Genomic DNA, 72089 nt, shown 5'->3' on the forward strand with positions numbered 1-72089 from the left:
TATTTGCAGTAAGTGTTTAAACTTAGCAAAGTGGATTCTTTCTTAGTTGTTCATTTTATTTTTTTAATCTATGTATAAGGTGCTGATCCTGTGTTTTAGTTCATATGCTGAAACTGTTGTGACCACTAGTAACAATCAGAATTCAATTTATTTCAGCAGAACCCATGAAAATGACACTCTTTACTCAGATCTCACTGTAATCTGTCCGTTAAGTGGTAAGGTGAATGGGAGGACTTCTGTTAAAACAGAAACCAAACTACTATGTTTTTTCTGGAGAACTGTCATTCCAAATAAATACAAGCCCGTTACCTCTATATTTTTCTAGAGTCTTTCTGGTATGAAAAAGGTTTGTTTATATATCTCTTACTTATTTACAGTTTAGTTTTCTTGTCATTTCTCTGCAGTTGCTCAAGCAGTGAGGTGTCATCTAATGCCCTTAGCTGCTTGAAAAAATACAGAAATTGCATGGCAGATATATAGCCTGGCATGTTGAAGTGTGCCTCTAGAGTTACTGGAGTCTTATTAATCTCTCTTCGTATTTTTTTTAATTTTCCTATTGCATTTCTGCAAGGTCTGAAATGCCTCTGAAAGAAGTGTTTACTAACGCTCGTTTTGTTTTGCTTATTCTCAGGTGGATAAATTGACATAGACATAGGTATGACCACAGTCAAAAAATAGTGTCTGAGACATAAGAAGCACTTGTTAGATTTTTACCACTTCCAAGATAACTACTCCCTTTTTTAAGGAATCTGATATTACTTATTTTACTATAAAGCCCTTAAATAGCTATACATAACTCATTTTTATAATTTGTTCTATGTTTATGCTTTTACAGCCCAGAGTCCATATATTTATTTTAAATGTGAGGGAACAATTAAATGTTTTGCATATGTTACTAAAAAGTCTTCTGAAATCAAACCTTTCCAAAGGACAAGTCTCTTTGTTTTCTCTTTGCTTAAACTTTTGTCATCCACTGGTCTTTTCTCACTGTAGTTATCTGAGCACTTTACTGGTCTTGACAACTTTGCACTCACCTTTCAGCCCTTACTTTCTGCTGGTGGCAGTTTATTTTCTTTGTGACTGTGAAAGTCACTCCTTTGTTGCTGTGTATAGAAACATTTGAAATTTGTCGTAGGGTATTGTACAACTGAGGTGATCTGTCTTGTTTAAAATACAGTTTATGGTAACAATGTAATGGATCTTCATTACTCTGAAAGACTTTTGTAATTGCTGTAAAGGTATCATTTAGCTCTTGCCATGAAGCGATTTGGGTCATGGCACGCTGATGTCTAATGGGACCTTTAGAAGAATTTACAGAATTTCTGTAGAAAAGAATGAAAATTAAGTGCCTAGAAATTCATCACCCCTGAACACTTACTGTGCTTTTATGTGCTTGATGTGTTTTAAAACATAAATGTGCAACCTCACATACTATTTCAGAGTTGAGAATTGAATTTGATGATCCTAAGGAAAGCTGATGGAATAGCAGCTACTAGAACTACCCCACTAGCCTGACCCAATACTTTCTCTGTACTTAAAGCAAATCAGTGTGCTGCTTCCTCTTATAGGGAGTGGAGAGTGTTGCTTATGGACTATTGCTGCAGCTGTGATACTTATTTGAAATTTGAGTAAAAATAGGTCTGTGGGAAAGGGTTTGTACAAATGCAAAGGAATAAGATTGTTACAAAGGCACAGTTACTGGGGCAAGGGAGGAGAAAAGTTAATGTATTTAAGAAGGTGGTTGCTTCAAGGTTTAAGGTTACAGTAGGGAAAAAAAAAGGGACTCCACTGTGCAACCAGACTTTAGAGGCAGGGAAGCACATTTGTAATGATTTTGAGATTTGAAATAGATTTAAGGAATATCCAGATCTTATTTCACTTTGGTGTCCCATGACTTTTACTTCTTGGCCAACTGAAAAAAATACTGTAATGACTGTTTTTAATATTTTTACACTGATTAAAGGCATTGATTCATCTTGTTATTTCGTAGTACTTAGAGTGATATGGGGAGATTTAAAAGAGATCATGCCATGGTATGCCTCTGCAAATACAGAAATACCTGAAGTAATCAATCACATACTACTGACCGAGTATCCCCAGGGGGTAAATGGTTTCTAGACAAGTAGCAAGTCCTTGTGGTAAAAGAGAACATATTTTTAAAAGAAAATCTATAGGTTCATTTCTGCTTCTGTCAGTTATGATCAAGTAAATTATTTTAGTTCTGTGAGCTGTCTCAGAACTGAAGCTTAGTGCATCAACTCTGAAATAAGAATGTGTATTAAATCTTGTATAGTAGCGCATGTTTCTCAGATCTCTAATCTTGTACTGAATGTTGTGGGAAAACACGTGCTGATGCTGTTACTATTTTAGTGGCAAGCTATAGATCATTGTGAATATAGTTTCTGCAGTGATGTTCATTGTATTTGTCTAGTGCATTTCTTTTGAGGTGCCAGTGATTTGTCTCTTAAGAGGTTGTTGAAGCAGGAGGTTCTTCAGTGAAAACATTTTAATATAAAACTTGGTATGTATTTGCTCTGCATAGTTTGAATTAACACATTAACAGTTCTTGGATTCAATTGAAAACATTTCTCAGGAGTGTCTTCAGCTCTGTTGACAGTAAATGTATCTCCAGGCACATGGATAAGGACTTCCTGTTACTTGGGGCACTTTTTTTTCTGAATCTTGTGAACCTAAAAAAGAGGAAATAAAGCATTTATAAACAAATTATTTGCCGCTTAATGTAAGATGAAAATCTCTCTCCCAGTCCTCCAAGTACTTGTCTTCATCCTTCTACTTGGTTAAAATTGTGTTAGTGTTTCATTTCTTTTTATCTTTTACTTTTGACCAGCATGTTAAATGTTCTATAAATTTCTAAAGTGACTGTATTTCTAAGATTTCATAGTTTGAATATTCAGTAAAGAGAATCTACAAGATTAATGGCACGGCAGAAAAGCCTGATGTGAATTTGATATTGTATAGGTGAATTTGTTGTGAATGGATAGTGTATCTTTGATATGCATTGAACACAAATAAAAACTACATTTCTTTTAATACCCTACATGACTGTGACAGAGATGAATTTGCTTACATAAAAACAAAAAAAATGTGTGTGTGTGTCTATTTAGATATGTGCATATACCTGAAGTCATTATTTTTAAAGTACTATATTGTAATAAAATTACAAACTGGGTTCTGCTACTTTTAAGTAAGCAGTGGTTTCAATTCCCTCTGATATTTACAGAAGACCTTTTTGCTTATGTATGCTTTCAGGAACAATAAATATATGCCCAAAAATTGTGATTTTGAAAGGAGTGTGTGATAGTGGGGTCTTTTAATAATATGGGTTTTGAAAGTTAATTTTTATTTTTCTATTACTATGTGTGTGTAGAACTTAGACTGAAAACAACAGGCTTACCACAATTTTTTAAACAGACAAGACTCCTGAAGTTTTTAGGTCTGATTTTATTGCATCTTATTAGGCTGCTGAGTTCACTACTGCATAGTGTTGCAAGTGTCTTTTGAGTCCTGAGGTACAAGTGTATGTTGACAAAGTAAAGCTGAAGTTTGCAGTTCATACTAAAGTTTAGGAGGGATGGGTGCACAAATAATTAGCCTTGCAGGAGAATGGTTTACAACGGATTATTACAGAAGGGTGAATGAAGTATTTGTTGCATTCTGATAGTATATTGGGCTCTTCAGGTATGAAAAGTCTGGAAGGTAAGTGTTGCCATTTTATTTTCAGTGTGGAATTACCTCCTTGGTGTTTGAAAAATGTGTTTTGTTTTTCCAGCAAACTAACTACACTGGTATGAAAGAAATTAAAGCTAATTCACACACATAGTATTGTGTATTTCTGTAGTCAAGTCAAATATATTTTAAAATGTATAATCACCTCATATTTCTTTTGGTGTATCGCATTGTAAGTGACTCTGCTATAGTTAAGGTGTTTTGCTCCACAGTGCAAAAATTTCCTGAAAATTTTCTGTCTCAGGAGATGCAAAAGGTAATCAACACAAGGTCTATTTGAAATTTGAACTTATGCACATACCTGTTGTCGTGGGTTCGGTTTGTAACTGGGCGGAAACACCAATTTAGTGTAGTGGTTTGGTCCAAAATACTCATTACTGTTTATCTGCTGTGAGATAAGAATTAGGAGAAATGCAAAGCAGGCACCAAACTTGAAAGAATATAAAGAAGTTTATTAACAGACCTAAAAGAAGGAAAAAAAAAAAAAAAAAAATACCACCTTCAGAACTCTCCTCCTCCCCCCCACCTTCCTCCCTTCTCCTACTGACAATGTGAAAAGACAACCCTTAAGATGTTCAGTCTGTTTACCACTGCCATAATAACCTTGTTCAGTCCATTTAGAAAGAGAAGTCTCTTCTTGCTCATGCTATGAAAACATCACAACGAGACAGCCGCCCACTTCCAAATATTGTTCAGTCCATTTAGGAAGAGGAGTCTCTCTGCCTGCATGTGAGTCCTTTCCCCCGACTTGCAGCTTTTCCCGCAACTGCTTTCGAGGGTCCACTCTTGAAGTTTTTGGGGTACAATTTTAAGGTTGAGCCGTTCAGAAACAAAAACAGAGGCCCTTCTCCTTCCCTGGGAGCAAAGGGTCTTCATCATCTTCATCGTTAGGACTATCTCTGGGAGCATCTCTAGGAACTGAGGTTTTCTCCTTTCCCATTTGGAGCAAAAGTCCTCATCTGGTTCATCTCTAGGGACTGAGGTTTTCTCCTTTCCCGTTTGGAGCAAAAGTCCTCATCTGGTTCATCTCTAGGGACTGAGGTTTTCTCCTTTCCCATTTGGAGCAAAAGTCCTCATCTGGTCAATCTCTCCCTGTCCAAACTTCTCATGAAATTACAGCTGCGTCAGCATCTGCCTATCTCAGCGCAGGTGCTTCTGCTCACGAGTTGAACACTCCACCCCCCATATCTTCATGAAATTACAACAGGATACTCTGATATATCATAGCTTCACAACAGAATTTCAGCTTTAAGCATCTCCTCTCTCTCTTCCCTCAGGTTTTCAGCTCTTCACAGCAATAAAAAGGGTTAATCTCACCTCGGCCTTGCAGCTTTGCAGCTGGACACACAGGGCCCGCAGCCACCTGTGCCAGCGCCGGAAACGAGAGAGAGCTTGGGGGGGAGTTTGCCTATTCTTAAGTGTGGATCACAGAGGTAGTCACAACTTTAAGTGGCTTAAAGAATTGTCCATATTCAAACTGGCCAGCTGATAGGCTCTATCAGGTCCCAGAGGAAGCTGTAAGCACCCCTTAGCAAGGACATCCCTTCTGGGACTATGCTTGCTAACTTATGGCACCTGTAATGGACACTTTACTAGGAGACTTCTGAGAAACTTTGGCATTTTAGTAGATAAAATATCTTCCAAGGTGTTTCATGTCACTTTATGTGAATTTAGGAGAAAGAAGAAGGAGATAACAATGAAAAAGTATTTATTACCTGTTCATCTAATCTGATCATTTTCCGTACAGTAAATGGGATGTATATTCTAAACATTCTTTATGTGAACAATAAATAAGAACGACTAGTACATTTATGTTTGTTTTCTTCAGCTGGGCAGTGTAGATAGAGGAAACAGTGACACAACAAAAAGCACATATATCTTTCATTTTTAAACTTCAGTTTAGTTACATTTTTAAACAACATAAAATGTGTGAGCTGTGAAACTAATGGAATATTCAGAAGATCCCTGCAATAAAAATCTGAAAAATTAATTCACTGACCCAATTTAGTGATAGATTCAGAGTAAAGTTATCTTGTAGCTATCATAATGTTTCAGTATTTTTCAAATAGAAAGCTACGGTCTGTTAAGCTGGAGTCAAAAAAGAAGTAACAGGTGTATACAGTGTGATGATCTTATGGCGAGTGATGAGAATTCTCTTTTGTATATTCCATTATTGGTATTATTCAAAGCTGGCTTAGCACATTCAAAAATGAGCGAGTTTTGTTAAATTAATTTAGATCTTAGAATATGTGTGTGCAAATGAACACACACACAATTTTTTTCTAATTTCTTTGTGAAAAATGCAGCTGCCCTTGTATGGATAGAAAAAAATCTAGAGCAGTTTTAATCAGTTCCCAGATCTGTGCTTGTCAGTGTTCATGGTGTGATCCAGAGTGGCTCACTTCTCTATCCTAGCAGTTGTGTGGATAGTCAAAAGTAATCAGAGTATTCAAGTTCATCTCCTACAGCCTTTTATCTTAAAATATGGGTAAAAATCTTCTGAACTTTTCAAAACTAGAGGGTTGTAGAAATGGTTAAATGAAACTGTTTTCAACATAGATTATAATACAGCAAAAGTATACACTAGCCGACTAAAATCCATATTGGAGAAAAATAAATGTTTTATTAGATAATGTTGATGCCTGCTATTGCATTCAGAGCTGATGTACCACATTTAGGAAACAACCTTTTTTTAAAAATTTGGTATCTACTTAGAGTATTTAAACATTTTTATTTAGTTAGAATAGATGTTTTTTAAAACCTCAGAGGTGTATTCTTCTCTCCATAGAACCAACACAATGACAACCGGTTTGTTGTTTTTTGAGGAGGGGGTGTGTTTTGTTTGTTTTTTAATACATGGAAATGAGCACTATGTATCTGACAGCAGGACCTTGTCTTCAGAGTTGGTTTTATAACTTGATGTCATTGCTATGGAAACACAGCACAATCTCTCAGGACTTAATTTCTCAACTGCAGTGTGATTCAACAAATAAGAAACAGCCATAACTTCAGTTGATTTTTAGAATACTAGTAGAAAAATGGGCTGTTGGTTTGTTGTGATTTTAATGGAAGTTTCTTGAAAAATTCTAATACACTATGGTAGAAAATACTTTTATCATAGTGCTAAGATTGACTGCTCATGAAGATCAGATAGCTAGTTAAAGTTTGATAAGTATGATTTTAAATATGCTATATGTATTTCAATAATACAATATTTCATAATACTATTACTACTAATCAAAGTAATAATGGTGAATACTTATTTTTAAAGGGGAAACTAAAGAAGAACTAAAAAGGGCTTTTAAAGAAGCCATTAACCTCAGAAAGCAATGTTAATCAATGAGAAACAGTAGATTTTTCAGGGGAGAAAGAAGTATCTAGCCATTTACTTTGTGAGAAGCTCTGCTGTCCTTATTTTGTCTCATATATATGATTCTTGGTGAGTACACAAATTTTATTCCAGGTGAGTGAAGAACCTAGTTTCAAAAAATAAAATACATTCTGAAAACACAAATGGTAAATCATATTGGTAGTACTCGTAGCATACCAAAAGTACGTATGCTTTGCTCTTTATGTCCAACCTTTGGCTGACCAACTTCCTGATCTACCACTTCACTTGGAATTTTTTGCACATATTTGTACTTTTTTTTTTTTTTTTTTTTTTTTTTTTTATGAAAACATTGGGGAACCAGTACAAAGCAAAATTTTAAAACTCCATTGCAGTAACATGACATTGAAAAAGGTAAGCTGTATAGAACAGAGGAAAGTAGTTAAGAGATGTCAAAATTACAAAATGTCTGGAGGCTTTATGCAGGCAGTATAACCATATTCAGATTATTACATCAATCAAAAGATTTTTAAGATGCCTGGAAGAAGCTCATGTAGTTAAAAAACAGAATAAAGAAAAGTGCTAGAAATAAAAGATATCTTTAAAATGCAGATTCTGTCCAAAGGGTCAAACCAGAAAATAGCTTAAGTTCTGGCATTAATTCTAAAGCTAAAAAAAAATCCCCTACCAAACTTGAAGGAACAACTTCCTAGACGTAAAATAATAAAACAATAATTCAGCTTCCCCCGTCCATCCCCCAGAAGTAAATAGGAGGCAAGACATAATACAATAGTAAGGAAAAAATACCCAAACAACAATTTCTAAGACCTATATACTAAAGTCTTCATTAATGCATATTTCTAAAACATGTCACAAGCAGACAGAAAGCTGCTAGTGTGCTAGTAGTGCTGGCAGATAGCAGAGCAGCAAAAGATCCCTTGGATGTTCGATAAAGCAGTAGTAGAGAAGTTGAAAGTGTTTTGTATCTATGTTTATTACAGAAGAAGTTAGAATTTTTCATGCTGGATCCAGTATCCATTGCTCAAGAAATATCCTAATCAAGAAATTAATTAATCAAGAAATATCCTATGTTGAAGTGTCATAAAAGTGATCTTTTGACTGGATCAATAAAACAGCAATAAATCACCCACTCTAAATTTTACTCATTCGAGGGTTTTCAAGGAACTCAAGTATGAAATTCTTAACAATGTGAATACTTTGTTGTTTAAGTTAAGGGTAGGCACATAAAGGAAAGGGGACAAAATGTGGTATCAATATTAAGAATACTTCTAGGAGAGCTGCTTGGAACTGTAAACAAGTCTGAAATTCGTCCTTGATTTTAAAAAATAGGAAGAATAGACATTTAAGATAGATGTATTGAGCAATATCAGTGTAGCTTTTCCAAAGCAAACTCATGCACCACAAATCCATTACATTTTTGAAAGTATGATTAGAAGTGTGGTCAAGGATAATAAAGCTTCCAGCGAGGTACTTGGCCTTCAAAAGATACTAAATTGGTACATAAGTAGAGGGAAGAACTTTCAATAGATTACTTGCATTAAAAGTTAAGAAACAGATAATAGAAATACTAAACTTTCATAGCAACAGGCAGGTATTTGTTAAGTAACAAAGAAGCCTGTTGTGGTACTTGTGCTGTTCAAAAAGTCATTTAAAAATATATGTGCTAGTGCTAAACAATTTCTGAAGATAATCAAAATTAAAACCCTAATTGTGTAATAGTAATTACAGAGTAGAGTAACAAATTGGGTGATAAAAGAGCTGGAAAACAATGTTGACCAATCTTTATCAGTACATACTGTACATGCACAAAGCGGTACTATGTTATAGTGGTCTCCTACTGCTTCAAATAGATTTGGCTATCCATTTGGTTAGTACTATTAAAAAAAATTAATCTCAAAGATAGTAAAGAACAAATATATTACTAGGAAAGAAAGTTGAAAATATCACTATACCATTGTAGAAATGTGCATCATGCTTGCATCTGGAGTACTGGTTACTTATCCCCTTTTTAAAAAAAGAACTGAAAAGAGACATGGAAAGATTATAGAAATCATAGTGAGAGAGAGTTGAACCAAGGAAAATGTAAATTAAGAATGCTCACCTTCAAGAAAAATTGTTCTTTAGAAGGCGCTGGCGGACTAAAATCATTGAAGGGCATAAGGAAAATTAATAGTGAACAATAACAATTTTCTATTCCTTATGCCAAAGAAAGGTCATCTAATTAAATTTTCAGATAATGTATTTCGACAAAGATTAGGAAATTGGGGTTTTTTCACTCAATATAGTAAAATTAACAAATGTACTGCTACAGGATAGTGTAGAAATTGAGAGTATAATAGGTACAAAGTCACAATAGCATTGATCAGACTTCATAAGCAGGGTAGTCCAGGTGCAACTTTTGCCTCAAAAACTCTCTAAACAACTGTTTGTCAGCAATCAAAAGTATTTTTGAAAATAAATGTGAGTTCTCTTTCATGTAATGCTTTAGGCATTTTGCAAGACATTGTTTTGACTTACGTGTGAAAATCAGAAATGTCTTCATCTGTTTCTGAAATTAAGGATATTCATATTGGAACGCAAGAAACTGATTTAGTGACAACTAATTAATATTTTCGTTTTCTTCTTTCTGTAAGGTTGAAGGTTGCTGGCTTTAAACTCTGGACCATCATAGGCATGAGTTTAGCACTCATGCTGTGCTAAACTAATGCCATTTATTCTTAAAGATTTTAAAGGATTGTGATGTTGCTGCTTATCTGTCATGAAAACTAAACCCCAAAGTCTGGAGATAGACCCCACGTGTTGCAGAAAGGTTCAGGCTACCTCTGTGTAGCTTCTTCAGCCTGGTGCTACAGATGATCAGTTTGATTGCAGCAAGTTGTGGAGCTTAGAAGAGAGACTCTGTGGTGTTAGGGGCCTTTGAATATAGATTATAGATGTAAAGAAGGAGAGAACCAGAGCATTAATCAGAGGGCTTCCAGGGGATCCAGTACAGAAGATTTTAATTAAATAAATATATAATTTGCTTTATAACCCCACAAATTTCAGTTTAGCAGTGGGGAACTTTGCACTAGTTAATGACTCTTTTCCCTTATATACCCATTAATGTTTATATATTGAAATTCACCTGCAACTTTATTTCATGATAAATCTCATAAAGTATTTTTCCAGAATTCATGCAGTTCTGCAAATTGGCCTGTGACTAATCCTAATTCATGAAAAGAGTAAATAAATTCTTTAATCATTATGTCAGAACTTTCTGGACTGATCACTGCTAGTTACCACTTATGGTAAAGCTAGGTAAGTGACTGTGGAATCACTCCTAGGAGATTTTGGTGTAAAATAAAACATGGCTTAAACTATCTTCAGCTACATCTGAGGTGAGAAACTGGATTGAATTAATTCAGTGGGAGTAGAAATATGTTAGGTCTTCACTGGAACATAGCATTAAACAAGCAATGTGAGACCATTCATGTGTTGCGAAGTAGCAAATTCTTTCTTAAAGTGAAATGTTTTCAACCATATTTCTTATTCATCCAAAGGCTTTTTGACAAATCTACAAAACCTAATGATCAGGCTATCAGTTTTAACAACTTATTATTTAGCAAGTGTGTTCTCCTGAGTTTAAATACTTTTTTGTTCATTATAGGGACCTATATTGTTTCTTTTATTTGTATCAGGAAGGAAAGAGGGATTGAACATCCCATAATGCACCTTGAATATGTGTAATACAGAGGAGTATGGGGGGATAAAAAGGGGTTGTTGATAATTATATGCAGATCAATTCATACTTTTATCTGTCTGAAAATGTAATGCTTAAACAAACTTTCTCCATGGTAATATGCTACCAAATGTTGTACAACCAAATCTGTTCAGGAAACACGTAAACACCTCATGATACTGAAAAAAATGTGCTCTTTTCAATTATATTTATATTGTCCTCTACATATTTGCCAAATGATACGACTCTATGTTCACAGGTACTTAGATCTCTTTTTGTAATTTGGAATCTTAAGTACATTCCTGTGCCAAGTCTGTATTGATGAAAAATATAGAAAAATTTAAATATTTAAGATTGATTGAAATACATAGAAAACCCCTTAGGTCTAGCTTGCAAATTTTTTATACTTAGCAGGATTTTAAAAGTTTTTTCCTCAGCCAATATTCATCCTTCAGTTAAGAAACCTATGACAAGAAAGTGAACAAGCAGAGAATGCAAAATATAGGGGATTTTGTTCCTTTTTTTTCTGCCAGTGCTTGAAACCTACAAGATAAGACTATCATATGATACAGAATTTGTGTGCTCAACCCTATGCACTCAATATTTTCTTTAGTTGAGATTTCATAAAATTTTAACCTGTAGCATGTAGAGAACATTAGAATATTAGGGCATATTTGTGATTTTTGAGCTTTGGTTTAGGCCCTAAACAGGTTTTCCAAAATCTATTAAAATACTAGAGAAGCCAGCATATGGGTGATAAGAATACTTCACATGCTGTGTACATAAAAGCATGACAGGAACAGCTGAAAAGCATTTTAAATGAGAAAAGACATGAATTGAACATTTAGTGTCAATAATCTCAGTATGTAATGTGAATCTAAGGCTACCAGACACATATTAGTGTAAGATATGTGGAAAATTTTGAGTCTAGTTCTGAAAAGTTGGGGGTTTTTTTTATTATTAACCCCAAATCATGACATTATAGAGATACTATGCTATTCATAAGTGTTTCCCATAAGCCTTTCCCCCCCCCCTCCATCTTTACAGGTGCATATTTTATTGCACCACAGAGGCAGAAAAATAGCTACGTAATATCTTTTAGTGAGATTCTTAGAGGAATGGTAATATTTTTTTTGCATTTGTATGGGACTCAAGATACAAGATTCAGTTCCCAGCTGCGTTACAGTAACTTGCTGGCCTCAGGCAATTGCCTTAGTCCCCCATGTGTAAAACAGGAGTAATATTCCATATCTATTATGATCTGGCTGTCTGATTTATTCAGTTGTCAAAAGTGTGTTTTTCAGGCAAAGACAGTTGCTTACAACAATTTGTGTGCAGAGCACAGAGGGTACCCTGTCACTGGCACATGCTTATCTAGATGCTGCTAAAACAAGCTGTCTTCATAATCTAAAATCTCAGAGCTTTCTTCTGGAGGTGCCTGATGTTTCTGTTTTCTATGTAGAGCAGTTAAAGCTTAGCTTTAGATGCAACTGCACAAGAATAATGGTAATCTAACCAATACCTTTTTTTCCCTAAAGTGGGACAAAAAAAAGATATTACCAGAAGAATTCTTTTATCGCCAGATACTATAATTCTACCATCTGGGCTGTTGAGAGGATGACATGTAAATAGTGCAGTTCCCTTAAATGAGAAAGAAATGAGGGGCCCTGAGGTCCTCAGGGAATGCTGCAAATTGCATGTGCTGATCATGTGAGGAAAGGGTTGTCACAGAATCACTTCCTCTAGAACTGCAGCAACTATTTGAGGTGACTGAAGAACTTGCCTTTTTCTTGCTTTTCTGGTTCATGCCCTTCTCCTATAATTCACAGGCTTTATGACATATATTCTTCCTGCAGTTGGCATTCCTACCTCCCTACCCTGTGCCAACTCCCATGCTTACTGCCTCCTGCTTACTGCACAGTTACTCCTCACTTAAGATTTTCTAAGTTTTCTAATAGCTAAGATTGATTCAGTGAGAAGCAAAAGGGAGAGACTGCTGGAGTTAAAGAGCAGATTTTCAAGAAAAACTCAATAGCTTTCATTTTCTTTGGTGGAAAAGGGGCATTCAGCAATGTAAACTGAGAGTGGTGTACAGGCATGGAGGGTAACCTCAGCACTGGACTACAACATGGCATCCAGGTGTTTAGCCACAAAACTAAATCCTATGAGTCCAATATGTAAAGTAAGAGGTTGTACTCTAACACTTTGCTGACTGACAAATCCAGTTTCAAGTGCAGGATGAAAAATGACACTGAACTCTGAGTATCTTAAAACCAAAGTATTGTTTGATATTTTAAAATTTCTGAATAGGTATTAACCTGCCAGTAAGAGCAAAGTTCTGAGCGTGCCTGAATTCTCAGATGGCATTTAATGTGTGAACAAGACTTACAAGATAGGAAATCAGATAAATACATTACGGACAAGAAATTGCACAATGAAATTCAGAAAGTCTGACAGAGTATGGGGTGGTGAGGATCTAAGGAAGCAGATTAAAGGGAGTAGGATAAGGTTGAGACATGAACTGTCAGAAGAGTGAAAGAACAGCAAAAATAGCAGGAAGTACTGCTACTATCTAGCTGGTGTTCCCTTTGTGAAAATAACAATGGTTGGGCAAGTTATTGAGTGCACACACTAAGGAATCCTGAGTTAGCTGGGTTCAGCCAAGGCTTGTGCCATGGAGAGTGAAGAAAAAGCATGGTTTAAAACTGGGAAAATCACCTTAGAAGTTTGCAGTTGAAAGACTTTGGAAAAAACATGATTTTATGTGACTACTTCCATTTCCTTTTATGTCTTCTTTGCTCAAATTGCTAAATGGATACTGTGGATTGCTTGTTACTGTCAGAACTATTGCTCAAGAACAGGAGTATTGCACAAGAAGCAGTTTGTATGAAATGAGGCTTTACTGCATTTTCCAGTACGTTTCTCTTTCCTAGCATAGCTTACGAATGGCTTGGTTGTTGGGTACTGTGTTTTCAGACATCCTTAGGACGTTGCTCTCTTTTCCATACCATAAGCAGACATTCATTGGTTGTATGTGGGGTAACCAAAGTTGATTTCCTCATAGAGCTCTTAAATGAATTTGTTTTTAAGATGTAACTATAGAGTAGCTTTATGCACACATGGATACTTATTCCCATAGACTTTTTATATAGATGCAGAGATGCATTTAATTCTTTGCATCCCTTAAAGCCCTTTATTCACCTCTTAATGTTAGCCAAGTGCTTCAGTTTACTTTCTTTTGTTTTAAAACAAAAAAAATAAATAATTTTGATGGGTATACAATCTCTGCAGGTTTTGTTACTGAGTTCAGATGAAGCTCAGTCTGGAGCTGTGGCACATTTTGTAACTTCCCAGTCTGACAGAGGAGAGAACTGCATACTGCAGGTTATCTTGTCCCATATGATAAATCCACTGCACATGTGCAGAGCAGCTGTGGCTTTATAACAATAAATACCAGTGTAAATGGCACGCTCATGTGGCAATGGACTTTTATACAGACAATAACTTGGTTACCTGTTGGAAGCATTGGGCTCACTGCTGTTCAGCAGAGGAGCAAGAAAACAGTTGTGTACACTGGGAGCACCAAATGCAATGCGTGTGTGCAAGGCTGAGCTACTGCATGTGCCCAGGGTGAGTGGTGTGCAGGGCAGCAGCCAGACTTCAGCAGCACCAAGCAACCCACACAAATTCAGCAACTCCAGAGCTCCCAGGACATGCCAGTTCTTTGCTGGTCCAAGGGTGGAAGAGGAGAAAGGCCTGAGACCCTTCCAAAAAGGCAGCTAGGAGCTAGGTGCTCTTATATCCACTTCCAGAACAGTTCCTGTGGGTGCCCTCAGGCAAAATGGGGCCAGCACCACCAATGGCTGCATAACTGACTTAGGCCAGGAAGGTACAGAACGGAACTAGAAACCAATGCAAACTGAAAGGCAGCTGTGATCGAGAACAAGTGCTCCAACACCATTCCTAGGGTGACTGCAATAACATTTTTATTCATTAATTCATTTCTTCTGGCAATCAATTAATGTCTCAAACTATAGTCTGTACAAATCTCAGCAATCTATTTAGCACTTAACATAGATATATTGCATTAAATTGCCCTGGTTAAGTGGAATGCCAGCAGTATTAATTACAAAATTATGCCATACCTAGAGCATTTTATGTACTGTTTTGCTAATACTCCATTAATTTATTATATTTTTTGCCTCATAATTTATAACATTATTTATATTACCTTTTTCCTATTAATTTATAATAATTTTAAAAAGCATAACTAGTTTATAACTTTTTATCCAAATAAGCAAAAGTATCCATGATATAAATTACAGGAGCTATTTAGGAGTTCAAACAACATTGGGGCATTAAAAATCTTTGGGCACCTTAGTTAATATAATTTCACAGGCAAAACATACTAATTTTTTCAAAAAAAGTTTCAAGAAATCTCTTAGTATTTTTCATTTAATGGAATGCAGAGAAGGGAATAAATTTAGTTTAGCAGAACCTTTCAAAATAGTGTGTCATTGCACATGATTAAAAATTGAAAATGGGCAAAAAGGCAAATAAACATTCAAAACACAAGTATAACTTATTCCAGAAATAAACTGTATTTATTTCTGTTTAAGTGCATCATCAGTAATATTTAACTGAATTGTCCAGGACAGTCAAAACAAGAAGGTTGTACAGATATTGTTGCACACCAATACCAGCTTTTCCTGAAGCAATATTTGGATTTGGAGGGAGAGCTGAGTGAGAGAGGATTAAAGAAAGGGTGATGTTTCACTGTAATGCCACCTTTGTGTAATGCATGTACTCAGTACATAGTATACCTATGAGACACTGAAATTTCTCATTACTTGGCTGTAACCTGTGCTTCCAGTGTTAAGGTATTTCCTGATCTTTCATCTCCTTTCATCTAGACTACTCAAAATATTTGGGAAAGAGAGAAATATGTAATAATAAGTAACACATGTATGTTTGGTGCCACATTCTTCAATTTTTTTACATTCTTTTGAGAAGATAAAATTAATATTGGCCTTTATTAAGCCTTTCTACCAAGCAAGTAGCACTTTTGCCAGGAGAAGCCATTTGTTATGGGACCTGAAGAATTAGCCTGATGATTTAGTCAAGTACCCTGTTCCTGATGCTGTCACTAGTGTTCAGCATGACTTTTAAAAAGCCACGTTCCCACTTTGTTCTTCCAGCTTTGGCCTGGTGTTTGAGACTAATAATATTCATTTTTCTTTTTACAGCACTGTGAGATCTACAGGTGACCAGTGCTTTGTGGATGTGTTCCTTTGTTGGCAGTATTTTGTCTTATTTGGAAATCATCTAGCCCTTCTGTCCCAGCTCAGCTGATAAATAATGAAGGAATATTCATATAATTTTCATTTTACATATCTAAAAATGGTGTTATGAAGGAACTAGAAAACCTTGTTGCCCTGATTCTTTGCATGAATACTGGTGAAAGCAGACAGCTTTAGGAGAAGGTTTAGAACAAAGTACTTTCTGTGAATAATCCATTCCAAATATATTTCATTTTCCTGAGGCAGCAAGGGCTTGGCTGAAGTTGAGGAGTGGAGAAATGAGAATGGAATAAAGAGAACAAAAGCAAAGGAAAATACACTCAGAAAACACACAACAGAAAATAAGCCAAAAAATAGGCTTAGATTTTTAACTAAGTGTTAAGCTTTTCCTTTCTAATCTGATGACTCATTTTTGCAAGTCTTCTTAATGTCTTTGAAATTGATTATTTAATTAAAATTTCATCCTAGTAATAGCTTGAGGTTGCTTCTTGATAATTTACCAGTACTAATCCTATCCTTCTCTAATAAACTCTGAGGCTTTTTGCCTCAGAAATTAGCCTGAAAATTATTTTTATTCTCTAATAAATCGGGAACTGCCTCAAGCTATTATTATATTATTTATAATTCTTCAGACTACACTAGTAACTGTCCTGTTTTACCTTGTGAAAGGAATAAAAACATAGTTATATGAGATCTTGCTATGTAGATCAGTCTCTGTCAGTCAGAGGCAGAGGGAAATTTCTGGGAGAATCTTACGATGCAGCCTTGTGGTACCTAAAGGGAGCTTGCAAGAAGGCTGGAGAGGGACTTTTTACAAGGGCTTGTAGTGGTAGGACAAGGGGGAATGGCCCTAAGATGAAGGGGGGTAGATTTTGATTAGATATTAGGAATAAAATCTGTAATATAAGGGTAGTGAGGCACTGGAATAATTTGCCCAAAGAGTTTGTGGATTCTCCATCCCTGGAGGTGTTCAAGACCAGACAATGTGGCTCTGAGGAAGGTCATATATGTCTCTTTAATTAACAAAATGCTCATAGCTTAGTTAATATGAGCTACAGATTTATTCTTCCCATGTTTGATCTTTCTGACAGAAGTGAATGTCAAGACAAGGTGTCTAATTTTGTCTCACATTTTGTAATGGATTGAATTTGTTTCTGTCACACCTTTAAAAGACATATCTCTGATAGAATTTTCATAATGTCATGGGTCTTGCTTTGTTTGTATTCAGTTCACACCCATGATAATCCTTTAGGACACAGTGCTGCAAGGTGCTGAGCAAAACTGGGGAGTTTCTGAGCAATGTCAGTTCTCATAGAAACCAGTGAAGCTAAGGGCAATTTGCTACCCAAGGAGACCTTTAGTACTTCAGAGTTAGTTAATCCATTTGTCTAGTAAAATAAATGGATAAGACTGGGGTGGAAAGCATCTTACCTGTGGCTCCCCTGAGGCACATCTCTGCTGCGGTCACAGGACTGCAGGCTGTCTGCTTTGGCACAAAGCTCTGCATAGGCTGCAAAACCTGTCCTGGAGGGAAAACAGCACCTGCCAGCAGGGTTGGCGTGTTCAGCATGTGACAGAGTTTCAGAAAACATCTGCCAAATCCAATCACTGGTAGAAGGTAGTTTCTGAATCTGACAAAGCACAGTCATGAACTGAATCTGAGTGTGTGGTGTGCCTGGGCCTGTTGTGACTTGGGCCACTCTAAGTATAGACAGAAGTAAAAAAATCTTCAGTCTGGACCAGCAAAATGCCTTTGGTGTTTCATCTCAAGAAGCCCCACATGCACTGTAATATCCTGATCTGCTGCCTCCTGTCCCAAAGTAGGCAGCCAAGCCTGGATCCATAATTCTTTACAATAGGCACCTCACTAAGCCTTGTTTTCCTGCACCCTCTCCACAGACAGTGGAGAAATACTGAAATCTCTCATTTCCAAATTACCCTTGAAGGCTTTGCTGTGTAAGTAAAATAAATTATTCTAGGGAATATTTCTAGGTGCTTCTGCTGCTAACCTATGCTGTTGATGTCATACGACGGACCTGGCACAGTTTTAGCCAATGCTAATGCGCCTTTCATGTTTCAAGTTTCTGTGTGGGGAGAGGTAGAATGGAATTGAGCTGGGGGCTGTGAGACACACCTGCAGAACACCATGGCAGCACAGAGAAGCTTGTCTCCACCTGACCTTGGAGGGAGGAGATGCCCTACAGCAGAGCCCTGCGGATAGGAGCCTGCCAGAAGCTGCCGGACGGGTGAACAGCGAGTGCTCCCTCCCATACAGGACCACTGAGAGGTGTGTTACTGACATGGCAATGTGAGATAGGCCACTTAGTGAAAAATACCATATAAGGAAATACTGGGTCTTGAAGAGGTGTATAAAACCATCTCGTTTCTTTGAATAAACGTCTCAGATTCCCTGCCAGTCTGAGTCTGTGCCTTAGCTGTTATGTCACTTCTGGGTATAGTTTGAGCACCAACATCATCAACAGATAACTTCCAAATGGAATTCTGGATGTGTCCCTGTTGTTGATGGTGAGAGTGTTCAGCAGTGTGGCTGCAGGATGTTCTCTGTCAGCCAGCAGCAGCAACAGATGAAGACTGAGAGTGTATTTTATTTGCTGGTGGAGAGAGCTTTCCATTCTAATACAAAGCACAGGTGGAAAAAGTGATACCAGCTGTTACTTAAGTGTGCTGTAATTTCAACAATCATGTATGAAGAAAGATCCCTAGCCTCTAGTGTCTTCTGAGCATTTGGTTTCCAAATACATTCTTGTTTTTCCTTGGAGGCTCTTCTAATTGTTAAGCTATTGACACAGATTGGGTTGAGAGCAAAGCTATTTGTCACTTAACTTAAAACTAAGTTTTGTGAATTCAAGCAGTGAGGATAGTGGCTAGTGGTGCCCTCTGTTCAGATCCTGACTGCAGAGGTTACATTTGGATGGTCTAGAGAACCTTTCTGAGTAAGGAAGTCTTCATTTCTCAAACCGGAGAATCACTTTTCACTGAGATGTAAGAGGTTGAACTCAAACTAAGGAGAGTCACAATCCCTTTGAAAGTGTGTTGACCAGGGAATTTCATGGCCAGGTGTGGCCACAAATACTTTCTGTTTCAGGTGCTGTACAAGGGACCTTGACCTTCTGAAATGTGATTAGATGGAGACAGCAAATGGTATGACCAAGTCAGACACCCCAGGTTCAGCATTTCCCAAGCTCATCCTCAATATTGCAGAATTTTTTCTCAGAACCTTTGTTTCTGAGAGTGACCCTTATCTTTGCAAGAAATCTGAGTTCTCTCCAGAGACTACTAATAAATTTGTTAATATTCAGATAGCATTTTGAATCCTTCTATGCTCTTTTACATCAATGAAGGTTAACTCTTCTATGTATAACCTCATTAGTTTTGTTAGTTTTAAGTATATGCCTAGACTTGTTCTTGGCTTTGGGAAAAGCTGGGCAACATTTGCAGAATCATGTTTAATGAAGCTTTGGCATTTAAGGGTATTGCAAATGCAAATATCATGGTATGAACGTAATATTTGTGTGTTATAGGAGGTGAGTCTTGAAATATATTAAAATATAATAGTATGACACTTGGGCTTTTCCTTGAAGTTTACCAACATCAGCCAAATGTTTGCAAGAGGAGAGGAGAAAGGAAAGAGAAATGGAAAAGAAAAGAAAATTTTAATATGCAGGAATTAATGAAAATGGTCTTACTTTTGCACCTAAAGTATAGAACCTAGTCTTTTTGTTTGTTTATTCATTTTCTACTGTTGGTTTTTACTTTATAAAAAAATCTTGCCTTGTATACAGTCAAATGCAGAACAAATGCAGGGAAAGGCAAATGAATTTGTGTGAGTAGCATGTCCAGCCTGTCCTAGATGCTAAGGGTACATGTATAGCTTACTCGTAATATAATAATTTGTAATTACAATATAATGCATAATTGTAAGAGTATAATAATCTAATATGACAATATTACAACATATATGTGGGGAGCACCTTTTTAAACCCAGGAATTAGTGATATAAAAGCATAAAGGAGCATAAAAGTTTGAATTCACCAGACATTTTAAGCTGGCTCCTGAGTTATTTTATGCTTTTTTTAGTCTTACAATAGCATTCAAAATACCATTGTACTCTGCTTCAAAGTTAAGTTAGTGCTGCTGTATATAGGCACATTCCTTTCACCATTTTTGAATATGGGGTCAGACAATTTTGTTGGGGGCAAGGCGCTGAGGAAGGATAAGCAGGAGTGCTCTGATGACCTTGTCTATACATGCATACATTCTCTAGAGCATGTCACTTCTCATTTATCCCAGTCACACTGCTCAAATGCAGTATCTTCTTTTCCCACTGTAGCATGAGAGAATGCGGATGTCAGGATTGCTGGCCATGATCATTGTTCCAATCACAGAAATTCACAGTTTGCACTTGAACAGCTTCTTCTTGAACAGCTTTAGGATTTAGGATGATCTGGCAGTTTTCAGCTCCCTGTTTTGAATTATTTTCATGTTCACTGTCAAGTGTGTGTGTATGTGCAGGTGTCTGTCTGTGATGGTTGGACAGCCAATGGATCACTGTTTGGAAATTACTGCTCAGGCTAAGCTTGCACAGCCATTCTAGCTAAAGATAACATTTAGCTCTCCTCACACAGCCTGCATGGCCCAAATAAATTTTCAAAGTGTCAGTCTGGATTTCTATCTTTCTCTCTTCCCTTCCTAATCTCTGATGCATGTAGCGGACACCATGAAATGGATTTTTCTTGCATCTGAATTTCACTGATTTCCTAAATCCTGTTTGCCTGGAGGCAGAATGACAATGTGACTTCCTCCTTTTCCATTTGGCTCTTAGTGCACAGGACAACACTGTATGTTGGCACTTAGGCATGACCAGAAGTACTCCCCACTATGGCCGGTTCTTCCCTTCATCTTATTTTCCTTTCGTATTTTTATAAAAACTTCACTACTGTTTCTTGTGCCCGTTCAGTTCTCGCTGCTTTGTGTCCTGAGCCATTGCTCACATTATCTTGCCTATCGAGAGCAGAAAGGGAGGCTGTGCCAGCCCAGACAGCTGTATTGACTGAGGGTGTGAAAAGCCCATCCCACCAAACTGACTGTTCCCACAGCTCCTGTGAACTTCTGATTGTTTGTTTTCTTAGTTTATGTCAGAGGAATAAAAGGCAGAAGAGCTTTTGCTGGATTTGGATCAGTGCTGGGGATGGAGCCTGGTTTCTTCGTATGTAATTGTGGTTGCAGGGTTTTCACCCCTGAAATTGTTTCATGTGGACAGAGGTTTTGAATAAAATCCAGAAACAGGACATGTGCTTTTATGTCAAAGGTAAGCACCAGACTCAAAACTGCAATTTGAATTCCTTTCTTCTTCCTCCACTCAAAGGGCAGCTGCTTAGTCTTCAATCAATAAACACATTTTGTTTCATTTTTTTAACTCCAAGTCTCTCTGGTGCATAGAGTTCTCCCTTTTTTATGTGACCAGGTTAAGACAATCTTAGCATAGCTAAGTAGTTCAGTGCTTAGATTGACTTGGTGTCCCACAAGCATCTATCAGAAGGAGATGTCGGTCTTCTCAGAGCATTTCTAAGACACAGCAAAGGGATTGTCCTGCTTCAAAAACATGATTATGGCAACTGCTTTCTTTTGAGGGCAAGGCTTGGGTGAAAATTGCTCTCCCTTTCAGAAAAGAGCCTACTAAACATTTGTCATGAAAGTGGGAGAATCAGATCTGCTGTCCTGTAACCTACATCTTTCTAGAAAGACTTTCTTAGTATTGTGCTACAAGTTATTTAAATTAAGGAAGGACACTTTCTACTTTCCCTCTTAATGCTATACCATGGTGAAAGGAAGGCATCAAGATTCCTTGACTAAGAGGGGGACGGGAAGAACATTGACAAGGGAGCATCTTAGCCATACCATGTACTGGTCCTTGCTTCTATAACTGGTTATTTTGTCAAAGACAGCACGGAGGGTAAATGTTACAGATGATCTGATCAAGCAAAGGAAGTGGGTGATGCCTTTGATCAGGGAATTGAATTTTAAAGTTAAATTAATAAAAGGTCAGAGGCCTATTAAATTATTCCAGGTGCAAAGCAGAGATGTAAGGAAAGTAATTTTGGCCTTTGGTACCAATCTTCACCCAAATACAACTAAATGGACTGAGGTGTGGTTTGTTGCTTTTGGCTTTTTTTTTTTGACTCTGGTTCTTATCCTGAGGCAGCCAAGGAAGATATATGGAACAGCTGGATTTTTTTAGTACTTTTTCAATAACATAAAGTGCATTTTGTCTGTGATTGTTTTGGCGCTGTGGGGATTACCAGTGCTACCTTTATGCTGAGTGAAAGTTCATTCTTAGGAGGCCTTCAAACTGTCTGGTGCTTCAGGGCTTCTGTTGCATGTATTAATTTTAAGTGAACCCTTCCTCTAATTATAGCACAGCCACACAGCAGTTCTCTGAAGTCTGTATTAAACTTTGTGTAAAATCCTCATTGTCTCTGCAGGAACATAGCTATCAGGAAACTCAGGGGACAGCCATGTCAGACCTTTGAACATTTCAAAAATTGAAAAACAGTGTGCTCCAAGGAGCCTGCATAAAATCTTTCACTTGGATTCAGCTGATGTTACCATGTCAGCATGAATTGCTTGAGGGAGGAGAGAACAGCAATGCTTTTCTATTTCTAAACACTCTCTTTTACATTTGTTTAGTTTATGCAGCATAGTTTCATTTCAATCTATGCAGTGTTATACTGTTGGCATGTTGCTTTCAATATTCACTTAAAATAGAGGATATAAACCACAGAAACTAAACTGCAGCAAGGGGGACAGATGGAATTTTTCCTCTTAAGTAAAAAATACAAAGTAATGAATATGTATTCAATCACTTTTTTATGTGTGACATACAATGAATAGGTCTTTGTGTCATAGCCCCCTAAAATGCTACAACCTCACAGAGATTCTTATATAAATCAAATTACACAGAATGTAATGTCTTCTCATTAGCAAAAGGGAAAGACTCCCCTTCTTGCAGGGAGTGGCAAAAAAAAATCCATAGATATTTAATGAAAAATATTAAAGCTGTGTCCTTTTGACTAAAAAAAAAAGAATGCCATAATAAAACCAAGTAGCCTAGGAAGGAAACAAAGCACACTTTCAACAACTGCTCTCTTCTACCCTCTATCAGTTCTTCTGCAGCAGCCATCATCCAGATAGCTGAAGGGCTTGTGTTAAGCCTCTGCCTGAATCTCTTTATTATCTGATTTCTGTATTAATTTACAAAACATGTGAAAGAAAATGTAATCACACCAACTAACAGTAGGATTCACATTCTGCAATATTTTCCCAGGAAGCTAGGGTCTTATTTTGTAAACAGCTGACAGAAATTGTATGCACTAAAGTATTTGATCAAGTAGTCTGAACAGTGAAATATAGTGAAAAGTTCATTAAATATATCTTAATGAAAAGATATGTTGTCCGAACAGAGCCCTCAAGTCAGTGCATATCTTTGAATACCTCTTAAGCACCATTGTACTTACCAACTATTCAAAATAAGAAGTAAAATATGCAAAAGTGAGTTTTCAGTGGAGTCTAGTGAGACAAGCATCAATCTCTTTTCTTATCTCTCTACATTTGGGTGATCTGAACATGAATGATTTTATTTTCTCTATAAAAATATGTTCAGAAGGCGGCAATTCCTAAACCAAATGAATCCAAATGAAATTCAGTATTTGAGTAAAACAGTAGCTCATACTATATCCTCTGCAATATCTAAGTATGGCTCAGGAGTGCTCTTGGAAAAGGTGGACTCCAAATGATTTGTGGACTGAATTCTTCCTCCTGTGCCTACCTTGTACTGCCTGTGAACCCACAAACTTAATGCCCAATAGGTTACTTGAAAGCAGGTGTGGCAAGTTCTTATCTAGCATTTCAATCGTGAGACTCTGACTGAATGGAGCACAGTCCTTACAATTTCTGTTCCCGGGCCATTTTCTGTTTGTCAGCTTACTGTATATGTGCATTTATTTTAGAATCTACTGTTCACTGTTTGGTTAAGTCATAATTGCTAAGCAAATACATCCTCTCAGTTACCAGAACAGGGAGCTATTGTTTTGAAAAATTGTGCTGTTTAATATACAAATCCAAGATAATTTCATCTGCTGTCTTTCCCAGCAACACAATGGACTTTGCCAATCATTGCACTAAATTTGCTTAAGAGATAAGAGTTAATATGAGCTCATTCAGCTTTGCCATCTATCAAGCAGTAGCCTTGAGTGTCCTCTTTAGTATTCAATATTATTATATGTTGTCCTTGAGGAGTTTACATATTGCTTATTTTCATTCTCCTGTTATAATGGGGAAATTGCTTCACCTTATAAGCTTGATCTCCACAGTCCTGTATCAAAGATATTTTTATTTACCGTATTTTAAAATAGAAGAGATATATTCCAGGGGGGTAAAGATCTTGTAAATATATTTGCTTTTAACTGAACAAAAGAGGCAGTACCATCATAAGTACCTGAGGGGCCAAATGCTGGGAGTGCTTGGTGGAGAGCCAGCCCTCTGCAGCCCTGCTCCTGCTCAGCTGCTGCCAAGCCAAAAAATGAAGCATCAGCAAGGTTCATGGCCAGGCACAATCCTTGGTTTATCCTCAGTTCAGCTGAAGGCACGGGCTCCAACTCCAGCACGGCTCCCAAGTGGAGGGACCACAGCTCACACAGCCTGGCCACATCATCTCAGAGCTGGTTTGAGTGCCCACAGCCAGAGCTCCAGGAAGGGCAGAGACACTGCAGAGCCTCTTGATGCTCTCAGGGCCCAAACAAAGAGTAGAAAAAAAGATTGCTGAGGCTGCCATAAAGTACAGTAGTGGCCCTGCATTTTGGAGCACCCCAGAATGATTCCCACAATGTTTCCATAGGAAAGTAGAGTGGGTGCTAAAGAAGTATCATACTCCTCAGCTTCTTCTGAGTAAGGCTGTAAAGCCAATGACAATATCAAACTCTAACTTTATGCAGAGCTAAGAACACCTATAATTGTTTCCAAGACCACATTTCATGGAATCATGGAATCATAGAATCATAGAATCACAGAATCATAGACTCATAGCATGGCTTGAGTTGTAAAGGACTTTAAAGATCATCTAGTTCCAATTCCTCTGCTGTGGCAGGGATACCTTGCACTGGACCAAGTTGCTCAGAGCCCCATCCGACCTGGCCTTGAACACTTTCAGGGATGGGGCATCCAGAACTTCTCTGGGAAACCTGTTCCAGTGCCTTGCCACCCTCACAGAAAAGAATTTCTGACATCTAATCCACACCTGCTGTCCTTCAGTTTCAAGCCAGTTCAGTTTGAAGGACACATAGTGATAGCCTTAACCTATAACTACATGCCCTTGTAAACATTCCCTCTCCCTCTTTCTTGTAAAACCCCTTTGAGTACTGGAAGATTTCCATAAGCTCTCCCTGGCACCTTCTCTTCCCCATGCTGAACAGCCTCAGCTCTCTCAGTCTATCTCCATAGAAGAGGTGCTCCAGCCCTCTGATCATCATTGTGGCCCTCCTCTGTACTCAGTACAGTAGCTCCACATCTTTCCTATGTTGGGGGCCTCAGAACTGGATGCAATTGTTACTCTTAAAAGTTCTTTGACCATTTGAGTTGCTTTGCTTTTAGAAAATCAGAATTTAAAGACACACTGTACTTTGTTGTTTTTGCAAGCACAACCCATGTAGGACTAATACACTGTGCAAATACAAATTATTTACAGCATAATGTTAAAGTATTCTTCATCTTGTGTCAATACTGAGGTCTGTAAGTATTTTTCACACAGGCAGATTTGTATAATACATATAATTTATTGTAGTTTCATACAACATGAATTTGCTGATTAAAAGCAGTGGGAAAATAATGAGCAGAGAATTGCACAATCATTAGTTTATTGAATGCTTTGAGAAAAATTACTGTTATAGGGAATGATGTAGAAATACAGGAAAAGAGGAAGTGTTCACAGGAAAAACAAAAACAAAAATACACAAACAAAAGATATGAAAAGCAACAAGAAAATCAATATAAAATCACAAATCCATGATGTATGAAAACTTCTGGCTCTCCAAGTGATCACAGAAAGAGCAAAAAGGGCAGAGTTTGCATACATGAAGACCATTCCATTGCAATGCCCTATTCAAAATTGTTTGCAACTTCTTAAGAGAGAATTTGGCCTCTTCACAAAGGTGCTCATTGAGCATCACCCTCTATTACTGAGAAATATGTATAATGTACCATCAAATAGCAGGAACATAAAAATTTAAAAAAAAAAAGACCTGCATTTTTAATTTTAATATATTTTCTTCCTCCTTTGTACTTCTTGATAAACTAGGTAGAGAATTTCAAGTGATCCTGGAATATTTAGGTTCAATTTTTCTGTTAATGTTTGCCTAAGTTACCGAGCAGATGCCCTGGTCTACAATATTTAGAGGCTGTTACTGGAAATTAGCCCCTGACATACCTGTGTCAGACCAGTACGAAAAAAGGCATGAAAATGTAAGTGCTGAAGCAATCTAAAAGGATGTGCTATAGTCTCCTGGTCACTCTCAGATAATAATCAAATCACATGCCTTGAAGTAATAAGGGCAACAATAAAAGCAGTTTCTAGAACTTTACAAATTCTTTCAAGTAAAACACCAAAATATCTTTGACTTTTCTTGGTAAAGGGTTCGCAGCCTCTTAACAAAAAAGGGGGGGGGGAAGTATTAATTGCTTCTGCTGTCTGGCCCTAAGAAGTAGGAAGGTCACAGACAAAACTACAAGACAAACTTCACAAAACTGGAGTCAGATTTTTCAGGTGTTTAACAGGGAATGACAGGATTGTCACTCATATCACACAGCCTAGGCCAAGGGAGGAGCCTGTTTCCTTTACACATTCACTGCTTGGTCTTGTTGAAACCTGTCCTTTGAAGCCATAATTTTGAGAACTATTTCACACATATCACCTCCTGTCAGTAGGTGGGACAGAAGTGACACAAGGAGCTCTGATTTCCTTGATGGTTGCACAGGCAGGAAGCTAATGAGGCTGCTGCATTCCATCACCTCCTCAAAATAGAAGCAGATTTGCAATTAATTATCAATAATATGTTTTCTGGCTTTCCAGAATAGTGCAGATGTTCAGTGGGTTTTTTTTACTATAGGTGTGTTATAAAATGACAATCTACTCTTCCTCAGCATTCAGGAGTGTCCAGAATCAAAGCCCATGTGGCACCTACTTTATGAGCATCCTTCTGAGAACATCTGTTGAAAATGCCTGCCTACCCCAGCCACTTGTAGGTGTTGTTAGTTGACTCAGACTTTCACACAAGAGTAGAATCATAAAATTTGCTGACTTTTATATGATAGATGCTAACTTAGACAGAAATTCCCTCAAAACTGGCTGGAAAATACATCGACAGCCCATACTTTAGCCTTGTCAATTGATGTTTTTCACCTGCCTTCTCCATAAAATGTCAACACAGAGCTGCTGTCCTTCAGAATGGTGTGCTTCAGTTTAAGGCCAGCCATTTTATAGATATGCTAAGCACAGCCCCGAACCAGGGACAAAATCTAACAGTAGTTTAATTTATATGTCCTATTTCACCTTCCTGAAATACCAACTTTCTTTTAAAGTCGTGTGTTTACAATGGAGACAGAGGAGAATGTTCCTTCAAAATTTTAAGAAAATTTCTAATCATATCATTGAGTAAAAGGCTGCAGACTTACCCTAACTTGAAATCTGAAGATTTACATGGGGGTTGTTTGGGTTTTTTTCGTCTTTTTTTGCCTTTTTTTTTTTCCTTATTGCCTCAATACCTTCTTGCTGACAGCTTTGCACAAACTTTAAATCTCCCAGGACTCTTAGACACTAGCCATGTTTTTTACACAAATTCCTCACTTTGATAATTTCTTCAGGTGAATTGTTTTAGGTCCCAATTCTGTGAGAGCTACTTAAATAATAATTTCTTGTATATTAGGAGCTTAATGGAGGGTCTCCATCAACTTTGCTGTATTATTTTGGTGTTTTATTTCTTGGGGAAATTGTAGCTCCAGTTGATGGAGGGTTACCATCAATTGTGGGTTAGACAGCTTCTGTGCAGCTTCTTAAAAATAAACCAAAACAAAAGCCCACGACTAAATCTTGGTTTTCACCTCCCAATAATACAACTAGTGAGGTTGAGCCAAGAATATTTAATTTTCTTTCTCAAGGGTGATAGATATATGATATGAAACAGCATCACAGCTGGCAATTGTGCCTGTCTAGTTGTGTAGGTATCTATTTTTTTCAAATGGATTGGCAGCACTGTTTCTCAGGGTTTACAACAGCACTGAGAAACGATGGGAAGTGTCTGAATGAGAGAGGAAATGTCACCTCAAACTGGTGCTGACATTTATTCAAGAAAATTTTTGTGAAACTGAGATTATGGAAAACAGTGATTTTTTTTCTCCTGATAGATGAAATGAAGTCATCAGTAATTTCTTCTGTCAAGGAATATTGTTATTACAGGACAGTGTCTGTACACCATTTTAATGAATAACAAACTTTAGTTTTAGATTGAACTCGTCATTTTTTTCTGAATCCTGTGTCCTAGTTTGTACATAATTAAATCAAGGACAATCTAAATGTGTCTGTTACATGTGAGCTCAGATTCAATAGATCTAATGATCATAACTATATACCTATCCATACTGCTAGACACAGAAAATTCATAAAGGCTTCTTCAGACTGGAGAGCCTATACTGCATCTATTTCCACAAGGCCCAAGGATAAATCTCAAGCCTATAAAACAAACTGGGAACCACAATACCAAAGGGATTTATAAAACTATCAAGGTGAAGTGATCATTAACGGTATTTTTTTGTAAAATACAGGTACACTCTGAATGTAATTTATAGACAATATGTCATATGAAAAGGTATATTAACACAATTCAAACCTAGATAACTACAATTCAGGTTCATTAAACTATAATTACTCATATAGATTAACATAAATGGGACCTGAAATTAATGATGGAGGTTTGTTTCTGTCATGTATTTGCTACCCTCAGCTGAAGCTACTTCAGCCACAAGAGGAAGGCATCCAGGATTTCAGGTAATGTTTTCAAAATATTCACCTTCTGCTGAATCCATGAGAATTATTGCTATACCTTCCTTACATTTATAATGCTTTTTCTCAGAGATAGCTGTGTATTTTTATATGATTGATGTAATCTCATCAGCAGTCAGAGCTCATTTGTGCATTTTTCCATGTTTTCAAAGCTAAAATTTAGTTTTTTCTCCTTTCCACAAATCCTTCCAAATTTATGAATACACTTTTGGAAGTGGTTAGGCAGTAGCAGCCATTGTAGAAATGCTTTCAATGTTGCTGGATATTACACACTTCCGCACTATTTCATCTAGGTGCTTAAAAAGGAAGGGAACCACCTGAAAGTTTTGTCAGAGGCTATGGTAGTTTTGCCCTCCGTCTATTTCACAGCCAGGCCAGTGGCAATGACATTCCCTTGTCAGAAACACAGGAATGGTACATCTTCTGTCAATAGGTGTTTGTATTTTATATCTTTAACTCTTTTAGAAAAGAATTTTCTTGGTTTCTTTCATTTCAACAGAAATACAAACAAAAACAAAACAAAACAAAGCCTCTTTGGACATCTTTGTCAATTTTACCAAATTCCATTCATATGGAGAAATACTTATAGAGAAGTTTATAGCTGTTTCCCAGTCAGACAAGTGCTAAGTCATTAGTCATTAACCACCGAGGTTAGATTAGTCACCTTTTTAGTCTCAGGTATTTTTTTTTTCCAGTGGCATAGGACTCAGAAGAAATCTGAATATTAGCAACTTTGCTTTGATCTGTCTTTGCATAAATGGGCAAAGCGATAAGGATTACGAGCTGAGATTCTTTTAGTTTCGTGGTTGAGTCCATAATCCCAGGCAAGCACAGTAAATTGGAGAAGGTGGATAAAACCAGCATACAGGGGTTTTCTTGTTTCTTCCACCTCCGCAGCCAGGAGCATCCACAGTCACTCTCATCAGGGCTCTAAGTGTACCCTAGCTAGCTACAATGCTTGCCTTCTCACAGTACAGAAGCTAGACTGGACAAAACACTGATAAGAATGTAATACACATCATTCCACCTGAGGCGTGGATGCGGACTACACATTCAAGCAGTCTTTTCTATATCAAATATTCATTAAATAGATAATACTTAAAAGCATCAGATATGAAATACAGGAACCCAGTACATTGCCTTACCTTGCTAGTTTTACACACTTTATGCCTGCATGGATTAACTAGTACAGGTTAAGTTAAGATATAAATTTTAAACAAGAGAAAGCATTGTCTCTTAACATACTCCCAGCACAGACTTCAAAATAAAGTTTTAGCATGGAAGGAGACTATAAAAAGCATAGATGTGAGCTGGGCATCATTAGCTTAAATCAGGACAACTTCACTTGACCAGGTTGCTAAGGAAAAGCTTTCTGATATATCCTTTGTTCTTGAGCTTTATATTAATTTTCTTAGACCTTATATGTGCCACAGAAGTTTTTCTCGGGCTGCCTGCTGACAGTTTTCCATAAAAGCACATGTGAATCAGCAGACCAGGCTCTTCCGTTATCTGTGATATTATACAACTGCACTTCACCTTTCCAAGAGTAATTATTCTCACTGCTAAAACCAAGTAACAGTATTCTGGCTCATTCTCCTTGGAGATCTCCAGAGGAGGACCAGTCTTACAAATACTAAGAGTTATTGCTGGTGGATCACTCAAATAATACAAATTCAGTAGATATTGCACCCTTAAACACCTTGTTCTCTTGCAGAATATTATGTGTCAGGTTTCATTTCATCACTCTCTGCTTCTTGGTCATTATGTCTTCATCCTAGATAGAGAAAGAAAAGTCCAGTGCTGAAAAGATTGTTTCATTCAAGTTTCAGCAATTGGAAGAGAAAGGCATCTCAGGGTGTTGAAGATGCACTCTCTCCAGTATAATTTTGTATAATAGAAAAATTCTGCCTTCAGAGAACACTTCCTCATAGCCCAGTCCCAGTGTTGCATTGGCTATGTTTCCAGAGCCTTTGACCTACCTAAATTTTTAATGCACTTACAACAGAACTTATTCTTTACAGAAGGTTCATATCCAGAAAGTAGCATTGGAGAGAATCTGCTAAGATTACTTCCCCTACTCTGACAAGCTGAGAGAACCTCTGACCAGTTCTTTAAGATGCATTCTCTGTGGGAAAGTGCTTAGAAAGCAGAGGAATCTGGCTAGCATTCACTGTCCTTGCTTTAAAAAGTTCAAAAACACCACCATAGAAAGATACTGAGCTAACAACTGAAGAGAGCTGGTATCGGGACAGAAACAACATTTAATGAAACATCTTCCCATTGCAATTTCTTGGGGCGGTTAATTGTAGTTAAATATTTAGTAAAATAAATTTAATTCCATTATTATTATTTAATTTTTAGTTATCTTGGTAGAGAGAATTAGCTTACTTTTTTCCTAACAATCATTATCACTGAGTGAACTCACAAATGGAGGGCAACAGTCAGCCTTTACATGGGATGAGCTGACAACTGTCATCAAGTGTGTTTCTGAATTAGAATTACAGAGTTCTCAGGAACGGAGGCATGTGCTTTCCATCCCAGTGAAAGGGCTGTTTGGGGGAGTGGTGACACTAAATGCCATCTCACTAGAGAATTATGTCTTCTGGCAGGCAATAATCGAAACCCTTCGGCAAGCAGCAAGAAGGATCTTTAAGTGGCTTCTGACTTGGGGAGTAAGGCTGCTCATGACTAATCTATTTCCAGACAAAAAGGTACAAGTCAAAAGTACTCAAAGACTCAAAAGTCCTGTTTATGCCTTTCTGTGTTGTCCCTCCAACACAGATGGGGTGGTTGAATTTCCCCATGAGGATCAGGACCTGAGAACACGAGGACAGGGCTCCTGTCTGCCCATAGAGGGCCTCATACACTCAGTTTTTCTGGTCAGGCAGCCTGTAGCAGAGCCCCACTATGATGTCACCTGTCCCTGCCCTCCCTTTAATCCTGGCCAACAGCTCTCCGTCAGCTCCTCACCCATCCCCAGGTGAAGCTCCACACATTCCAGCTTGTCAATGACATAAAGGGAAACACCCCCTCCTCGTCTCCCCTTCTGTCCTTCCTAAAGAGCCTGTATCCTTCTATTTTAGCACTCCAGTCATAGCAGCCATGGCACCACATCTCCCTGAAGCCGGTAGGATCACAGCCCTGCAGGCATGTACATGTCTGTAACTCCTGTTGTTTATTCCCCACGCTGTGTGTGCTTGCACAGAGGACCCCAGGGAAGCTGAATTAGTGGCTGCAGTGGTTGGAATGACCCTGAGATTATCTCACTTGGTTAGAGCACAGTGCTAGTAATTCCAAGGGCCTGGGTTTGATCCCCCTACAGGCAATTCACTTAGGAGTTGGACTCCAGCCTTACATATGTCTTACAACTCCAAATATTTTGTGATTCTGTGAATTCCTGTGCTACTCTTCAGGTGCTCTCCTGCTGACCTGTGACCTCTCTCCAGGCTCTAGGCATCTATTGCTGGCCCTGGCATCAAACCATCAAACTGTTGGGTTTGGGATGGACTGAGGTTCTGCTCCCTTGGTAACTTTAGTTTTAAGCCCTCTTGACCAGCTTGGCAAGTCTGTGACTGAAGAAAACACTTTGTCCTCTCTGACAGATGAACCCCATCAGCCCCACATAGAACAGGTTTCTCAAAATGAGTCTCAAAGACTAAGCAGCTGAGACCCTGGCTGTGGCACCAGTCCTGTAACCATTTCTTGATCTGCCAGATTGGACTGGTCCTCTCAAACACATTTCCCTTTGACTGGGAGGGTTGATGTAAAACCTACCTGTGTTCCAGACTCCCTTACTGCTGCTCTCAGGACTCTGTAATTCTTGATACTTGTCAGAGTGCTCCTGGCAGTATCTCTGGTGCCCACATGAAACAGCAGCACATAATAATCAGTGGATGGTATGAGACCTCACTCTCAGTGACAACCCTGACACGAGCCCCTGGTAAGCAGCACTCCTCTCTAGGGGGCACGCCAGGTCAGTAAATGGCTCCTCTGCACCTCTCAGAATAGAGTTGCCCACTACTATTTCCCATTACCTTTTCTTTCTTGTGCTCGCACATCAGGCTGACTTCCCAGCTCCAGCATCTCTCCTGAGTTATGACAAGAAAGGTTGTGTTACCCTTATGCTGTGTCTTGGCATAACATTCTTTGTATTTCACACTTCAGAGTGAGTTATGTAACAGCTACCATCATTAGGTAAAGCCCTAATATACGAGAGATTTAGTAAAAGGACCTTCCATTCTATACGCATACAGAAAGAATCAACTTTCAACACACTTACTGCACAAAAATCCCCTTGATTAGATGTGTAGTCATAATTGCATACAGATCAAAGTGCTAATCATCTTGGCTGACAGCACCAGTGATGCAAAGCACTAATATTCCAACCAATATTCCCTTTGAAAAATGCCCCCTGACTATGAAATACAGACACGCTTTGCATTTGCTGGCTTAATGTTTTTGGAGGTTCACAGAGCTGTGTCTCTATCTCACAAGCTTTTCTTGGCAGACGTTTATCAATCAGCATCTTTTCATTAAGCTGGCAGCCACTGTAAAAACCATTAAATCTCTGAGCAGTTCTGTCCTAGGCAATCTGTCCTTCAGTGCGGGTCTTTGCAGAGGTGCTTGTACTAAAAGGTCCTTGTAAGAATTTTGCAATGATCTCTCTGTCCAAAGATTTCTGAACCAGTGAAGACTTTATTATTTTGGCCTCTCCCCGTACAGAGATTTCAGGAAAATAGGAACTAATGATAAATTAAGTGGTCTGGGATTCAGAGCAACAATCAAGGAAGGAAAAATGCTAACCTATTTTTGCATGTTTAGAGTGAAAAAAAGAAGACTCTAACTACTCTTAGGTATGTTCATGTCAATGATAAGCTGGCAGGCTTGCTGGCAGAGTACTGTATTTTTTGGTACAAAAAATTTCAAAGATTTGGTTTCTAAGCAAGTTTAAAAGGCACAGCACTAAATCAGACATCAGCAAAGCTTGGAGCTTCTGGAAGACACTGCCATGACCAGGCTCATGGGCTTTGCTAGCTTGAATTCTTGTTACAGCTATTTCATGATAAGAAATTGAAAGGTGTTTCCAGAGCAAGGAACAAACCAGGAAAAAATAAAAACATGAAAAGATTATAGTATTCTGAGGATGAGAATGTTGTTATGTATTCATTCGCAATCTAATTATCAGGATAATGAATTGGGTCATGGGGATATTTAATGTATATGAAGATTGTCAAGATTTAATAATAGGGAATAAAAAAGTAAGCTGCTACAGCCACAATTGTCCAAACATGTGAATGAGACTAGTTTGCACTAAAGAAATAATACCTTTTATTAGACCAGCTGACAGAGCTTGTAAAAAGCCTGAGCCTTTCCTCCAGATGGGAAGCAAGAGCTTCCATTATCTAATAAGCACAAGTGGAGCAGAGCATGCAGCTTGCATGAGAATAGGTGATAGGATCATTAGATCCCAGTCTAGGAAAAGAGCAAGAAATACCACCTAAATCATGAAAAACATTGAGAAATTACATCAGGATCAGAAGAGAAGGAAGAAATTTTATTTATTGCATAAATAAAACAATATTTCTTTGGGTCTATGTTGTGTCTATGACTTTAAGCATCTGGTAGAATTATGAGTTTTAGTTCCCAGATTTGTCTTTTGAAAGTATTTTATAAGTTTCCTCTGAGTATCAGGACTGAATTGTCAAAGATGAAGTAGCTGGCCTGTGGAAAAGTTTTTCCCAGTGGTAGCTGTATTTTTATGTCCTGAATCAATGGCATGTGTGAATTCTTTTTAGTACACAGTGGGTGTGTTGTTTAATCCAAGCAATTTCAGGGATGCCATTTTGTGCACTAAATGAAAGTCTGGAGTATACTTGTTTAGGTGTTTGTTGTGAGCAAGAACGCAGTGATCTGTGTTGCTATGCATTATTAAATAGGATAACCAAAGATCAGCATACTTACCTCAAGAAAACTTGCTCCACAAAGGTAATGATTTACAGATACTCCAGTGTATTTGATCTGCAAAGAGCACTCACAAGACCTCCTTCATCATTCTAAAGATGACACTCACCAAAAATGGGTACTCTTCTAAGCAAATAAATCAGACCTGAATATTGTCATGACTTGCTACAACAGACCCCCCCGCAACCGACACTTCCAAATAGACCAAACATTTTGCTAAGCAAATTTCAATGTATATTGGGTTTTAAATTGAAGTATGCACTAGACTTGAGGTTTTTCTATGCTGCACTCTGTGTAATCAAATCATTAAATATGTACAACCTATTCTGGAAGACAACTCATCCAGAATATCTTCTGCCTCTGTCACGCTCACTACACTCCTGAGCTTTCAAGTAATCTTCCAAAGCTTATCAAAGTTCTCATCAAAAGCAAGCTTTCCACAAGCCAGCATACATCATGCAAGTGAAAAAACTGACATCACATCTCCACAGGAACCATAATAAATGTTCTACCAGACTGAGCCTAGATCTCTCTACTCAGATAGCCCTGACTCCAAGTTCTCTTCCTTTTCTGTGCTATTCCCCTTCCAAACAGCCCATCCATGTTTACCCTTTCCCCAAAGGACTCATTTTTGTTGACTCTTACTCAATATATGTATGATCATTCTCAAAATTCCTACTTTTGTCAGCATCCCTATCAAACTAGCATCATCCTTGTGCTCTCTATACTTTTCATATCAGTGTCTTGTTCACAGCATCCCATGCAAGAACATAGGAGCAAGAGTCCCTAGTTCTGGCTACAAGCTTGACAGATCAGTGAGGATATGATGAGAATTATTTGGATTTTATGCTATAATGCATAAATACTCACTGGAAGAAGTTGTCCTGGGCCATTTAACATCATTGTGATCCAATGTTTCAGTGATCTTTTACCATGTGTGATTTACCTTTAATGTCACACAACACTTGCAACATAGTTCCTTTAGTACTAACCCTTCTTATTATAATCATTTTAACTGGAATGCTGCAGAGCACATTGTGCCTCATAATGAAATAAAATAAAGAAGATTTTTGAGCTTCGATTCAATGAGAAGCATTAGAAGGATAATAAAAAGCCTTCTCACAAAATCAGCGTGAAGAGAAAAATATAACAAGGTTTTTACTAGAATTGCAAATAAACTGTTTGCAGATACAATTTAGTAGATCAAAATCAGGGCAGATGGCTGTTTGAAACATTGGAGCAAGGAAGTACATTGCCTTAGTTGTTAATGCATTGCACAGAAGACATTGAACAGGTAGGTTACCTAGAGGTAACTTTATTAAACAGTACAGACTTGAATGTTCCAGCAGGACTTGCCATGCAAGTCACCTTTCTCTTGTAGTACCATCTCTCCTGTATTACATGATGTCCACAGAAGAGCAGGAGAGATGGTGAGGGGTCTAGAGAACAAGCATTATAAAGAGCAGCTGAGGGAGCGGGGGTTGTGTAGCGCAGAGGAGGCTCAAGGAGGACCTAATGTCTCTCTACAACTACCTGAAAGGACGTGGTAGTGAGGTGAGTGTTGCTCTCTTTTCCCAGGTCACAAGTGATGGGATAAAAAAGAATGGCCTCATGTGGCACCAGGAGAGGTTTAGACCGGATATTAGGAAAAATGTCTTCACCAAAATGGTTGTCAAGAATTGGAACAGGCTGCCCAGGGAAGTGATCTCTGGAAGTATTTAAAGAATACTAAGGGACATGTTTTCTTGGTGGACTTGACAGTGCTAGGTTAATGACTGAATTTGATCATCTTTTCCAGCCTAAATGAATTTATGAGTCTATTGATATCAATATATCAGTTTTTAACCTCCTCCCATCACACAGGATGGAGAATTTAAAAATCTCTTTATTACACTATTACACTATAACCCGCTTCCTAGATACTCAGTTTTGCAAGTACTCGCTGTTGCAGACTAAGAGAGCATGGCCTGCTGCCCTGCCCAGGCAGAGGAACCCCTTTCCCACATTCAGGAGGAAGTAGCACACCTTGAAATTTCATACTAACTGCAGTGAAAGGAAAATGAACAGGAGTAAAAGCTTGGAAAAGGGAAAGATTTTCCTTGCCTTGTTAGTTCATGCAGCTATTGCCTATTTCTGAGGTTTCTGTTTGGGAAAATTTTCAGCAGAAATTTTCAGCTTCACAATGCAGTGAAGCCCAGTTAGGATGTTGCTGCAATTTATAGTTAAGAGGCCAGTAGGAATGTGAGTGTTCTGGACAGTTAGTGACATTTATTGTTCCAGCATCACAGTTTGTCTCCCCACAGGCATAAAAATAATATAGAGAGTGTACTGCAATTGTGCTCTTACATAAGCTCCTGTAGAAGGTATGATTGAGATATCTTTATATTAAGGGTAGTAACCAGCCTTAGAGAGGTGAACTCCTCTCTACTTTCTCCCCAACATAAAAAGGTAAAATGATGTATTTTGGAAAATTGTTCACTCTTAGTATTTCTTGTTTGTAAGTGGATAAATACAGTAAGAGCTACAGAACTACTAAATTCTAATATTTTCTATATTTCAATCTATATCTTCTTTCTGCAGCTCTCTTTTGTGCTGGATTGAAAACTCAAGAGTCACAGCTTCAGCTTACACTCCAGTTACAAACAGCAGAACATTTATAATATTTTTTTCATTCTGGTGTTCTTAGGAGTTTAGATCAAGAGAGTTCTTTGACAATTGCTTGCACATGTCCATCAGAAACCATAAATAAATTCAATGTTACTGAGACCTTCATTATTTCTGACTGTTCTGGTTTTGCAATAAAAACAATCCAATACATGACATATTGACTTGGTAGAAAATTTAGTTTTTCAACCAGCCCTGTTTAGGCAAATCAAAGTAGGGATTTTTTAGGGGGAAGCCTGTTGCCAAGTCCTGTTTTGTTGCAGTTTGATGGAAGGCTGAGCAATGCTGCTAATGAGATCAAGCAGAATCTACCTATCTAGTTATCACAATAAATGTACAGCAGTTTATCATATTATTTCTACTGGAAGGCAATTCCATAATCTCACCCCTCTAGTGGCTAAGAATATACCTTTTTCATTTTCAGTCCAAGTATATGGTTTATATGCCTTGTTCTTGCACCAGTATTTCCTTTGTTTAGATAACCATTTCTCCCTCAGTCGTGATACCCTCCCAATACGTCTAGACAAAGCAGTAAGTTGTGTATGGATTTGTCCTACTCTCAGACTTGCTTTAAGGCTGAAGAAGTCACATTCTAGCTGTTGTTTGTCTGAGAGGGTCTTCCCATTTTTTCTTGCATCCCTTACTTTTTCCAATTGTATCTTTCATTAAAATGAGATCAGGCTTCCTACCACCTTGCATTAATTACAGTCTCCCCTACTTCTTTCCATTAAATACCAGCCTCAGGATAAATGTGAAGTTAAAGCCTGAAAATCATTTCCTCTGAACTCTTCTGGTAATTATCTTGTCTCTGTTACAAGTTCAATGACAGAAGAGTAAATTCTCCAGAATTGGCAAATACAATCACAGCTTTTCTGCAGAAAAGGGGAAACTGCTGCTTTGTAACTAGCCAGGCTTCCCTAACTTGGGCCTGTCACCATTTCTGTCCTCCACAAAGCTCTTTCACACAAATTCATTTTAGAATCAACTTGTATGTAATTCTGGCTACTGGTACATAGTCAAGCATGAAGTAAATCCTGAGGACGGGACCAATGCCTTATTGACAAGTTCCCAAATTCTGGGGAGTTGTTTAAAACTGAAATTTTGGTGGAGAGCGGTATTTATTGGGGATGAAGAAACCTGATCAAATTATTGTATGCTGGATTACATTTAGGCTTATTCTGCCTAAAGAATTACTCCAAATGCCACGTGATGAGGTCAAGGCTTGGTCTTTTTTGGCCATCAAGATCCTCTGATTCAAGGGATTTGGTTTTGTATGTTTATTTCCTGATTACAAGTTTGATTTGACTATGTCGTCAGGCTTTGTTTTCTACGTAATTTTGGCCTTCTAAGTTACAAAGATGCATCAGAACTGAAGTACTATAAAATGGAAATGAAGAGAAGTAACTATCTGTATAAACTCTTTGTGTTCCTGATACACCTGTAAATTTTTATATGTTGGATTTTAAAATTATTTTTTAGATGGGAACTAATGGAAAAACAACTGTGTATTTCTTCCCATTCTTGGTGTAGAATTGATGATTCATTATGATATACTGTACACAGGTTTTGAAATTTCAGCTGATATGCCTATTCTTTGCTGCTTCACAATGCATTCTCTCTTTTGACTTTCGTCTGTTATAAAGGTCAACTAAGTAATTTAGTCCAAAAGATGAGGAAATAAATGGTACCATTAGAAGTAGCAGAATTTGTATGATACCAGTTTATCTGTATATCTACTATATGTTTTATGCAATTACCTTTCTACTTAAGTAGTTTTAAAAATACATTCTCTAAAATGAAAATTGTATCTCAGAGTACCATTTTCATTTGCATATCTGCTACCACTGCTCTCATTCACATGGTGTTGGTGGGTTTCTTTACTTTTTTCCTTGGTCTGCTTTACAATATCTTCATTTTTTATTTCAGGCTTAAAGTAAAAATACTGAATTTGTCAGGCTAAAGAATGAAGATTGTTTGTGACTATGTGTGAGAAGCTATAGATCCAGTAACACTGGAAATGTTATAGAATGTTTATAGTAGAAGCTGTTGGATGGTTTTATGTCAAAGATGTGAAACAGCAATGACACTGAAAAGAAAAACAACTTTTAGAAATTCACCAAGAAATTCCAAGTGGATCTATAACAAATGAGGCAGAAAGCATCATCTGTCATAAGAAAAAAGTACTTGAAAGGACAAGGATCTTGCAAAGTGCTGATTAAATGTAATATGCTACCTGACAATGCACAAATGTGAAATGCTTCAGTGAAGAAGATGAACAGGTCCTCCACTGCATCAGAAAAGCAGAGTATTCTTGCTGAGGTCCATTATCATTAAAGTTGTTAGCATTTGTGTAACAAAACATTAAGAAGAAAAAAGTAGGCAAATAATACTGCAAGAGGGATGATCCAGATTCCAAATGTTCTAAAAGACTAAAAGCTCTGAATTACTTGCATTCACCAAAAACAATCTCTTTTCTAGTCCCACTTACTAACAAGCCAGCAAACCTAGCTCTGTCTGGGAAGTATCATGAAAGATGGTAAATAAAACGTTCAACCACGAACCGCATCCATCACAAACTGAAGGTCAATTTGAAGTAATGCTTCGTATTATCCCTACCAACCCAGGAAAATTTATTTTCTATCCAGGATAAATTTAACATAGATTATCTAGCACTACAAAAAATAGAGTTGAAAACAGCCAAACCAAAAGAAATAAATATCCACACAGTTTTACAAGGAGCTGATTTACAGACAGGAGTTGACATTAAAGGACAGACAAATTCTGGTATTCTTTACCTTCAGTTCTGAATCAGTGCTCAATAAACTTTCATGCTGAAGAATTAATCAAATTCATCAGCTAGGACTGGAAAATTGATAATATTATTTTGTCATGACAGTTTCTACAGTCACTTGTGAATAAAGTCATCCATGAAAACATCTGACATTTATCCAGAAGTTAATAACTATCAGTGTGAAGTTCATTGAATACTAAAAGAGATGGAAGAGAAACTGCAGTTTATTCACTGACCGGAGAAACTGACAGAGCCCTGAACTTCCAGAAGCTTGACTGGAGCTTTATTCACTCCTCTGGCCCTGTCTTAGGACAATGTCTACTGACCCAAGGAGAACTTAAGCTCAGGGGAACATCCCTCCAATGTAAATGAAACACAGTGGTCAGATTGCATTCATTGCACTGCAGCCTGAAACACCATCAGTTAATTTTATGAAGATTAAACAGAGATTAAGAAGTATCATCATGTTGTTTTTCCCAAATCAGTCCCCAGTGTTGCAGAAAGGCTGTAACGCTTGCAGTACAGATCTAGAAAGATCTAGAATCACAGAATATCTCTAATTAGAAGGGACCCATAAGGATCATCAAGTCTAACTCCTTGCTTCTTACCTAAAACCAAACCCTATGACTAAGAGCGTTGTCCAGACACTCACTGAACTCTGACAAGAGTGGTGCTGTGACGACTTCCCTGGGGAACCTGTTCCAGAAACCAACCATCCTTTCAGTGAAGAACCTAATGGCAAGCCTGAACTTGCCCTGATGAAACTTAATTCCATTTCCTCTTGTCCTGTCTCTGGTCACCCGAGATAGGAGCTCAACGCTCCTCAGCTCCACTTTTCCACCTTGAGAAAGTTAGTGACTGCAATCAGGTCGCCCCTCAACCTTCTCTTCTCCAGGCTGAATAAGCCAAAGTACCTCAGTCATTCCTCATAAGTTTGTCCTCAAGATATTTCACCATCTTTGTTGCCCTCCTCTGGAAACACTCAAATAGTTTTATGTTTTCCTTATATTGAAGAACCAAAACTTACAGTACTTGAGGTATGGCTACACCAGAGCAGTGTAGAGTGGGAAGAAAGCAGAGAGAGGCGACACCAGAATTATGGTTCACGGATCAAAGAAGAAAAATCTGTTACAGATCCTTCCTTACTTCTATCAAAAATAATCCAAACTGGATTACATTTTACATTTTGATCTATTGTGCCTGTGTCTCAGGCAGGTGAGATAGAACAAGCTATCTGCCTGTTCTCAGTATCCCAGCACCAAAGATGCCTTTTACCCTTCTCCACTATGAACCTAAGATACAAAATGCAACTGTATGCTTGACATAGACAACAATGAAGTAACAGCATGAGACTTCTAGAATATATCTTCATTTTCCACACTTCATTCTCAGAATTAATACCTTGTGCAACATCTGCAATTTCATATCTGAGATGTTACTTTTTGAAAACTGTGCTAAGAATCTAGTTGAACTACCTACTCAAGCATAGTGGGTAGGTGTATCAATGCTGAAGTTAGGCTTCATGAAGTCATATCCAAGGCACATCTCTAGATGTATGAAAGGAATTTTTTCCTTGGTTACAAGATGGTTACCTTGTTGATGGGTTTCACTAGGAAAAGGCATTTCAATTCATCAGCAGTGATGATATCTGCAAAATAAATGTCAATGTTGTAATTTAAAACTGTTTATTTTCACAAATCACATGAATTTCTGTGATTGCATGAATTACTGACAAGAGAAAATGTTGGGGAAGATGAAACAGGAAAGCCTTATAAATATGATTGCCTGACAAAAGATTTTGGGAATATGAAAACTACAGGCGACATCGAAATGAAAGCCACTTTTGAAATACCAAGTCTTAGTTACTGAACAACTGGAAAACAATGGTATGGCCGACTGAAGGTAATCCCCTCTTGATGGAACAATACCCTCTGCTTGCAAGCAGGTCCAAGGGTCAGAGCAGACCCTACTAGCTCAGCAGAAGGGGTCCAAAGAGTAGTTTTTAGAAGTTAAGATGTAACACTCTATGGTAATATAAGAACTCTTATAGGCTGTATGTAAATGCTATAGGATTTGTATCTTGTATTAGATTGGTTAGTGACAATTAGAATATTCAGTACAGAAGATGATTTATTGTATTGTAACCAAGAGTCCATCTCTTACACTCTTACTCTTACTACTTCTTCTTCACTCTCCTTGCTCTTACACTCTCTCTCTCTCTCTCTCTCTTACCCGCTTACTCTCTTGCTCTCTTGGGCCTGCTCAGAGCTGAGTCTGGCAGCTCTGAGCAGTGCCCCTATACCCACGCCCTTTGCAATAAACCGCATGTCCCAAGATCTGACTTCAGAGATCTCTCGTCTCCGACCGTCCGTAACCTACAAGAAAACATTCTGGTCTTCTTACATTTGTATCAGGATGGGATTAGAGTAGCCTTGAGAGAACAAGGCTGATTACCCCCTTGCATCTCTCAACTGCACTGGATTTTTTATATAAGTTAAACTAAGCATAAGATATATCCAGTATTTAATAGTTCCTTATACGTGTTGCTCCATGTCCTAAACATAGGTGTGTCTCAGTTTTGCTGCGATGTTCAAGACTGTTGTGAGAATCTCAGTGCTTCTATGAAACAGTTAATGCTGATACTCAGATTCTGGGAGGCATAAGGATATTCATTTTACAACTGTTGATGGCTAGACAGTATCAACATGGTATCTGAGATGTGATTCTGCTATATAACTCAAGAGAGAAAAATTATAAAATATGTTTATTTCAATTCAGATCTTCAGATGCTTAGTGTTTAAAAAGCAAGACAGATGTTGAAGCCTTGCTTGAAGTGCTTTAGGGTAACTGGGTGATGTTGTGAAGTGTGCATTCAGAACAGAGCTATCAAGACTGTGTATTTCTCTAAGCATTTCTGCAAACTATTGACAGTGTGGAAATGCTCCCTGCTGTAGACTTCTGCGTCACAGTGATTCCTGATTCATGAATGACGGCCAAGTATTAAAGTTAAAACATAAAGGAAAGCCAGCTACTCGTATCTCCTATGTAGAGAGGGCAAAGCTTTAAAGGGTAGCCTCAAAGCTTTCTTACCTTTTGGACTCTGGTTTGTTTCTAACATTTATGTCCAGTACGCATTCCTGATTATGTGTCCATTGACTTTTGGCCTTCAATAACATGTCTCCAATCAAGCAAATTTTGCCAAGCCTTTTGATATGTGATACCACAGCAGTAGGACTGAGAAAATAAAATATCCATTTGGATTTTTTGCTTGCAACAGAGTTTTTAGCTTCTAATATAGTTATAAAATGGGGAAAAAAAATTGTCAGTGATAAATCATGGCTTATAAATTTTGCTACTACCATGAAGCCTAAAGCAAGACAAATAAACAATGCATTACTGCTAGATTTTTAGATGGGACACAGACATTAAATTACTTGTATTAAATAAAATGTACAGGCTGTGGACAGATTCAGACAGGAAAGAAGATTGACACAGAAAGCAGCTGCAGCAGAAGTAGTAAAAGAAAATCTGAACATGGAAAAGCTACTTGGAAACACTCTGACTTTTAATTAATAAGAGAATCAATCCCTTTCCACTGCAATTCTGTGGAATATCAACTTTAGAAGAGTTGTTTGAAATCTTGAGGGAAAAGGCTGTGAGTAATCAATACACTTTTTTTTTTCCTTTTTTTTCAATATTTTGTAAAATGGAAATACCAGTATTTTCATTCTAATATTGGACATTGATCTAGTGACACAAAGGCAGCCAGCAGAGAAACATGTCTATATTTTCTGAAGGCTCAGATACAGCTGATATCATTGCCCATGATGATTGGTCTTGTCTGAGGGACCATCAAACCAGCATTGTTGCCAGAGCCAGAGGTGATCTGAGCAGAGGTTCCAGTTCTCTGGAACTAAGAAAAGGAGTACTGTTACCTGAGCAAACTGCTCATGTACAGAGCCAGACAAAAAGTATATGGGTTAACAAGAACAAATGCACTTACATACTTTCCCTGGCTTTCTTTACAGAATCACAGAATCATGGACTGGTGGAAGTCGGAAGGAAGCTCTGGAGATATCCAGGTCCAGCTCCCCTGCACAGGCAGGGGACACATTGAGTCAGCTGCCCATGACCATGCTCAGAGAGTTTTTTAATATCTCCAAGGATGGAGACCACAACTTCTCCAGCCAACCTATACCAGCTCTTGGTCATCCTCACAGTGACAAGAGTGTTTCCTGACGTTCAGAGGGAAGCTCTTGGGTTTCCATTTGTGCCTGCTGCCTTTGGCCCTGTCACTGGGTACCACTGTCCTTCATGCTCCTTCCCATCAGATGTTTACATTCATGGATGGGATCCCCCTGATTTTTCTCTGCTCCATACTGAACAGTCCCAGCACTCTAAGCCTTTCCTCACGGGTGAGATGCTCCAGTCCCTTAATAGTCTTACTGGCCTTTCACTGGACTAAGTCCAGTAAGACTGTATCTCTCTTGAACTGGGGAGCCAGAACTGGACGCTGAAGTGTATATTTCATATAAAATGCAAACTTTTGGTCTGAGTATACTTGATAAAATTAGTAGCAGAATTTTTCAAGACAGGGCATTCCTTCAAAGCATTTCCTTTGTGAAGTGTTGATTACAATACCATAGAGATAACAGGTTTCCCAGCCTTTGGGTTCCATGGTTTTAATAAGGCCATCTGACTAGAAAGAGAGATTTTTGAAATTGTACATGCATCTGGGTAAAGTACATAGCTTGATATATAAATAAACTTTTGTGTTGTTTTTTTCCTTGATGTGCAAAGCTCACAGATGTTCGTTTCAAACAGAAAACCAGCATCATGATTAAAGCACAGTGCGTGCTCTTTTATTTGGCTAGAGGGGAATGGTATCACTCAATGATATAAATATTGCAGAGCAAGTTATCTGAGAATTCTTTAGAAGGCTGCTGTTAGGTGTGTATTGGGGATTTTCAAAAGAAATACAATTTGGGGGAAACATTTGTTGATGCTCTCAGTCTGCTGCCATTATCGCCTCAGTAAAACTCTCACTGGATGATGAACAAGTGCATAAAGCAATGCTTTTGGAAGTCACAACTACAGGTGTGTACTATTGCAAATACTTTGTGGACTGTGAAATTCAAGTAAAAACAAAGTATCTTGTTTTATCAGACCAAATTAAGAGAGTAATTTTCACTTCCAAAGCATTCAGGATGGACCCTCAGACCCCTGTGGTTCCACAAGCAAGCAGAATTATTGAGACAGAAATTGTCAAATGACAAGTTTTGTGTGAGAAGTTGTGTTCTGAGATATTTTAATACAGAGAATGTATAATTTTTACAGAATTTAATTTTTTTCCACAGCAGACATATATTTTCCCAAAGACGGAACACTTTCTAGAGATCATAGAGTGTGAAGAACATACAGCAAATCAGCTTCATTAGCTGACAAAGGTCTTAAAATATTTCTTAGAAACTCGTGTTTGTGGATTAATGCCAATGGCAGGGATTAATCCTCACTGCAAGGTAAAAAGAAATTTAGGTTAAAGATATCTAAATGTGTTAAGATGTACCTGTGTTTACCTAAACATGATTCAATAACTATGTATTCATCACCTGGATGGGTCTGTTGAAATATGACTGTGATATTTTGCAGAACCAACATATCAGTTTTGCTGGCAATATAATACCTGCATTGCTGACTACATAACTTTTATAATTTTTCCTTTGATATGGTAACACTGCTGCACAGAAACAGAAGCATCACCTTACGCCTCACAGCTCATCTAATCTGCAGCTAAGGCTGAGATACTCGCAGAAATTCACGCACATAAGGTAGGAGTGAGTCTGCCTGAATCTTGTGTGTCCTGCTGTGTTTGAGTTTCATGGAATCATAGAATAGCTTGGGTTGGAAGGAACCTTAAAGATCATCCTGGAAGAGTATCCCTGCTAATCTTGTGTATCATTGGATCACCTCTCTGATGAACCAGTTCTCCCAGCATGGTTTGTAGAAAAGTTCATGGGCCTGGGTCTTCAAAGGTTTCTCTAACTGACTATATTTACTCAGTCAAGGTATTTGAACGTGAAACTTTATCAGTGACACTTCTATTCTGGCTTCCTTCCAGCTTTCTTTTTGAATCCTATCATATCCATTGGGGTTTCAAATATGAAAATGAAATCTCAAGAGGACTTGTTAATAATTTTGTATTGGCTGTAGCTGGCACTTACTCTGTTGGGCAATCCAGGAGAAACTATTTGTTGTATAATCCATGAGTAAAAGTCTCCTTTTAGAAATCGATGATATTTATGTCTTATTATCTCAGGCATTAGATGCAAGATTTACCTGTAATATCAGAATGACAGTGAATTAGTATGGAAATGAGACTGCTGTGGTGTTTCCATACTGTGTCTGGTCACTGCCTCTTTAAAAAGAAATAGAAACCTCACACATGACAACCTCACTGCCTTGGAAGACACTTGCTAAAACTACTCAGACTCTGAGAGGGCACAAAACCTGTCAAAGTATTGTTTGTATTTGCTCTTAAACTAGAAATTGCTTATAGTACAGTTCATCTCTAGAACCATTTATATAGTTGGCAACTTGGAAAGGACTTTGCAAATTGGTATATTTATTAAAATCAGACCCTTTTTTAATTCCCTTTTTCTGCTGTTTCAGTCAAGGTTTAGATGGCTCATATTTATTGCTCTCTTTGAGATACAGCATAGAGAGCTTTAACATCCTGCTACTGGTTTTTCATTAAACCACAAGGCACTAAAGATATTGGCCTTCTTCCTGATGTTATTTAGCTTCTATGATTGTCATGCATTCACCTAGATGATCTTTCCAGATCTCCTCTTTCCATCAGAGAATGAAAGTAACCTTTTCTATAATTGGTTTTTCAAGGAAAAGAGGGACCCATTTCTCAGTGGATAATAAATGATGATAATCGTCTGATTCCTCCCATAATGCGTAGCACCCTCTTTTCAGACAAGAAAAAAATAATAATTCAGGAAAGATAATTAGAAATTAAATTGCTTCTGAGCATTTCTCTTTCAATGAAAACCTCTCTCACCCTTAGTTTTCTGGACATATCTAATCTAATCATCAGCTGTCACTAAGTAATTGAATATCCTTGAGTTTGAACTGTTACAGGGACAATGATATGTCTTTTCCTGTTACTTTTGACTTCAGAAAGAGATGTCTTATATGTAATTGCCCCAGGTGGTTCAGCGTTCAAGCTCACTTTGCCTGCCAGCTATATGTATGTGTACAAACACACACATTAACACAGTGAAATCAATGACAGCAGAACATGCTGTAGATTATAATATATGAATACATGTATATATTATATATGTAGTATTTTCTATTCTGTTTAGAAAGTCACCTCTTTTGGATAACTCATTGTGGTGGTTTGACCCTGGCTGGACAAAAGGTGCCCACCAAAACTGCACTATCACTCCTCTCCTAAGCTGGATAGGGGAGAAAAAACATAACAAAAGGCTCATGGGACAAGATAAGGACAGGGAGTGATCAGTGAGCAGTTTACATCATGGGCAAAAGAGAGCAGATTTGAGAAAAAATAATTTAATTTATTATCAAACAATCAGAGCAGGGCGATGAGAAACAGTAGTCCTCCTGAGGCTGTTCTTAACTAGTTAGTTCCAGGCAGAGATGCATTCAGCATATTGGTAGGTTAGAGGTGCTTGTCTCTCCCTAAACCTTTGTTTCTTATTCAGATACACAAATAAAATGTGCTGGATTTATCACTGACACAATTAGAAGTTATAGGGTTGAGAAGATATTCTTCCTAGGATCTATTTCTTAGTGCTATAATACATCATGGCATTTAATTGACCTAATGCCCATGGCCATGATTCCACATGCAAATTTCGTGTGCCAAAGTTCATGCTATTTCAGCTCCTACATTACAAGGACAAAAATTAACATGGTGATTAAAGAGACAACCTAGATTTGCAAATTTAAGCATTTCAGTGACAGCATGACAGTATGGGACCAGTTTTTGTCCAACAGTATATCAGAGAGAAGTGTCCATCTGCATGGTTCTATGGTTAGGTCGGAAAATTAAGACACATTGCTAAGAGGGGAGGAGGAAACTAGCCAGGTGAAAATATAACATAGGCTATGGAAGAAGACTGCTGTGATACAAGAAAACTTTAGTTCATCTAGTTAGTCTAACCACTGTACTGTAATCACTAGCAATCTGGATCTCCTATTTCCAAACTCTAACTCCTAATGTTTAAATTCTCTAAACTACTACAATAAAATCTGGACACAGAGAGTTGCAGATAAAGAAAAAAAAAAAAACCAAACCAACCTTGGCAGATTATTTAAAGACAGACAAATAATAAACTGCTTAACAGAGTCCTGAATCTCTTCTTTGACAGTCATGACATTTTACGCACCTAGGATCAAGCCAGACTAGCCATGGCTTCACTTATGAGCAATGTTATTCTCTGCTGCTGCTGCTCACATTTTATATAATATCTTGGTGACTCACCAGTGAGTTAAACAGATCACTGTCTTCTGAAGTCTGGAACTTAGACACAAATGTTCCATTTACACCTTATGTGCTGTCCTTTATGAGATATCTCCCCTGCAGACGTAGGGGATTTTCTATCTTATCAGTGTTTTTCCATGCATTTTTATTTTAACACCAACATAGTAGACCTTATTACGTTTATTTTTACTTCCTGTTTTGCTTTGTAATGTTGCTTTTACCAGCTTGTGCTGACAGTCTTTAAATCATTGGTGCTTTTCATTAAATCAGATCTCCATGATGCAAGGCAAGATCCTGGATCAAGTTACCACCTGATATGCTTTTCAGTGTTCCAATGCAACTATTGAGGCTACTTGCATGCTGAAAGTAATCTAGATGAGCAACTCTAGGAACAAAGTTAAAATTTTACCATTCAAATGGAAAATAGGAGAATGCTATTAGGGGATGTACATAGAGCTAATTATATTTACATTGCGAGGTCAAATGAGTCCTTCTACACATTTATTTTGACTCCTTTCCCTCTATGAATTTAGTTGTGCAATAAACACATGCACAATGTAACTGCTTGTGCAATGCCTGAAATAAGAAATCTGATCTTTAGATATATTTGCATTGAATGAAACATTATTTTAAAAGTCATGTATGCTATATGCAGACACAGAGAGGAGTGACAAAACAATTTTAGGCATTTTGTGTTGAGGTCAGGAAGGTTAATTTGTGCAAGTGTGCAAAGTTTGGCCAGTAAGTAAAGATTAGTCTAGGACATCTCCTGAAAATTAGAATCTGAAAATATTTTTTTGGTCAAGTTAAATTTAAAATAAGCACTTTATAATTTTTTGAAAATATGATTGCACAAGCTTTTTTGCTCACTAAATTGAGGGTTTTATTTATAAGTACATTTAATCACACTGCAGTATATGCCTTAAGGATTTGGAACAAAATACTGGAGTTATTATCTGATTTAGTTCTGTGTCTGTAGCACAATATACAATGACTTGTTTGAAAAGTTGTTGCAATAAGAAAGAAAAAAAAATCTTAGAGCAATGAATTTGGCACTGTTTTCAGAGAACTGTAGAGCAACTGTATTGTGGTGCATAAAATTTGGTACCGAGGTGCCTCAACTATACTTTTATTTATGACTGCAATCATCACTCAACAGTGATAGAAATTTTCAGGATTTCTTTTTAAACCATTGGGGTTCATTCCTTTTCTATAATTTTCCAGAGTGTGTATTTTATTCCGAGGTGAGCATACCTCAGCGTTGTAAGACAAGGGATGAATTTGCCTTTGAGGTTTTCCTTTCCTCCACAGAGGCAAAAGGGAGAATCAGATCTCTCCCTTTAAGCCCAAAATCTGAACATGATCTCTTGCACATTGTGGAAGCAGCCTGTGAGAGTAACAAGTTGAAGCCCATCCCCAGGTTTACTGGGAGAGAAGAATTACAGGAAGTCAAGCCCTGTTACCTGTACTGAAGACAGGCATTTATCAGTTGAAGACAGCATTGAAAACATTTACATTCCATGCCAGGTGGAAGACAGACTTATTGAAGACAGTATTAATCACTACATCAGACCAAGCACCTGTTTATGAATATGCAAAATACTACTCGGAGGGAGGCTCACCTTGCTTGGCAGAATAGATGCATTGTATCAAAGGAATCTGTTTAGTGTTTACTAAGTATCCACTCTTCAGTGGTGACACCTTTAATTTATACTAATTCTGAATGTCTTTCCTCATGCTACAGAAACATCAACTACCAATGCATGTTATGTTCCTCGATCTCACCTAAAACTGTAATCTATAGTACTAACTTCTGTAAAAATAAAAATACATAACTGTGCTTTAAGAAAAAAAAAACTACCCTGAACTGAATTTCAGTGGCAACTTGGCAATAAGTTCTCATGTACTTCTTCAAAAGACCATAAAATGTATTTGTAATGGAAATGTAATATTGTATCATTAACTACTTTGATGCTTTTCCTTAGGGCTGGACTACAATAGAAGAAAAATACAGCTGCTGAAGAATGGAGTGACTGATGTATAACAAAAGAAATGTGGTGGAAGGCCTAAAAAAATACCACACAGAGTCCAACCTTGACCTTGATGACTTTTAACCATCCTCACCTGAGGATTGCTCAACAATCTCCAGTGATGTAATGCCTCTTAATTCTCTCAGAATCTTTCAAAAATCCCTTGATTATTGAAGAGTTAACTGAGAAAGTTTAATCAGTGCAAAGATTCATTGAGCTACTGAAGTAGGTTATCAACTGATATCCTAATTGGCTGAAGTATTCATCTACCTGAGGACCATGTGAAAGTTTTGTTCATTCCCACAATTGTTCGGTTTTTTTCTGATGCTGTCTTAGACACAGTAATGATTCATTTGAAAGAGATCCAAGACAAACATTATTTAAATCACTTGATCCATTTACTAAGCTGTTGAAAAATTAACAAGAGCATTGTTTAATACATGTTTTTTTTTAGTAGCACGGGTTGAGTTAGGGAACTTTGGTAGAAGCCTGACTGCATAAGAACACTGAGAAATAAATTTTGCAGTAGAAGGAGCAAAAACAGTAAGGAATGTGGTCTACGTGAAAATTATTTTTTCTGAGGAGCTGGCTGAAAGAAAAAAATCTGACCACATAAGCTTTTTTATTTCCCCTTAAAATAAAATCCAAAGAAAAAAATAACTGTGTAAAAATTAAAAACTGGAATATGTCTTCAAGTGATTCTAAGACCAAACATTTCAATTTCATTTCAGGTAAGTTTGGCAAAGCAAAGAAATGGAAATGAAGAGATATATTTGGCAAACCCTCCCAAAACCAGACATGAGAAGAAACAGTTTCTCACTTTTTACTCAAGAGCACTCACCTACAGCAGATATAGTTCAAATTTATTTCTCTCCTCTGTCTCAGGGAATACAACTTTCCAAGCAGGGTGCCTCAGATGCTAAAGAACTCATTGAGCTGAGTAGGCTACTCTCTGTCTTTTACTTTCAGGCTGGTCAATTTAGTCTAAAATATTTACAAGTTATTTTGATCAGTGTCTGGAAACTAAGTGTTCTCACTTGCAATCTCTACTTAAATCCCTTGAGTAGCATCCCAGACAGCTCTTCTAATTCTTTTTCTCTCTAACAGAAATAATCTTCAATTATTCCATGCAAGGTGGAACAGTACAAGAATAAGAAATGAATTGTCCATGGCTTTATGGCTCAGTCACTAGTATGTGATAATTTAGTTCAAATGTGTCTCAGCTCTAAACACGGAAGGCCTTTGGCTCAAGGGCAGTCAGTATTTATGAGAACCTTATAGTACTGGCTTAGGAGATCTTCAAAGGAGTAGGGACTCCCTCAGTCTCTCCTGTTGGAGGCCCTATAACAAGAAAGAGGCAGGTTCATACTTCTTTATAACAGAAAATAAAAATATGAAGCAGAATTTCTCATAGGTATTCAAATGATTCAACAATCAGAGAGAGTGGGGAAGCCCTACGCACTCCACTTGGTCACAGAAATGTAATCTGGAGAAAAGGGAACTGTAGAGATGCTGACTATGCAAACAGATTAAGGAGGCCAGACAAGACAACTCACATTTTTCAAGGAAGAATTTGAAATAACAGAGAAATAACATACCTTCTTTTGGTCTACATTTTCCTCAATATTAGCATGCCAGTCTTGTTCTAACTTTTTTTTCTCAAGGTCAGTAATTTATTTGTCTAAAAATCTGAGAAATGACCATTTCACACTCAAATGGGTATTTTGAAAATAAAATGTCTCATTAAAGACATCTTAATGATATAGCCGCTCCCAGCCAAGGGATATGGAAGCAAAGGGAAACTTCCATAACTGTCAGGGGATTTTTGAGGGAGATCATATCAATTTCAAGGTAAGAAAATGAATGAAAATAAATGCATTTTAAAGTGATTTTGTAATCAATATTCATTAAGTCTCCTATAGTATGAATAGCTTCAACACTTGTCTTTATTATAAATGTACAGATTCTTACAGGCACTACAATTTATTTAATTCAAAATATGCATCTACAGATAGAATATAAATAAATCAAGGGGGAAAAAGAAAAAAAACATATACCAGCAAAGTGATAAAGGGAGAAAATAAACTCTCAGCAGTACTTTAGTGTTTCCATACATTATGCCTAATGCTGGGTAACAATATACTTTTTATGAAACTAATCCATGAAAACTGCTGTTAGTGTCTATTAATCTGAACCTGGAAAGCTAGACCTCATTCCCTACAGATCTGCCCCAGAATAAAAGTAATTGCATTAACTTCCTGCAATAGCAGCCTGATACCTATTCTAGGCTCCATTGTTTATTTCTATCTATTCTTGCAGTGAATCAATATTTAATTTTCAATTCCTCCAACAAAGAAAAAAAAAAGAACTGGAATATGCTTTATCAGAAAATGTCATTCCCCTCAAAAAAAAAAAAAAAAAAAAACACGTATACTTCGTATAACAGGACACTAGAAAATTACAATGTTTCCAGGTTGTCAAAGGCACACTATATTTGCAAGATAATTTCCCACTGGATTCTTGATTCGATTTTTTTCCCAAAGGGTTTACCACTTTCTTGTTATTTAAAACATACAAAGAAGACAGATTTTATAAATCTATCCATAGGCAGAAATATCAATATGGTACAGATGGAAGATGGATTTCTCTCTGGCATGCAATCTTCTATGATTTATTTGAAATAAACAGGACAAAGGCCATTTCCATATCTATGTTAACACCTTTCTGTATTTTAGATTTCTTATTCCTTGAGCACCAATACCTGAGAACAAAAATATTAGATTCAGTGAAAGGCCAAACAGTCTAAACTACAGTTTTTCTACTTAAAACTGAGACACATCTTATTTACAACATGATTCTATGTTACAAAATAATGCCCATTTAAGGAAATGACAGGTGTATCAGTCAGGGCTTCTCTCTCTCTCTCTCTCTCATTAAAAGTAGGGTTAACCACAACATCTCTCATTGTGTTATATTCATTCATACAGGCCTCCAATAATTGAGTGATTTTTCCTCTGACTCTTGGCGACACTATATTAATTCCATCAAATAGTGCCTCCTTGTCCAAAGCCAGCTGTTCTGATTTTTTGAAAATTTAGGACAGGAAGATACACTGTAAACAGCTGACTCTAAGTTGAAATGCCATTTTGGCATACACAGCTTGAAAGACCCTGTTTGAAGAAATGACATTACAGGAAAACAAGCTCTCTAGGCCAGCAATAAAAACAGGAAACTGTTGTTTCCACATGTACTTAATATAGCACATCCTTTATGATGTGATGGAATACTGTAAACATAGGGATTTGGTTTTGTTTGTGGGCAAGGTTGTTGGGGATTGTGGAGTCCAGCTCATCAGATCTCTAATACCAATAAAATTACTTGCTCTCCACTGGTGATTTCAGGCTGAAATTACTAAGGTTATTTGGAAAACAAAAATTAAAGGACAGTATCTCTATTCCCTAGATTTTCATCAAACTATCCTGAGAAATGTATCTGTTGTCAAAAGCAGAGCTTGAACACAATAAGCTTCCCTCTTTCTTTATTTGTAACTTTAGCTTGCACTGCTGGAACAGTAACTTTCCCTCCCTTCCAAGGCAATCACAAGGGCAGATTAATTATTCTAGCTCCGGGCTTCAGATTTTTAACATTCAATAGTGCCGCATAATTAATGCAGGTGGTATTTACACATCATTAGATTTTATAAAGGTTTTACCTTTCTCCTGAAGCTACCATCCAGCTTATTTGTATGAATTATACCCCTTGCTCCCCCTTCTTTGGTTCTGGGTTTCTTTATTCTGTTTAGCCTTGTAAAACCATTCTCTGCAGAGCACTTAGCATCATTTATTAACTCACGCTTTTTCTTTCTCCCCCACTCAGAGCTTAACTTTTAGATCTCTTACAGGCCTTGGTGGCCTCCTCACAGCTTCCTTTCTTGTATTTTCATACTCCTACCCTCCCACATCTCCCCCTCCTCCCCCATATATTTTCCAGAGAAACTTTGAATCACAGAATCTACTGAGACCTCAAGTGATCCCCTGGTCCATGTCCTTCCCTCTTGTTAAAAAAGATCCAAACAGCTCAGATAAATGCTTTTGTCAAACACTGAACTGCCAAGAGTCAAAATGGGTAAGGCTGTAAGCATCCAGGACAGAAAAAAGGATATTTCAGTGAAGACATTTTGAGCTGAAGAAAGCTCACACAGGCATTTTTTTGTACTTGACAGGGTCTGCAGAAACAAACTGATTATTCTCATCCTTTTGCTAGGATTTGTTCCCGGTATCTTGGATGTTGGTAGGAACTAGTGGCAGAAAAAACAAATCTAAATATGTCAAAATTTCTCACAGGGACTGGATGCACTGGTGAAGAACACTCTCTGTTAAACAGAACAATAAAATTGTCTGTGTCCCAGAAGATGCCTAGAAGGAACTGCTCCTTCTCCATGTTGTTTGGCCTTCTGATGGACAGGGTATTTTCTCAGTCCACCACAGCAATTGTGTGACCCCTCTTGAGACATCATTCTTTTTCTGTTTTCTAACAAAGATAAGCTGAAAGTCTTCACCATCAAGGCCCTTTGCAGTTATCTCACTTTACCTGTGAAGCATTCACTCATTGCTGAAATGTCAGGTCTCACTTCCAGTCAGTTTGAGAAGTCAGTTTCACTAACATTTGGCTTTTAAAAGAAACACACCAACTAAATCCCCACAAACTTTGATCTTTTTATCCAAACTCATACCTCAGATTTACTTCTTGTAACATCAGCAAAGCTGTTTATTATCCTTTTTTGTCACAGTGGCTGCAAGCTTGACAATATTTAAATTGCTGCCCTTGACTTTGAGAACAAACCTTTTATCCTGAGTTTTTTTTTTTAACTCCTCCTTTTTAGTGCCTGGTTCATCTGTTGCCCTGAGCTTATACATACTTAGAAAACTGTTGAAGGCAGGACTGTACCTTTTTGTTCTACAGTGTCTAGACATAATAAAAGTCATGATCCATGACTACTTCTGGCTTAGCAAGCTCTCATAGAGTCCAGATAAAAATCTGGCTGTAGATCCACCCATTTATATCTACCTACGTATCTATTTATATGCATCTATTACATATCTAACGAGTCCATATTAACATTAATATCAATACTTGCCATTGTTAGGAAAGACAAGCAAGGTGACAGGGTTTCAAATTCCACAGAAAATCTGAATCTGAGATGAGGTCATTTAATCAGTACTTCTGATCAGGATTAATATTGAAGAAAAAGGCAGATGACTCAGCTTCTTAATATCTCAACTAGAACAATGAAAATACAAGTTAAAAAGAAAAATTATAGCCTCATCTTTATTTATTTTATAACACTAAATTTATATTCATACCACAAATGCCAGAGGGTAAAGAAAGAAGAAACTTCTGCAGCAGAAGCTTAACTAATTTCTTTTACTTAGCACATCACTGACTAACTGAAAACTTTTAAATCTACACTTCACAAAGTTTCCAGTACTTTTACAGTGCTGCTTGCAAGGGTTCAAAAATGGTCAAAAGTCTCTACGGAACTGGACATCTTTTCCAGTCTTAGAGGTGTTGTAGGTAGTCAAATAAAACCACTTCTGGGAAAAACAGATGGACTGGAAGCATATTCTTCAGGTGGAAAGATAGCCTACCAAAGGAAACCTAATTAGTCCTGACCCAGCCTAGCCAAACAGGGACATAAACCTCTTTGAGAAAATGATATCTTATCTTCTTGAGTATTGACTCAACAAGATCAGAAATAGAAAAAGTATTCAGCTTATGCAAAAGAAAAAGTAGACCATTGTTACAGGCCTGTGTCTTCAAAAAAAAAAAAAAACAAAAGGAAGATAAGTAGATAAATTGTTGTACAACTCTTAACCTAGGAGAGAAAAAGGAACCCTGCCCTAGGAAATACACAAAGTCAGTTCGTCTCAGGCAATAACCTGAAAGGGTAATTGATCACAGAATCATAGAATGGGTCATGTTGAATGGGACTGCAGTGGGTCATCTGTTCCCACCTCCCTGCTCAAGCAGGGTCATCCTACGGCACACAGCACAGAATTGCATCCAGACAGTTCTGGAATATCTCCAGTAAGGGAGACTCCACAGCCTCTGTGGGCAGATCCTGGAAGGGCAGCCTAGTTCCAAGCAATGATTGGGTGTGACAGGCACTGGATCCATATACAGTGTTCTTCTTCACAGATCAGCACTGGTATTGTACACTACCTATTTTGTTTAAAATATTGTGAGGACAGGAAGCTGAGAAGATGACTGTGTATTTATACATAGGTCCTAGCCTCTGAGTCACACTGTACAGCCTTTTGGTCTGAAATGACCCAGCTTGCAAAGATGTGTTGTGGAGGGGCTGTTTGTTGCTTTTTTTTTTCTCCAGGATGTTCTTTAATTTGTCTCTTACAGTGGTTGCAAACCCTTTCCCTGCTTGAAAGAGTTACTATGTACCAGACTGTCTTTTTGTGCCCTAATAAAATCTAGCATAGGAGATTGAAAGCCTTTGGGTTCTTTTGATAGTTTCACTAACAAGAAATGTCTATGGAGGCTTTTTGCCCTCTTAGCTCTGGTTAATTTAAGATCTTCCACACAGATACTTTCTAAATTCTTATCTTTTTTTCAAATGTATCTCATGTACAGAACATTCATTTGTTACATATGGCTGGCTTGTATCTTCCGTATGAAGGAGAAATCACTACTCAAAGTCACTGAAAAGTTCAGCCTAAAATAAAAAAATCAATCACATGCGATTAGCTTAAAATATTAATGTGTAAAAACTAAATTTTTCTTCTGAGCTAAAAATATCTTTGATTCTTAAATGAAGGAGAAGAAAAAAAATCAATGGAAATTAAATATTGATTTAACAAAAATAGGCAGTTAATCCTTTATGTACAATTTCCTATTCATAGATCCACTGTCATTTTACACGCAAAGTAATTAACACAAAACATGATTTTGCAGACAAATTTCTTCTCTTGAATCTTGTAAGGAGGACTCAGCACTAAACTCAGCTCTCCATCCAGAGCTGAGTCTCACACATGCACTGTTGGCAGGGCAGAGGAACACTCTGAGCCTCTGTCCCTCCTCGGTGCAGCTGAGCATCAACACTAATCAATCTTCCCTGCAGCCTGTCCTACTAAGTCAGGCACTGGCATGGCTGAAGTATTGGCATACTTTGTGATAGGCTTTGTTGCAGGGTTGGAGATGGCCAGCTGAAACTGGTGACTTCTTTAATCACCCCATAAAAATTCAGTGGAAGTCATTTGCCTGAGCCCTGAAACACTGAAATGAGATGATTTGGCCAGCATCCCATTACAGATCATTTCAGGAGCTAAGAAGAAAATTATGGTCTCTTCACTTGCAGACTTACATTCTGCAGTGTAAGATATTCTCTATAAAGTGAATGCTTCTTTCATTAGACTCAGCTGAGAAAATCCACACACCCCAGCTTCCATCAATTAAACAAATTGAAGCAGTAGATTTAGCCTAGTTCCCCATTCAGGACTGCAGAGCAATTGTTGAAAAAAAATCAGCCCTCAAGCCTGAAAAACCTTACCTCATTAAAAATATAACAGGAAAAGAAGAAAAAGAGGGGACGTTAAAGGCTTTAGAGACATTTGAAGGTAAATCTCTGCTACAGTTGCAGAGTCACAATGCTCTCAGGCAGACTAAATAACCTGCTGGAAGAAACTTACAGGAGGTCCAAAAGTCCTTTGTGATAAATTCTGTCACCTAATTGAAGACAGATTTGGGATGGTTTTCTTGTCTCTGAAGGAATTCAGCCCAATCTGTTTATTATTACATTTTCTCTGCCTAAGAGGGCTGATCCTCAAGATGAAGATTAGTACTATAACTAATACACACGCACACACACATATATACATATATATACACACACACACATATATCTATATATTAGTACAGTAAGGGGTATTATTTAGAGGTATTCCCCCTTTGGAGCAAAGAATAGCATGTCAAGTGGCAGGAGTGCAGGTTTCTAGATGAAGTATACCTAAATCCACTTAAAATGTGCATTTCTTCTGTATGATTTTAATATTATGTATATTGAAACCTATCCAGATTATTTTTATACAAAACCCCAAGTTTTTTTAGGAGACTGACTATGTGTGTAACACAACTGCCCTGTTCTTCACTGTGTCTGAAGTAGTTTGGAGGAACATCTTCTCAAGGATACCAAAAACTGGTGCATCTTTCTGTTTTTCTGTTTTCCAATTTGGATGTTCTGTCAGGTGATATGTGTGCTGATGCGTGGAGCTTTTAGGAGCTCTTTTTAAGATAATCAGAAGTGGTTTCAGGACAGGATCCTAAAGCAGAGAAACAACTGCATTACTCTGGAACACAGGCCTGGCTTTTTGTCTCAGTAAACATATTAATTGATTGGTCTTTCAGATTTAATAAGTAACTTTATAATCCATCCTACCAAATTATTTAAACAATCTTTTCAGTTTTAGTAGAATTTTTAGTTTTACACTCTATTCATTTGATCATTTCAGCAGAGTACAAAAGCGTGCCTTCAGGCACAGCCCATTGTGACAAGCTGTGTGAGGATGCACTGCCTCATGGGGCTGGAAAAGATGCTTCCTTCGTTACTGAGTTATCTCTCAAAGCAGCCTGGTTGCACTATAGGAAAATAATTGATACTCACTTTTAGATGGCTGCAGTGTATTCTCATTTCACTGCTAAGCCAATTCACTTGGAATTGAGAGGAAGAGATAGAGGTTTTTTTCTGACCCTTAACTGGCATGTTTCCCACAGGATGGCAATCAAATGTGCTTTCCAAAGAACATGGGTTTCTGCTCCGTTTAGCTCTGATATGATCTCTGCCAGGTCTTTACTTGCAGAAGTATCACTGCACAGGTGCCTAAAAAATAAACTGTCACTGGTTTTCCAGATCTTAAGCAGAGAGTTAATTTACTTTGGGCTTTGCTTGAACAAGTCAGAGTAGCTGCTCTTTCAGTTTTCAGGTTTAAAAAAACTCACTAAGGCCATGTAATGATTCCTGAAAAAGTCTTCCTCAGACAAGATCATATTATTTTTCAGCTCAAAGAATTACCCAATATTGGGCTCTGTATCTTGGTATTATTAGAAAGGAGAATTATAAAAGCTACCTTTGGTCATGGTCAAGATCCACAAGCAACTGCCTTTCCTCAGCCTTCCAGGTGTCTTCCCTTACAGCACTTTACACCAAAAATGCCCTTTTCCTTCCCACTTGCCTTCCATCTTTCCACTTTCCTGTTCTGTCTTCTTCCACTGTCTGTGATCTCTGTATCAAATAAAGATTTTTTTATATGAGAACCAACTATTTCAGTGTAGCAACAGCAACAACAACTCTCATTAGCCTCTGAACATTTATGTTTTGGCAGTAAATAGAGATGTTTGACAAGGCCATCCAGTTAGTTTCCTATGTTTGATAAATTCACTGAGGACAACTTACTGCAAAATCAAAATAGTGGTCTTTAAATGATTCAACATTGTTATTCACTGAGGTAGACTTTATCCTGTGGCCCTACAAAAGTCACCTTGAAATTTAGAGAAGCAGTTCCATGGCCAGCTGAAATTGGCGATTAGAAAATTAATTCCACAGTCAAGATACCAGACTGAATTACCATGTTATTGAAGATCCATTTAAGATTACATTTACCGCTCTGAGAAATGATTTGTCATCTCCATTTCTAACTATCACAGAGAGTTTATTCCTAACACAGCAAAATTCCTGCTCCTCGCCAGCAGTATTAGCTGTGACAATGCCGCTTCCACCGAGACTTTACCTCAAAGATAGCTCATATTCAGAGCTTTCTTAAGTTCTTGAATCAGCTACCAAATCTTACCCATTGATCTTGCTCAGTAACATAATTGCAGCTTTATGGATTCTGATAGAGATGTGTGACCATAATGTACCAACCTTGCTAGAGGTTTTTGGAGTCCAATCCAGTTGGACTATATGCACTTCCCTTTGGTACAACTGAAATAAATGCTTCCTAAGGGGTGCAAGGTTAAAATCCTATCTGCTTCTATTTTAATTACCTCACAGAGTCCTAATATACAAGCTAGGGATGATAAAGTTTCACTTAATTAGCAGACAGATAAGCTGGCCTGCTGAATGAATTATTTGCATCATACTGAGATTTCTAGGGAGAGACTTTCTGAAATGCATGTGAAACTCTGATGTTGCTGTAACTGAAAAGAAACTGGGAGAATTTTTGTCAGCTTCAGTGGGAGCAAGCAGGATATCATTATAAACATATAGGTACTTTCTGCAGATTTTTTAGTCTAGTGTGACAGAAGATGACATTTAAATTCTAGTCTGTTTTCTCTTTTCTTATAATTATCTCACAACCTATATTGTAGTTCTGTGTTCCTAAATGTATTTTTCATGAATTCTCAGTTTGTATTTATTCAAAATGCATATTATCCACACATATACACCTACGAACCAACATTTGCACATAACACAAGGTGGGACTGATACAGAATGAGAGCTTCGGTGGATCGATGCTGCGTTTGTCCCTAGTGGGTCCCTCGTGCCCCGCTCAGGCCGCTCTGCCAGCACCCACGCGTGCACACGATCTCACCTTCACAGGTGGCTGTGAACAGCCGCTCACACCCACGGTCTGTGCACGAACCGGAGACAGAGAGGCGAGAGGGGCTCTCTGTGTGCAATTCCGAGGCGTTTAATGGCAACACCCTAAAGGGAACAGAGGCGAGAACGAACAACCAAACCAAAAGCCCGCGCCGGTTTTATCCTGAAAGCTCCCAAAGGCGGGCAGAGCATCCAAAACCAATGGTCTGAGGGCCAGGGGGCAGAGGCAAGGCTGAGTGACATAACAGGGGCCAGTGGGAAAAGGGATAGGGGGTGGAGAGAGGGCCAGTGACCAGCAGAATCTAGACAAAGGGAGAACTTTCTAGCACAGTGTTGTAAGGAGAGACCACTTTTAGGGGAACTTGGGGGGTGTAAAGTGGACTTAGCCACCGCAACAGACTGAGATTTATGTTTACTTGGTGTCTTTTCTGGCTTGTTCATGTTGCAAAAAGGAAAACTTTTCAAAAAAATCTACTTGGCTTAGGAATTAAATTCCATTTTCAAAAAACATTTATGCACTTGGGGACACTTAGGCTCAGTGACCTCTAAGTCCATTTGGAAAGCTGATTTGAAAACCACAGATAAAGCAAATTATTTCGCCATAAACTGAGATTCAGGCAGGAAGAAAAAAAATAAAGTATGAAGAGATGATTGAGAGCATTACAGCAGATAAAAGGAAACATATAAACTGAAAATTAGGTGTAACAAGCATCTCATACAATTTGAGAAACTAAATGCAGCGTAGCTGAAAAGAGGAGAAAAGTCTGTGTTGCTGCTACTGATTGAAACTGTGACTGGGTTTTTTTGATTCTTTTTTTTTCCTGAATCCTAATTTTCTTTTCACACTAACAAAATTAACTTGCATATACTGGGTCAGACATTTGTTCCATAGCTGCAGACCTGGCTAATAGCCCTCTTTAGAAACGTAGTATCTACATTTCCCTCACTTGCTAGGCCTATGTGCAGAAGTGGATGTTCTTGAAGACACATTTCAAAGAACAGGCTGGACTAGATGACCTCCAAAGGTTCTTTCAAACCAAAGTTAACATGGAATATTCTGAAGATTCTCCCATAATGTACCTTAATTTCATCAAGATCTTTGGGTGGAAAGGATAATGCACTATGTATCTGTAGTTGTTGTGTGTATCTGCAGCTCCAGTGAAGTTGTGATCATTTGAAATTCATTGATTCCATTTAACACAATTAAGAGAATAGTAAGAGATTATGGATGTGTTTAAACCAGGAAATTTACATCCTCTTTTCAGGAAAAAAAAAACCAACAAAAATTAAGGGCCTTGAAGGAAATAACTTGACAGAATGATGAATAATATCTCTCTCATACATCCCGTGAGGGGAAAGGAAAGCAGCACCTCTGTCACTCAGAATTGGAGGGACAGGAAAAGGAAATGGCACATCCTTTCTCCAGAAACACCCTGTACTTCTGAAATGTGCAGTACTCTCTGTAAACTTTGTTATGTTGTTTTTGGTTGGTATAGCATGGTACTTGCTATGAAAGCCAAAAAACCAGTATGTGTGAATGGATGAAAGAAAAATGACAACAATTTCCAGGTAAAAAGTACAGGAAATCAATTGGTCATGCATAGCAGCATGAAATTAAGACAACTGCATGCAGAATCAGAGCCATCTCTGTCGTATTTCTATGGAAGTGTTACCAGATATTACACCAGAGATTGGCATAGTTACAAGTTTCCTAAACTAGTCCAGAAAAATAATTTTACTTGAGTAACATCCATTCATGCAATTTAGCTCATACTTTGTACACCTGAAAGCTCTTAGGTCTTAAATTTAAAATGAATTCTGTACAAACAAGGAAGCAGGCTGGAGTTTTTGGATTTTCTTCCCCTGGTTAATGTAAAAAAAACATTTATGTCCTGAAGGCCCACTATTCTAGAGGTATCATACAGCCTGTTTGTTTGTCTTCCATTTAACCCAGAGTTCTGGTGACCCATAACCAAGCCACGTAACATCGAGAACACACGCCAGAGTTTACCCTGTTTGAGTGAAGATACTTAATGCCTCCAAACACATTCACAGAAAATCAGGTGAGTTCCATGTTGCTGGTGTTGGCTTTCCTATAGTTAACTGGTGATGACTATTCACTGGTGGCACATCACTTTACCCCCCACCCCCCTTCCTCAAACCATCATCTCCCTTTTTTTTTTATCAGAATACTGTTCAGTAAAATTGATTTTATCCCTTTAATAGCTTAATTTTTCTTTAATATCTGTAGAGGAAGGCAGCTATAAAGGCTGGTTGCTTCCCAGTTAGCATAGCCTGTAAATTAGTGGGGAGATAAGAACCCTTCCTATCTTTGTAGGTTTGGCAGAAACAGGAAATTTTCATTTATGAAGAAAATGGACTTTAAATAAAAAGACTGAACTATTTTAAGGGTTGTTAACTGTGTTTACGTCCCTGCCAGTCCTATTACAAGTGATAAAAATTCTTTCTGTCCCAAAATCCAGGAGGAGAATATTTCAGCCATAAGCCTGTGTGGATGCTGGGGTGCATATGTTTGTGTAGATGTTTATACTGATGTTTTCCCTGGAGGTTAGTCTGCAGTGTGGGGCTGCCCGTGTGCTTCCCCTTGGCTGACAAAAAGGAGGGAGCTGCACTGGTAGGAGTCCATGGCCTGACAGTGACACATAAAGTGATGGGGTGGCAGGGCTTGTGTTCCCTGGGCCTGGGGCAGAGTGGGGCTAACGGGGGGCGTGGGGCGTTGAGGGGAGGGGAAGGGAAGGGAGGACGTGCTCCTGGGAATTAGTTACTAGGGCTGGGAAATAAATTGTTTATTAGTGCTCTGTAAGTGTCTGGTATCATTATTTATTTGTTGGATTGCCAATATTGACCCTGAATATATAGGACACTGATTGTCCTGGATATACAGCACACTGATTGTCAGTTAATTATGTGTCATTAATAAGTCACTAGATAACTTTGAATGAGTTGAATTAAGCCACATGAACTGAGATGTTTTTCTCTCTGCAGCAACAGCCATTGCAAGAGCTGCTTTGCTCAGGCAACAACTGGAGAGGAAACTCAGGAGCAGTGGGTCACAGGCAGAATGCCTCTGGCTCTGCTCTGGCATGCTGCAGGAGCCAGATCATGCACTGCCCCCAGGATAGGAGCAGCCCAGGCTCTGCAGGAGCATGGTTTCTCAAAAACTGTCAAATTGTCCTTTTCCCCAACATTTGCTTCTGACTCCTCTTGCACGAGGAGCTGAGACGTGTGCGTATTTCCTATTTCACTTTGCTGAACTGATTTGCATTACTCCAAGCCTGTTAATAGTGGAGATGCTAATCCCCATCCAGAAGTGGTTTTGATGAGTAATTTGGAGAAGGGAAGATTTCAGTAGCCAGTTTGAATTTTATTAGCTTACCAAATCTGAATCTTGAGATGCTTTTGGTGTGTAGGTGATAGGAAATAGCATAAACCATAACTTAAGAACAGCTGCTGTTCAACCAAGGTTTGGGTTTCAGGTCAGTCACAGTCCTTTAAAGACTCTCCAGTCTATAAAGATTTTTGATCATAGCAGAGGATTTTCAGCTTTTAAGGACATCACATATCAATTTTTACTTCGATCACAGGTAAACCAAGAACTCATTGCTTGGTATTAAAACTATAGTATTTTATCCAGCTCGAAAGGAATCTGTAGTTTGTGGCATGCCAGCAGTCCTATAAACCATGGCTGTTCTTTTTTACCCCAACTCTTATTTAACCATGCTTTGAACCCTTGCCTTTGTGAGAAATAGTGTAAAATCTTAACTGTCTGATACTTTAATTCCAAGAAAAAAATCCATGTTGACTACCCTTTGTCCCCCAGTTATACAGCAAATCCACAGCATCCTATACTATAATTCCTGCATTAAATGTAAAGACCTAGTCAAGAAACTAAAGAACAGACTTTTAAAGTTTCAAGTGTAAAGCTAAAAGATTAGAAGAAAGAATTAGTCCTTTCTTAGGTCTCCCTGGTCTTAAAGTGAACAATGGTTAGGAAAACTACCTTTAAAAAAGATGATGTCATTTACTTCTGCATTCACCAATGTGTGCCCTTCTGCTCCTCAGAGGCAGTTCAGGGTCTTTCAGCCTAATCAGGTCTGTCTCCCCACAAATGTGAGATGTTCTTGCCGTTATCTTCATTGATTCAGTCCCTAAAATGGTGCCAATAAATTGAATATTAATGTAAAGGGTATTCACACTTTCAAATAAAATAAACCAATGCCACTAAACTACAGAAGAGTCGTCTTGTTGATAAAGACTTGGTTTTGAAGCATGATGTTTCAATTTCTTATGCTACTGCAAATTACTGTTTATGAATATTTGAATGATCACTGATCAGTAAAGTTTTATCACTAAATATTGATACGAAATTTTATCAGTAGCATATTATTCTTTTTTTTCCCTTTAAAATAAAATCAGTCACCTCTTCAGGGACTGGAAAGGAAATTATACTAATTTCTAAATTGAATGGGGAATAGTTTTCCAGACTTGTAAAGAACATCAGCTGATTGCTGGGGATGCTGTGAAAGTATAGAATATTTTCCAATTTTGCAATAGCAGGATGAACAATAAAAGAGAATATTTCAAGTAAAATTTTCAACTTCCAGCCAATGCTTTTGGACTAGCAATGTCCAAAGCTTGCCTTGTTGGTGTTCCTTCTTGGTCCGTATTCATTTCCAGTTCCTTCATTTCCCTCTGTAAAATCATCCTGAAAAATATCTCCACTGAAAGACACGTATCAGGCTCAATAACTTCCACTGAAGAATTAGTACATGTTAAAACTTCAGACTGCCTCAAAAGCCCAGCAGTCTGATCTGCATACCCTTCTTTATAAAGAAAAAAAAGGCTATTAACCTCCATCCCCATCAAGAGTAATGAACAGTTTTAGCATAAATTTTAATTGTAGAAAATCCCATTTCCTCTGAATCTCTGTGTTGTAATAATTTTAGCAATGATGTTTGAAAATGTTTCTTTCTTCCAGTATAGGTTTCCTGCCAATATTTCTTATAAATTGAGACATTTTATATACTGGAAATGATGGATACAAACTATATAGTTCTACAACTGTTCTCAACAATGTGTCGGGGGAAAAATGCAAGCATGACAGAAAATGCAAACTTCAAAAAGTAAGAGTGTTCAGAGGTATTTAAATATGATTCAATATATAAGGACAAAAATATTTCATTTTAGAATAAATTGACCTTTCATATTAAGATTGTCCTTATCTCAAAATCACCATTAAAATACTTTAAGAATTGGCTATTGCTTTCAATTTATTCATCACTGCTTAAAGTCAGCACTTCTAGACACAACCAGTATTAATTACATAGGAAAAAAATGCTGTAGGAGATTCAAGGGACTGTGACTTCTTCCTACACAAAGAGGAGCTGTGAGGTCATTAGCGGTCTCAATATACAGAATATTTTTACATCTGTGTGTGCTCAGAGAAAGGGACATGTCACATAGGGACATCAGGAGCTACCAAACACAGTGAAGACAAAGGCATTGCAGTGAGCACTTGGGTCTGGAATTTGTCCTTTCTCCCTAAATGCAGCTTTTAAAGATGTGTGCAGTCGTACTTGACAAAATAGTGGCCACCAATGACCTTGTGCCTTAAATTCAACCATTCTCAAAAATTCATGGTGTGACCAAGGAGGTATGAACTTAAATAGGGTGATAACCTAAAGTAAAAATTATCCCTCATAGCACAGATCAACAGATTGTGTTTCTTTCATCTGATCAGAGACAAAATTACACAGGAGTCTGTTCTCAAAAGCAGCAAAGCATTGCATTTGAGGCCTGTTATTCACCTGCACCCAGGTGAAGCTCAGTAACACTTCCACAAGCTACAGATAGAAAGATTGAGTGCTGTCCTTGGAAAATGACAGCTCCTGGGAAGTTCAGGCCAAGTAATATAGCAGGCAAGGGGCAACTTCAACAGTCTCCTGCTCTTGTCAATTCTTACTAAAAAAGCAAGGTAAAAACCTTAGCCATAATTTTCAGCTTGATGGAGAGGAGGAAAAGTTACTCTGTGGGTACAGAAAAGGAAAAAAGTGTTGATTTACCAAAAAAATACTGAAACATCTTCCCCTTTCAGCGTATATTACATCTCATGCAATTACATATTGTTCTCAGTGGGGTTGTTACTGGTTGAAACAGAAGGTGAAAATCAGTAATTTTTTATGCTCTTGATATCTCATTTTTATGATTCTTCTGCTGTATCCAAACATTTCAGACATTCTTGTTCTTGTGGATAAAGATTTCAAGAGTGATAGTAACTCACAGTGGGATGGATTTTTTTTTTTCACCTTCACTGAAAAATCAAACACAGTGTGATCCCAGCGTTTTCTTGTTTATTTCTCTGGGAGACAGCCAAATGTTACCTACAGATACTATTCATGAGGTTCATATATTGTGTTCAAAAGGGGAAAAAAAATCTCTCTGTCCTTAGTAAAGTAAAGTATTGTAAAATACCAGGATAAACAACATCTTAAAAGACCTATTAAATAATTTGTACCACCAGGAGAGAGCAAAGCCCAGTTAACCGTCCTTTGTCACAGAAAGCTGTTGTGTCTGTTCCATTCGGTGGACAGTTACTATGGAGAACAAACTAGGCAAAATGCTGGTCTAGGTATTCCAAAAGCAGTTTTATAATCATATCTCTACTAGAAATTTAAGTTCCTTTTAGATGCAAGTTTTGCACAGATGAAGGGTATAAGTTACTTTCAAATAAAGGCAGAGAACTTCTGTGTATTGCAGGCACTGGAATCTAAAACTAAAGACTTTTTCTCCATTCCCCCACTGACCTGAAAAATCCTCTTTTATTTCATCTCAGTTTCCTGCAGCTGCTACTTATCTTCCTTCTGCCCACCCCTGTGGCTAGGAACAAGGCATTACATTAGCTGAGTCAATGAGTCAAAGCAGTGCTGCATTCTCTCTTTTTAGGAAGAAATCCTACTCCTTAGAAAGAAGAGGTGATAGGTATAAAGCAAGTTATTGCCACAGCTCCTGATGTTCTGTGCCTTATGTAGCCTCAAGGGATTCCGGGGCTTACATAATGCATATGTACACTCCTAAACACAATTTGATTAGGACATACCAAGCCCATACCCTGTGTCTCTCCTGTTTTTAACAGCACAGAAGGGGCAGCATTTTGGGCAACAAGCAATGCATGGAGAGGCTCCAATTAAGGCTAAGATTCCCAGACTCAGTTGTCCATGTATGTATGTTCATATACATCAGATGCTTTGATTTCCACTGTTGTCAGTGGAGTTGGATAGGACTTGAGCTGGCCTGTCTCTAGCTGCCTACTTTAGGGTGAATTTCACTCTTGTAGGTTTCCTGAGCTTTTGAGAGCAGATCTGACTGCATGGAAGGCTTGGCACCTTGAGCACCAAAAAAAAAAAAAAAAAACCATAGGTGTCTCCAGGTTGAGGAGTTTTGCAGCAGCAGTGAGCTGGCAGAAGGGGGTTTTACCCCTCGCGTGCCGACACAAAGAAGCCCGGAGGTCAGTGCTGAAACCCCTCTGGAAGGCGGCACTCAGTGCCCATCACACAATGAAAAAGGGGCAGAGCTCCTCTCCCAAAGGGGCTGTACCTTCCTGTCGCTGTCAGGCAGGCACGCAGTGAAGGCAAAGAAGTAAAGAGAGGGGACTCTCTGTATGTGTTCTACACAAACCTAGTCCAGTGAAAAGGCAGGGACAGAGAAACAAATTGGTGGGAGGGTCCAGGGATCTTATACTGGGTACAGAATAGGTGGGGAAAGGGATCTCAACCAATGGGATAGAGACAAGCAGGTGGGATTGACAGGAAGGGGACCAATGGGAACAACACAAAGGAGGGACTCAGGGAAGGATCCAATGGGGCATCGAGGAACAGGAACTTTCTAGAACTAATATATATTAAACAAGGAAAATGAATATACATCACTTCATACATAAAACAGGGAGGGGAAAACATTAACCAATTGGGAGAAAACATGCAAAAGACAGAACAAGGGAATTATGGGTTCTCAGCATGACTGAAAGTTGCATGCTAAATTTGGCTTGCTAACCACCACAGCTGATTGTCTGAGTTCTCCTCAGGAGACAGAGTGGCTGGAGGCACTTGCACCGCCACAGCAGGTTACAGCATTTGCCTGGGAAGATGGAGCTCCCACTCCTCTGGCTTTTCTGGTTTTGTAGCAAGGACTGTTCAGTGTGAGAAACAGAGCTCCCTGCACTTAGATGCTCTCAGATGAAAGAAGCCAGGCTCCTTTTTTTTTGTTGTTTCTTTCATGCCAGTTTTTTCCGTTGTTGTGTCTCATCACTTTCTAGTTGGTTATTAGTTGATATGACTAGGACTCATCTTATAGAGCTCTTTCATTCTGCAATTCTTCCCTGCAACAGATTTATAAGCAATCAAATGTCTCCTATCTGGTAAAAATAAAATGCTTTTCATTATAAGTGAAAGTTACAGACATTCATGAACAGCTCATGGTTCCCAAATCAATTCATTTCAGTACTGGAACAGCCTCTGAGAAACCTGTCTCCTGCAGACAGAAATGTAACTTCACAGTGGTAAGTCCACTGTGAAAATAGAGTTTGACAGAGTGAAAATGTTGAATTCAGTCTTTGTTTCAGACCACAAGGATCCTATTTCATGCATTAAGTGCCAAGGAGCTCAATTATTTATTACTTTATAGCTGAAACTGGAAAATTTCCCAGATTACTTATCTATTCTCAAATCCTTGAACAAATGAGGAAAGGAGGGGAAAATTTATTAGAATGAGTAAATAACCAGTGAATGGAGAGTTCTTTCTCAAAAATCTGTAGTCAATATCCTAGATCACTCGGATTCCTTGGCTGGTTCATACAGTATTTAATACCCTTGTTTCAGCTAGAAATATGGCAAGGATACTTCTCTGTTATTGTGTAGCTCACTGCTGTACTCCTGTTAATTGGACTGAGAAAGTGAAGGGAACAGAAAACCAGAGAGGCTTGGGAAAAAGAAGTTTTCAGTTACTATCATTAATTTGAACATTTACTATCTTTAGAGGAGTGAATAAAAATTCAGTCCATATTATAGCTTAATCTGGTCTACCCTTGCAAAATGGAAAAGTATTGCAGTCATAATCTATTTTTGCATCAAGATAATTGTACTTTATTTTTTCTTTGCCAAAAGTGTTAATAAAAAAGAAAAGGTTCTCTGCAGAAACAGTAGCACTAACGTACATTAAGGAAATTATCTTTAAAAACACTTCTCATTCAAATTATGGAAAGGAGGAGTTAACTTAGCTAACAAAAAATGATGTACAACACAGATCCTGTTGTGGGAATTTCAGGTTATTTTGATATGTTCAGGATTCAAAATAACCTATTTTAATTCATAATATGTGTCTACAAAGGCCTGGCTGTGAGAGCAGTGCTGACTCACTGCACAGAGCTTACAGCCAACCTGGGCAGACACATCAGCTTTCTGAGGGGCAGAAGTGTGAAGTTTAACAGCTACTGGGGTTGTTTCCAACCACCACCAATTCTTATTATCAGCAGGCTTTTTCTTTGCCTTTCATCCACAAGGCTTTTACTGTCTGGAATCCCACAACTGCTTTTCTCAGGGTTTTCTGCATCTAGCTGTTCCTCTCTTCTGTTCTGATTATAAAGTAATGATCTTTCAGACTTCATCTAGAGACCCAGATAGAAACTCCTATTGAGCCTTAGTTTGTAAAATCCTTAAAGACCAAAGAACTTCCTTCTTTTACAGACAGATACTGTATATTAGGTGATGTAAATAGATTAAATCTCTTCAGCGTCTCTTTCACAGTTCTTTCAGGTGTTACTAAATTTTGTGTAAGTACCTGTATATAGCAGTTTGATGAGACTTTTTATATCAAGACAAAAGAAATGAAAGTTAATGATTCAGTAAATGACCATCATGGTCTTCAGAATTGTAAAAATCAATAGTGAAATTTGACTGATAGTTCACCATCATGAATTGATTAGCCTCTTTCAGTGAGCATTCATGGCAGAATTTCCAATGGTAATGGTAATTACCAGTGGTTTTCTGTACAATAGAAAAAGATTAGACAAAAATTAACTACTTTGGAGGACTTCAAAGAAATCCTTTATCCTCTGTACACTGAAAATTATACAAGGGTCATGGTGATCACAATTAGCTAACACAAAAAGATGTCAAACACCTGTCACCTGCCTTTGAAGAACCAAATCCCTGGAAGATTTGGTTCCCAAAAAAGTGTGGGGATGTTTGTGCCTGATTGAATGAATGCA

At 37.9% G+C, this 72089-nt stretch overlaps 1 protein-coding gene and 1 long non-coding RNA gene across 2 annotated transcripts in view; both read left to right on the forward strand.

Moving 5' to 3' along the window:
• The window catches only part of MANEA (mannosidase endo-alpha), a 12970-nt gene extending 9676 nt beyond the window's left edge, over window positions 1-3294 (forward strand). The window contains exon 4 of the mRNA XM_008637724.2: window positions 1-3294. This exon is cut by the window's left edge and continues 1919 nt beyond it. The gene's annotated coding sequence lies outside the window, so the exon portion shown is untranslated.
• Window positions 3295-17188: 13894 nt separating this feature from the next.
• LOC108448035 lies at window positions 17189-45447 on the forward strand. The gene is made up of 2 exons (XR_001863820.1): window positions 17189-18401; window positions 44685-45447. It is a non-coding gene; the product is annotated as an uncharacterized LOC108448035 (long non-coding RNA).
• Window positions 45448-72089: the final 26642 nt, after the last annotated feature.

This window comes from Corvus brachyrhynchos, unplaced genomic scaffold (assembly GCF_000691975.1).
Source record: "Corvus brachyrhynchos isolate BGI_N302 unplaced genomic scaffold, ASM69197v1 scaffold14, whole genome shotgun sequence".
Lineage (NCBI taxonomy): Eukaryota > Metazoa > Chordata > Aves > Passeriformes > Corvidae > Corvus > Corvus brachyrhynchos.